The 50,520-nt window shown below is 44.5% G+C and overlaps 1 protein-coding gene and 1 long non-coding RNA gene across 7 annotated transcripts; both read right to left on the bottom strand.

Annotated features, from left to right (window-relative positions):
- Positions 1-1,415: 1,415 nt before the first annotated feature.
- CALM2 (calmodulin 2) lies at positions 1,416-13,491 on the bottom strand. The gene is made up of 6 exons (XM_052679745.1): positions 13,351-13,491; positions 9,070-9,100; positions 4,609-4,752; positions 4,426-4,532; positions 3,417-3,552; positions 1,416-2,304 (listed from the first exon to the last, which is right to left on the bottom strand). The coding sequence occupies exons 1-6, from the start codon at positions 13,351-13,353 to the stop codon at positions 2,276-2,278; spliced, it is 450 nt and encodes a 149-aa protein (XP_052535705.1). The 5' UTR covers positions 13,354-13,491; the 3' UTR covers positions 1,416-2,275.
- A 3,897-nt stretch (positions 13,492-17,388) lies between these two features.
- On the bottom strand, positions 17,389-50,241 carry LOC128080369 (uncharacterized). 6 transcript variants are annotated; one of them, XR_008206636.1, is made up of 7 exons: positions 49,608-50,241; positions 48,280-48,463; positions 40,681-40,835; positions 35,952-36,105; positions 34,086-34,308; positions 24,061-27,889; positions 17,389-21,784 (listed from the first exon to the last, which is right to left on the bottom strand). It is a non-coding gene; the product is annotated as an uncharacterized LOC128080369 (long non-coding RNA). The 6 variants fall into 6 exon arrangements; XR_008206628.1 differs by lacking the exon at positions 35,952-36,105 and having other exon boundaries at positions 17,390-21,784; positions 49,608-50,240; XR_008206634.1 differs by lacking the exon at positions 35,952-36,105 and having other exon boundaries at positions 17,390-21,784; positions 40,681-40,798; positions 49,608-50,240.
- Positions 50,242-50,520: the final 279 nt, after the last annotated feature.

Raw genomic sequence — 50,520 nt, 5'->3', positions numbered from 1 at the left:
CTACAGAATGCTGAACCATGTGCAGCTGAGACAGTGTTAGAGCCACCTTCTTAGCCCACTCATTCATAGTCTTCACCCATTCACTGTATGAACTGCAACCATCTTGGCCAAGGCAGTCTCTCAGAGAAGTGAGGCCCCTTCTCTCTTTTTACTCTAAGTTAGACACATTCAAAGGCATGCTGAGATGTAATAGCAGACTGTGGCTGCTGAAAGACACTGAATTGACAAACAGGGCTTCCAGTCAGACTCTTGCATACTTTCCTTACCTTAGAAGTGACACTTCCAGTAGCCCTACAAATCAGAAGCTCAAATTCTTATCCCATACCAGTTAGAAACCAGTATCTTATACCCAGATGCTAAGCCACAGGATGAGCGCTGCGTAAATGGCCTTTCCAGTTCCTCATATGCAGCCTCCATGAACTTTGTGAATCCAATTGCCAAGGCACAAACAACTTAAGGCACCCTGATGGATGCCTTTTAACCACTTTTGATAAGCCCTCAAAATGGAGGTACTTATAGTCCTCTGGAAGCTGTGCTTTTGGAGATCACTGACCATGAACATTTTTCAAGTTATTTGTGCAATCAGGGATACCAGCTGTCTTAATTCTGCAAGAATCATCATATTTGATGTCTTTAAAAACATGAGGTAACTGCTCTGCAGGAACCAGTGGGGGTAATCAGGTGCCAGAACACCCAACTAAGACAACCCCACAGCATATATAGAAGTCAGCCAATTCTCATCCAGGGTACAGAGGCAAAATAACATGAATAGCCTCTGCCATGCCTCTGAGGTCTTGTATTTGCCCTTGGTCAAAAAGAGGTTTGTTTTCCGTGTTAGAACATTGTAATTGTCAACAAAAAGGGGTACAAGCACAATCATGCTTACTAGCAGATCAGTAAGAAAAGGTTTTCCTTACATTCTTTGAGTTGACCACATCCTGAAAAGCAACAGACTCAGACATGGCAGTTTCAGAAAAGCCCAGGTGTGAGACTATGTTACCCCAAAGTAGCAGCTGATAGGGAATAAACTCCAAAAAATAATTAAAAGAAAGCAAACAGGTTTAGTTGTCTGAACAAGGAATTTTAATTTTAGGTCAACTATTGAACTAGGTCAACATCCAGTTCACAATGTCTACAGATAGTGGGCATAGCCAGTCACTATGGTAAGTATATTGAAGCACCAAGCTCCACACAAGACTGTAAAATACATTTTAAACTACTAGTAAGAAAGCTTCTTCAAGTCAACAATACTAATAAAGGGCCAGAGTTTACGGTCTAGGATTTCACCTTCCAAGCTCTTAAGACAGCCAATCCATCGCATAAGCAAATCAAACTGCTACATACTGAAACACAGAGCAGCAACTGTATTGAACAAATCCTGTAAATAATTCAAGGATACATTGAAACAGTATGGGTAAATTGTAATTTTTTATTGGAAAACAAATATACAACTTGGAATGGATTTGAGGCAAATCGTGCCATAAGCAGAATTTTTTTTTTTTTTTGAAAATAAGTGGCTAAACAAAGTTTAAAAAGCATAGTAACAAGAGGAGAAAATGTTTTCTGGTACAGGACCAGTAGTACAAAAAAAATTGTGTACGAGTACCTGGATAATACACCCGTTTTGCATTAGTGCAACTTTTAAGATTCATATTGTTGACTGTCAATCGTCCACAATGTTAAGACTCCACATTTCAACAACATGTTACAGGTATGGCCACAAACAAGTTACTATGAAGTAAGTCAGAATACCTTCTACAGTGCATTAGCCACATATGCTATCCACGTGGTTTTATCCTGCAGTCAACTGTAGGAATCTTTAATCTCCATTAGCAGAAGCAGAATAAACTCTTGTGCACTGGAAAACTGGAGTCAGCATCTTGCTTTAAATAAGGAACTGCTAATGCATGGTAAAACCTAACTTACTTTATGTAACTTGTTACACTAGTCATACCTACGTCTTCTAGAGAAAGCTATTTTTAAACAATCCAGATGTTCCCTCATTGAACCAACTCCATCTAACATTAGATGTGCAGAAGGGCTTAAATATCCAGAGTAAGCCACATGCAACATTTGTTACTTAGATCAATTTTCCAAAAATCAGAACAATGACAGTAAGATAAAGGAGAAAAACATGGAGGAATGGCCTTCTAATTACTATACATGCATATTCTTTTGACAGTAAGGGAAAAACCTTTTACAGATAAGTTACAAACAGAGAAAAGGCAAATAAACAATTTTGTACAAGAAATTTAACACATTCTGTACAACGTCTTCACTTCGCTGTCATCATTTGTACAAACTCTGCAAAAGGAAAGAGGCCAGAAGTTATTTAGAGAAGAACAAGAGTTGCAACATCTGGCAAGTGACTTGCCTCACTAGTGGCCAATGACATTTCAAAATGTCATTTCCAGTTACATTAAAAAAAGACATTTCCCTTTTCTACCAGTCATGGCTATGCACCTCCTTTAAAAAAAAAAAAAAAGGGGCAATTAACAGCTAAAGGCCTCTACTTCCATCAAAACTGTCAGTCCACCACAGACTTCCAAATAAAACTGTTCAGAGTCATCTCCTGTCAACCTGCAGTCACCCTTCACATGCCAAGAGAGGAGCCAATGCTGCTGAAGTTACAGTCAGCTACAGACACAAAACAGGTACAAACATTGGCATGGACTTCACAGCAGAATAGCTTACTGAACCACAGACTCAGTTTAGTGTCAGAAACAACAATAAAGTTTTAAAAAGAAGCCACACCTATTCCTTGGGAACAGTACCCTGGATGAGAAAAACTGGAAATACCCTAGCTGGTACTTCTAATATGCTTGGAAAGCTAAAATGAAAGCAAGCTTAGACAGCTTGCGTGCTCCTCAGAAGAGGAAAAAAAACTTTTGCTTGCATTTGTTTATTTAAGTTTCAACATCACAAAAGAGAAGTAGAAAGTTAGCACTGCAGCTGATTTGTGTTAAAGTTTATTTTAAAGGTTTTCTAAAGATTGTAAAATTGATAGGTATTTTACAGGCTTTTCCTCTTAATTTTTGAAATATTATGGAAAGATCAGTGACCTGCCAGAGGTCAGAACATTCACTTTCCTGATGTAGTTTCAGATCAACATTTGTTAATAAACAGAACAATATGTGAATAGCTTAACTAGCTTTCTTATACTAATGGCTATTAGCATTAAGAGTTTGTTGTTGTTTTGTGTGTTTTTTTTGTTTGTTTTTTAATGCTGCACAGTTCACAGCTGCCTTAGGAAGAAAATAGCAGTGACCGACTCGAACCTATGTATGTACTAAAAAGCTGTTAGCTTGAAGAGACATCAAAACTGCTGAGGACCTCCCTTGTGAATGCTGTCCTATTTAAATTCTGCCATTACCAGCAACTGGAAAGTGCACCACAATCTGTTAACAGCTCCTTACCTTCATAGTTTACTTGACCATCACCATCAATGTCTGCTTCCCTAATCATTTCATCAACTTCTTCATCTGTTAGCTTCTCCCCAAGATTTGTCATCACATGACGAAGTTCTGCAGCACTAATGTAACCGTTACCATCCTGGGAGGGGGAAAAAAGACACATTTATTCCAGTTTCCCTCAGGCTTAGCAACTCAAAGCTACATTTCTTAAGATCAGCATTGAAAGTTTACACAGATTGAACCACTAACATTTGCATGAGGCAATAAAGAGCCACAAGTGTATCTTATGTACTGCCCAGGATCTCAGAGGATAGGTGGATCCAGGTGAGATCCTTAAGGTCTCTTCCACTCCAAGCCACTCTACAATTCTGTGACTACACCATCTTAGAGAGGACTTTCAGAAAGAGCTTAAACGACACAGCCTACCTTACTGTCCTGAGGCATTACCATCACTGATGGTGACAAGCATCTCAGTCATGGGCCATTTGGGTCACTTGTCTATTTCTCAGACCAGGAGCAGTTTCTCACACTCCCACTTTGGGGCAATCCAGCACAAAACCACAAGGCCTTCAGAGGCCACTTTTACACATCCCAGCCAGGATAGAATATCAAAATACTGGTGCATAGAGACTCAAAGCTGCTTATTTCTTCCCCACACTGCACGATACTTGTGTGTTTTCTGATTAAAATTACATTTCATTTAAGGAGCTGATTAACAGTAAACAGCAATTTACTTGAAGTGAAAGATTCTCAATGTATTTATTCAATTCCCCTGCCAGCCAACAAGTACTTAGGTACCACAGCAAGCAAAACAATATAGCAGATCACTACTGTCACCCACAATGACTCACTTGGCTTTTAGGTACAGCACCACAGTATAACTCAACTTCAGCACAACTAATTAACTAGTTCTAGACGGCAGGACTGCAAATGCCCCTAGTTCACTAAGGAATCTTATCAGAAGTCTGAGCTCTTCCAACAGAAGGATTTGTTGAGGCAAACATCTCAGTACCTTGTCAAACACACGGAACGCTTCTCTAATTTCTTCTTCACTATCTGTATCTTTCATTTTTCTTGCCATCATTGTCAGAAACTCTGGGAAGTCAATTGTGCCATTGCCTGCAAGACAATCGCTTTGTTAGAAAAAACGTTTCTCAATACTCCAGTAAACAGTTACTTATTGTTAAGATCTTACCATCAGCGTCTACTTCATTGATCATATCCTGTAATTCTGCTTCTGTGGGGTTCTGACCAAGTGATCTCATCACAGTCCCCAACTCCTTTGTGGTTATAGTACCATCACCATCCTTGTCAAATAGTGAAAAAGCTTCTTTGAATTCTGTACAACAACAAAAAGGAGTTAGTGCTTCCAGTTTTCCAATGGAGAGCTTATTTAACCTTTTCAGAATCACTGCTGTTTATTGGAGCAAATTATTAAACCTGACTTCATATTCTTGAAGGTGTAGAGCTCAGCCTGCTGGAACTGAAACATCAACAGAGTTGATGCCCTGATGCTAATGTTTCTATCAGTCTAATCACCATGTTCTGGCTTGAAGAAAATGGAAGGTCGTCCATTTCAGGACCAGTTGGACATTTGCTACCCAAATCACCTTGAAGAATCCTCGATACAAAGCTACTCCTCTCAGCTACCAACTAGAATAACACATCCTTGGCAAGATTTCTCTTATGAAAAAGTAGTGGGAATTACATTAAGAAAAAGCTTGAAAGCTGTACTCAAAATGCAAACGCTACAGCTTAATACACTTCTATTAGTAGTAAGAGACCATTCAATGGGCAGATTGTAATTAAGACTCAATGTAGAACAGCTTCACTGCATCTCACTTCTGGTGGACACACAACTCTGATCAGCTACTTGAAGCCACAGTCCAGCACCATGGTTTCCACATTTGGCCATACCTTGCCAAAAAAGAACACCACTGCAGTACTGCAGCTTTTCAGTCTAGACTATATCACAGCAGCTTCAGTAATCACTTGTTCAAAAGAAAAGGTCACTGCAGTCACACCAATTTCTGCAAACTTGCCTGGAAAACTGTTTCAGCCCTACTATATCTTGAAACAGCCCTCAACAGAACTAGTTAAAAGCAGCTGCAAGGCTGGCTGTTTTTCAGTGCTACCTCTCAGGCCCCTACAATAGCTGTACTGTCGCCAGCAATATTAATACAAGCATAACATGTTTAATTGTCTAGTCCAAAAATGGAGTTGGTTTTAATCCATGCCATCTGTTTGTCTTCAGCTACAGACCTTCAACTATTTCACTGGACTGAGCCGTTCACAGAAAAATTACAGTTAAGCCTGAAAAACTGATTTATTCCCTTATGCCATTCAGATCCTTTTGCAGCACTCAAGGCCACTCAATATCATGCCTTTGGGGAAGTTAGCTAAAGAGCATTAGAAATACTTCCACGAATTACAATTCCTCCCCCATTTCCAAGTAACCTCCTTTCCAGATAGTGGATTTCCCAGATCTGAATTAATCAAGTACAGCATAAAGCCTTCGCCCATTTCTTACTCTGAAACACTAGATATATGGAGGTACAAACTGGCAAGTGCTGGAAATGCAACTAAAAAATGCTGTTTGTAGTTCATGGATGCAGCTATCACATGAGAACCAAAGCCAAGTTCCATTCAAAAAAACAAAAACAAAACAAAAAGCAACTCTTCCACATCTTCAGCTCCAAAAAGCCCGCTCTTGCTGTTCAGCACACAAGACTTAGAGGAAGGCTACCACATGACCAGATGGAACAGTTCTCTCTGCAGTGTGATTGTAAAAATATGGGCTTAGAAGCCTACCCAAACAAGAAGCTACAACCTGTACCTACAATAACTTGCAAGCAATCCTCAGGGCTAGGTTCCAGAAAGCTTAGAGGCAAATGAGTTTGCTAGGATCAGACTTTACATGAAGGAAGAAAGGGCTTTTTGGTCAAGACCAGTAGCAACAACCATAGGCTGCCATCATTCAAGAACCTCAGAAGACTGTCTCCAACAAGCATCAGGTACTCAGGTGTTGCTCAAAACAGCCACCTGTTAGCCACAGCCATAGACAAAGTCAGAACAGACTGCCACTGTAACCCAAACACGAAGCAGACTACACAGCACTGCAGCAATTCCTGCAAGTCCAAATACTTGCTTTCTACACTTCAGTAGTGTGCCCTGAGTACTTGAGATAACCAAAAGACAACTTCATCTTTTTTATTCAACGACGCTGAAGTTATAACCACCATTCTACTCAGCCTCAGCATAACATCACCTTCCTTCAGTTAATTGCTACTGTCACTCTTGAACAGCTTAGACAGCTATTTCCAAACTTTCACAGGTGAATGGGAATTGCTCTCCTATGACCCACCAAAAGTTTGTAACTTAAACATGACTATTTCAGCTATGAAACGAATTTAAATAGCTGTTGTGCTCAGCTCCCCAGAGGGCTGCAGCACACTAAGAACAAAGCACAGCAAAACACCATACTTAGGTCTACTTCTTCTGAGAGTCTATTTAGAGACCTCTGAGGTTTGGTGAAGGAAGAACTGCTTACTACACCAGTTGCCTTGGGACAAAAAGTATCTTTAAGTTTTCTTAGCCATCCACATCAAACAGTTCTGGCCTATTTACCTTGCTTAACGCAATGCTTAAGCAAAAGGAAATCCATCCAGCCTGCCAAATTCAGTTCTGAACAGAGCTACAGCCACCATCCTCACTCTGTACATCCCCAACTCATGCAGTTAAGCCATTCATACAACAGATAGGCCCAACAGATTTTTCACCTCAGCCCATAATAAAAAAAAAAAAAAAAAAAAAAAACCTCCAGCCTTACACCAAGGCAAGAATTTCCAGCATTTTCACAGAGCAGAAAGAACATATGGAATCTTTAATTGCATTCTGGCAAGAAAACCGTATTGCAGATGAGAACTGCATTTTACCACTTAAAAATTCTACTCAATGAAGGGAAGTCTGTCTCTACCTTTACTACTGTTTCCTTAAGCCCATATTCAAATCAAAAGCTAAATAACTTCTGAAACTGAAATGGATTAACAAGGGTTCAAGACCACCACGTAACCACAACCCTCGTCAATCACCTGAACCGGTACCTTTAACAGGTTCCCCATGCAAAGTACTGACCTTCATAGCAAAGCTAAGCAGTACGCTTAGACATCTGCAACTGTTCCTAAACATTCAAGCTAGCTGCTTTACAGACGAGCCTTGTTTTTGCATCAGAGGGCAATGGCTTTACTTGCAGACATTTACTTCATGAAATACCACAGCTGAGCTCTAAGTTCAGCCAATTATCCAGGCCATTATTCTTCCCAAGCAGATGAAAACTCTATTCTAGCATGACACACTTATTAATACCCACTTTTGGCTCCAGGAACTACTATACTATCATTGCTAATCCAGAGGTAGTGTTAAGAATAAGCTTCCTGTTTATACTCCATAATCAGCCAGATCAACTAATAAAGCTTTAACAGTTAAGAACTGAAACAATGAACCATTATCAAAGCAGCAGCAGCAACAATTGATAAAGCCTGCTCCCAAGCCCCTTTAAGATGAGGCAACTCAAAAAAGTATGTAGCTGAACTAGATCTGACGTGTGCTTACAAGACAGCACCATGACAACACATAAATAGACTAAGAGCTTTCCACAAAACCATAATAGTCTCTTATGAGTTAGAGCAAGCTTCTGAAGTCTAAAAGCCACCAGAATATTCTTACTCTTAAAATTTAGCCGTTAAAGTAAAAACAAACTAGCTCACTTCTGTTTAATAGTGCCTGCAAGAACCACACCACAGCTAAATACCAAAGCCTCTCAGAGGTTGAATGCTTGAGTTGGTACCACGCTTCATCAGCTGAATCCAAACATCCCCAACATCATTTCATCTGACAGTCACACAGACATCCCAGTACTGTAGCTACACCCTTGTTAGAACAAATCTCAAATTGGAAAACATCTGCAGCAAGGCTGAGTTCTGCAGTACCAACGCATCGATATGACTCCAGGCTACAGTTAGTCAAGCTGACATCAATCTTCAGAGAGAGCAGCAACAGATGCTGTTTGTGCAGGGTGCACAAGAATGAGACCAGTCTCAGGGGCCAGCACTAACACTTGGGAGTTACATCTCTGCTTAAGCATTTCAGAGCATGCACCAGACCTTCAGAACAGTCCAAGTACACAATGCAGTTCCAAATATGGAACATCAACAGTTATCATGAAAGCACTGGCTGCTACTACCTGAACAGCTAGTCTGAAACACCTCCACTGACAACAGGAGAGCACCAAGTAAATTATTTTGCCTTATGCTGGAAGGTGGTTTCAAACTCTAAGTCTTTACCACAGACCTCCCCCGTCCTCCCCCACAACCCACACACACTTGTTTGCATTTAAATAATCTTCACAGCTTCAATAAATAGCTCCAGTGCCTACAGAACTATTTACAACTGTTTTAGCAGACAAAGCTTCAAATTCATCTTATTCACTGGTGTTTTACAGAATAAGCTTTTAAGATTTAGGCAATAAGTAACAGCATCCACCAGTATCTCTTCAGTATTTAAGAAAGCTAGGTAAGTTGCATAACATGGACTGTCACTGGATTAAGAGATGCGCCAGGTTAAGTAGGAGTATCAGCACAGCATATGAAAACCTCACCTGCGATCTGCTCTTCTGTCAGTTGATCAGCCTGCAACAGAAGAGAACAGCATTATAGTTACTGAAAAATTTCAAAGATACGTATTTGTAGTTGCCTTTGAATCAGGCAACTTCTCCTCAGGATTTGCCTTCCTCATTTGTAAATAATTCCAATGAACACAGCTCAGAAGTCATCGACATAGCCTGCTAAGAACTAGCCGATTGTCATTTCCCGACCCCATAAATATCTGATACACCAAGAATGGATTTCCATGCGCAATTACCTAAGCTACGCTAGGAAACCCAAGGCCTGCAGGTCCCCCAGATCAGTTGAAGGGGCTCATTAACACACCAGGCTATCAGTGCTTCCATTAGACACTTTATACCTTGCAACAGTATCCCCCTACATCCCAAATTTAAGGTAGGTTCTTGTCTCTTCTCAGAAGTTACAATCCTGTAATTAAAAAAAAGAAAAGATGTTCTTCCCTCGAATCAAGTACACCCTCCACTAACAGAACCTCAGGTCCAAGGCAAGATAGCAAAAAACAGAGTCCACATAATAAGTACTAACAGCTTCCATCCAATCTGGTAGTTTCCATGTATTTGCATTTTAGTTGCCTAGACTTCTTCCAAACTTATCTGCAGACAGCAGTAACGCAAGGCAGCTTACAGACTCGCCAGGCAAAGGCCCAGCAATACAAAGGCTTACAGGTTTGGCATCAGTAGTTAGATAAGCACCACTTCATACATTCTGTTACTGGGGACCAGTTTAAGACCAATTGGATTTGACAATAAAAAAACCCTTACAGTCTTCAAGGACAAATCCAACTAAGCTTCAGCCTTGATAGAATACAAAGGTGTTTAAGAACAGTAGAAATGTCTTCCCTAGGTTTCCAAGTCAGCTGGTTCTTCAAACAACTTCAGGACAGCTCCATTAGAGTGGTGAGGTACTGGAACAGGCTGCCCAGAGAGGTTGTGGATGCCCCGTCCCTGGAGGTGTTCAAGGCCAGGTTGGATGGGGACCTGGGCAGCTCCTTAAATGGGGAGTTTAGTGGCCCTGCATGTGGCAGGGGGGTTGGAGCTTCATGATCCTTGAGGTCCCTTCCAACCCTGGCCATTCTGTGACATTAACAAGGCAACCCATTTCATCAAGGAATCTCTTTTGAGCTCCTTACCTCATAAAACACTTAATAGTCAAGACTTCAAAACACCAAAGACACCTTCTCACTGCATCACTATTTCAGTTCATTCCCATCGTGATCATTTTATCAAAATCCTTTCTATTATCTCTACAATATCAATAGCATTGTTTTCAATTGCGTTTGCCTACAAAGACTGCCCTACACAACAGCATTCTGTTAGTGTAGTATGGAGATAGGTAAGCATCACCTGCCCATTTCTGCTGATTTTGATGCACATTACATCTCCACATTGTTTACACTGAGCTCACACACACGGCTAAACCCCTTACAAGAAATATATGCATGGTAATAGCCCAAAATAAAATAGCCCAAGATAAGGGCAGCGATAAGCAGTTTCCTATACAGCCTCTGACTCATCTACACCAGAAATCAAGATCACAACCACAAGCAACTTCTAAAAGATCAGGTGAGGAGCATTCAATAGCTGTACCCTCTACTTGCTCCCATTTCAGCAGCTGTAGGCAGTATTTCTTTAATGAGCTTCTCAAGAGTGGTATCAAGACAAGTGAGGACGTCATCAATTCCACATCAGGCTTTGAGAAAGTGTAAGCATCCTGCTGGACACTTAACAGAAGCCTAACAGATTTCTGCTCAGCAGGAATGTACCATTAACACAGACATGTACCTCTGTATAGTATTTACATTTTTATCACTCAAGTGAAGAGAGTTATGTGCTACATTTCCACACAATATTTTTAACCCCAGAAAGCAGTACATCAAGTGTAAGTAGCAAGAACCTACTTTATTTAGGTCAGTACTTCAGGGTTACCAAGTTGAGTCACATACTGTTTTATATAAACCGTTTTATGTAAAGACATGACATTAAGCAGTGTTTAAGCTGCTAAGTGTTCCTGAACTCTTGCAGAGACTTACAACTTCCTATAGCCAGCAGCCACGAATTTGGATGAGCTCTGTCACTAGCTTCAATAGGCATGGCCTTTGTGAAGAGCACGACGCTTACTAGGAGCCATAGGTACAGGGCAGCTGAAAGATAAGCAAGGAGGTGGGGCAGGGCTGAACAAACACCATCTGCACTCCGCAGTGCCGGGCACTGCAGGGAGCACTGCGCAACAGCAGCCAGAGGCGGAGCCAGCAAGGCAGCCACCCACTGGGCTGCATGGAGGCAGCAGCGGCCCTCAGCCCCAATCCCAGATCCCTGTTCCAAGTACAGGCCAATGCATTTCTGGTGGAGGGCCTTTGGGGGTTCCATGCCAAACTGCAGCTAGATACTCCCACATCACGTCATTGGCCAGTACACTCACCTTCAGTAACACAACCTGACTCCAATAACAGTCACATTATGACCACCTGGTGCTCCTCACTTTAGCTCAACATGCTTCTTTCTTAAAGCCAACATGCTTCTGAAAGCCTTCTCCTCAAAGGCTTCGCAGCTTGGGTACGACCTCCTCTCATCTACACTGCAGCATTTTTACTGCAGTACCTCCCCTCCCCCATTATGTCAGGGGCCTGACAACGTATCCACACTGCCTAGGGAAGAGGGAGCTGCAATATGCAGCAAACGCAGCCTCTGGAGGTAGCTTTTCATTACAGCCAGGGCTGTTATGCAGTAACACCCCTGAATATCCCTCAACAGATCCACATCTCACCAACATTACCTGACATGGAGCCAGAGGCAAATCACAGAACAGATAAGGCAGCTCCCTTCAAAACCTGGCAGTCTGGTATACCTCACACGTGCCAGATCAGAACAAACAGCTCTGTTCTGCCAGAATTAACCAAAGAATGAGAACCACAAGCACACACAGACTAGAGTGACACCTGCAGCAGGTCGGCTTACACCGGCACGAAGTGTTTTACTTCCCCCAACACATGCAGCACCGGCCCGGGAGCCCTGAGGCTCAGCCCGCAGGGGCTGCCAGGAGCCATGACCGCGCCTCCTGGACACACCCATTTCCACACACACAGCCCTCACTGGAAGATACTCCATTTTTGGTTCTGTACCGATGGCCACGGCCAGCCAGCTTGGAATTACTGCTCTTTACAGACAGCCTGCCGATTATGCTCACAATTAAAGAAAAGGCACAAAAATCGAGCTTCAGTTCATTTAACTTCTTTAATTAAAGCGGCTGAAAAAGCTCTAAGTGCCCATCTTTCGTGTTACACAGCAGGAGTCCATAACGGTGGCAATGAATGAAAGCAGTCAGTCCCACCGCACTGCACCTTCTCTTAGTGCACAGGTCGCTCTGAGCAGCCATCGGTGGAGGCTTTGCGACACAATTATTTTCTGTATATTTCAGCATCCGCTGAAATTTCAGCAATCGAATCCGTATCCTTAGCGATTCTCCAATCCCAACCTGCTTTAACTCGGCAGAATCGATCAGAACCCTAAACAAACGCACCGCTTAAAAAAAAAAAAACAACTGCACTGCGCTTGACCAAGACAACGCAGTACCGTCCACTGCAATGACCAAAACGGGAAACCAGAACCGCTCACCAAAAAAAAAAAAGCAAATAAAAAAAAAGCTCACACAGAGCAGCAGCAGGGCGGTACCGCGGCCTCGGCCCCACCGCGGGGCCAGCGGGAAGGGGGGAGCGAGCCAGCCGCTCCCCGTCGCGCTGCCGGTGCTGCCCAAGGGCTGTGGGCTGCGCAGCGCGCCGTGCCAGGCGCAGCGCCCTCCAGCCGCGTTCCGCAGGGGCAGAAGGCGAGAGGCTGAGCGGCGCGGGTGCCGCCGTGGCAGGGTTTCCCCCCCACTCCGCCGCTCCCGCGCTCTCCTCCCCGAAGGAACCGTTATCCGCCGCCCCCACCTCCCCCCCCCCCCCCCACCCGACATGGCGCCCGAGCTCAGGGCAGTTTGAATTTTGAATCCGCACCAACGCCCCAGGGCGGGAAAGGGACCCGAGCGGGACTCGCCCGACGCCACTTCCTCCTACGCGCAGGTCGCCTCCGAGGGACCCTCTGCCCCTGCCCGCCCCGCCGCGCTCTGCCCGCGGCCAGAGGACCCCTCACCTCGCCCCACCCCGTCCCGCCGCCCGCACGGCGCCTCGCCCCGCAGCCCCCCGCCTCCCTCCCTTATCCCGCAGGCGCCTCCACCACCCGGCCCTCCGCCCGCACGGCCCCGGCGCGGCCCCGCGGACTCACCATGGTGTCTCGTCCCGGCTGCGGGGTGCGGTGAGAGCTAACGGCTGCACGAGGCGCACCAGCGACCTACCCGCTCGACGGCTCGCCTCACACTGAGCCCTGCCCGGCCGCCAGCCGTGCCTCATAAACCGCCTCACAGCCCGCGCGGATCGCTCCGCGCCGCTCCCTCCCCCCACCCCTCTCCCGGTCAGGGAACGGCGCTGCGAAACGAGTCCCGGCTCCCCGCGCTCTGCCCGCCGGGCCCTCCCGCGCCCCCGCCTCGCCCTGTTTCTGCCCCGGGACCCCCGGGACCCGGCGCCGGGAGGCAGGGGGAGAAGCGAAAAGGGTCGGACGCTCGTCGAACGCCGGCGGTGGGCGGCGGAGGGGCGACCCGCGGGACTATTTGTCCGAGCGGAGGAGGATTCTAGAAAAAACGTCGCTGCGTAGCTGGGACTCCGAGCGGAGGGCGCCGATTGGTGGATTCGTACCTGCAATGCGTCACTGGGACATGCACAGTCTGGGCTGGAGCGGCCCCCTCCCCCAGCCCGCCCGCAGTGCGCGGAGCCCGGCCCGGTGCGGCGGATTCGGCCTTAGGCCGGGCTGCGCCGCCGCCCGCCCCGCCGCCTGCCCTAAGGGGGCCCGGCCCGGTCCGGTCGGGTCCGGTCCGGCACCGCACGGCTCTGCGGCAGGGCGTGCCGGGCAGCGCTGCGGCGGGCAGTCGGACTGTGCCACGGGCCCATCGGCGGCGCCCGCCGCTGGCGGTGGTGCTGGGCGTCGCGGCTCCCCGAGGGCTGCAGGGCGGCCTCTCGAGCTGACACCCCGCCGACACGCGTTGGTTGAAGGCGGCCGGATTGTCCAGCTTACGGATGGGTGTTCATATGGCTGTGGTAGTGTAAGGCAACAGATAGCCGTTGATTTTTCAGTATGAGCAAGGCTGCCCGGTGTCTGAGAATCACAGCTTCAGGGCCGTGAACGTGCTGTGAAACCTGGAGCCCGAGTGTGGGTGTTCTGACCCTAGTTGGAAAACAAATCTTCCTTCACCACTCAATAAAAGTAATCTGCTTCCATTCTGCATCCGTTGCAAAGATGGTTGGGTTGGCGCCGGCACAGTGCCCACCAACAAGCCTATCTACCCATCACTGTCCCACGCACGGGGCAGCAGGCTCTGCTCAGTGCAGGGAGGGATGCTTCGCCCAGCCCTGCTCTCACAGCTCCTCTGGCTCGGGGCCATGGGAACGTGGTGGGGGTTGTGGGCCCTCGGCAAAAGCTCTGAGTTCTTCCCTCCAATCCTTAACTGAAATTCCTGGGCTTGCTGTCTTCATGGAGCTGGTGTCTGCTGAATTTGGAACTGAAGGGGAGCATCAGCACAAAGCCTTGTTCCCAAGAGTGCACAGACCTTCTACAAGCCCAGGGCCTCTCGCCCTTCGCTCCCTGCCTGCGTTGTTACTGTGAACATAGAAAACACCATGATATGCTTAAATTCAGCTTCCTGCCTTGAAACCCAAAGTTGTGCTGCATTAGCTTTTTAGGCCTTCTTTCAACCTAATGCATTCATCATCCAAAAATCAAGCACACTGAAGCTGCTGTCCTTTCAAACCCTGGCAATGTTGTAAAACGTGTAAATACTTCTAGATGAAGAAAAGTTTCCAGAGAAAGCAGCGAGCATCCCAACCATCGCCATGTGTGCTTCCCCACGCCTCTGTGGTGTGGAGCAGCAAGCCCTCACCTGCAGCTCCATGCCAACAAGCGAGGAGCAATGCAGCACTGCTCCCCATGTCACTCTGGTACACCACCTAGGAGTGACATGGCCTCTGTGGAGCTGCTAGCACAGGTCCTGGGAAGGCAGCAGCTCCATCTGCACGGTGCCACGCCATGCAGATTGAGCCCTGTGCTGGCACGTGGTTTTGACATTGTGGCACTGGAGCCGCAACGATGCTTGTGTGCTCCGTATGGGCCACCTGACGGCTCTTTACACACTGATCTGCACAGCATCTCAAGTGGGACAAGACATCACACACTGCCCTCACAGGCGGGTTACGCCTCTAGTTCAAAGAACCACCTGAAATGAGGCGTACGGACATTTCCATGCATTGGCCCCAGGGGCTTGCCCAGAGGGCCGTGGCAGTGCTGTCTGAGGCATCGCATCCTGCCCCTGTCCTGCTCCTGGCATCTGCTGCTGGCCTCTTGGGAGCACTGAGGCTATGGGAAACACAGGGCCCAGGGCTTAAACAAAATGTAGGCTCTGTAATTACAGCCTGAGGGTCTGTGGTGCAGTCGGGACTTGAACACGAGTCCCTTGGAACCCAGCCACTGTAGCGCTTTTTTTCTGTATGTGTCCTTTTAAACTACTGGGTATCTGTACTGTATTCAATTATTCATACCATTCAGTTTCCTTTAAAGGCTGAGGAAGTCATGAAGATAATCCTCTTTCTGCCGTATGTTTCCCGTGCCCTCTGCTTCTCTCCTCTATTCCTCTCCCCTTTCCCTGTTCTCATGTGTCTCCTGCTTTCCATCTGCATTTCCCTCAGCAGCACCCATTTCCTGTGGGTTTCATCACCACCCCCACCTCGACTCCATCTGTTGCAGAGATCAGCAGTGAAGTTAACTCGCGATTACACTCGCAGGGAATCTCGCCAACAGATAGTGTGGCACTGCCAGGTATTAAAGCGAACGCTGTGATGCCAGGAGGAGCACAGAGGAGAGGTCACTCCTCTCCCGTACAGCCACTGCAGACAGGTGAAGCTGCAGCTTCCCATCTCCTGGAACAGGTGCCTTTGCTCGCAGCCAAGCTGCTGAGAGCTGCTATGCAGCAGCCAGGCTGGCAGCCCGTGGGTCCGTGCTGTGGGAGGCTGGCAATGCAGCAGTGGGCTGGGTGCTGACGGAGCAGCCCCGGGAGCTGCCTATCATTGCCCTGTCACAACAGCCCGGTGACTGGGACTTGTTAATGTGATAGTTTCTCTCCCTGGTATGTAATATAATAGATTTGTCAATGTTTGTGTGCTTTGGGTTGTGGGTTTTGTTGTTGTTTCTTTTTTTTCCATGTAGAAATATAGCCTTATGTAAGCCTGGTTCCAGGACTGGAGCAACAAATTTGGAAAGCAGTTTGAGGTAGGAGGTTAGGTGAGCTGCATATGCCAGCAATGCACACAGCTACTTTATGTGGTATATTTAATATTGTGTAAATTTGATTTATCCCCTAGTTCTAACAATGCTTTAATGGACTGTGGGTTGATGTATACAGAGCACTGTGCAGTGATATAAAATGCCAGGCCTGTCTCCTAAAGTTTTGCTATGTCATTTCTATGTAGATCATAGTAATAAGTTGAACAACCTAATTAGAAATTAACTGCAAACTTTATAAGTGAACTTCTCAAATAAGAAGGAAAAGTTCTCCACTTAAAATTGGGACTTAAGCTAAGCATTTAACTGCACATAGAAAGAAAATAGCTTATGGCTCATTTTGTGCAGTGGTTCTAATTTCATTTCAGGTTTGTCTATAACAGAGAACCTGCCACCCTAAGAAAGGGCTTCAGCTCCAGTCCCAACTTTAAATCACAGAGCCAGTGCCGCGGGGATGAAACTGAGGAGCAAACCAATATTTAGCTGTCCAGATGTACGTGGAGGGCCGGTTCAGCCTTCAGCAAGGGAAAACTTCAGTGCTGTGTCCAAAATTTCAAGGTGCTGAATGAGAAGTTCATCTTCCTGGCACCCTGACAGCAAATATTGATCGAATAAACCCGAGTGCAGAGAATTTGCAGGAACTAGGCGGCTGCTCATCCAGCTAACCACACCTCACCTGAATGGTAGCAGCTGTTAGGAAAAAATATTGGTCTGTTGACCATGTTAAATGGATGACACCGCCTCTAATAAAAATATATTATAGAGAAACAGGGCAGGGGATGCCTCCCGACACCTGTCTTTAATCTCTGGATGCTCTGAATCCCCAGGATAAGGTAATACATGAAATGCATTCAGAATATGATGTTGAATAGTTTTTTCAATAATGAAGGTAATACTGATATATCCAAATTAGTGATTAAGCGACTTGGGTACAGACAGCAAAGCAGCTCTAGCAGTGATGAATCATCAGAGCCCCTCAGAAAGCTATTCAATTCTGTGGTTAGCAGATACAGAGCTCCTCTGCTGGGATTACATGGCTCCCCAACTAGAGGCTGGATGTTGTAAAGCTTATTTAGATGACCTAGAGCTTTACTGGAGACTTTAACTGGACTGTAACCAAGCACCAAAACAAAACAAGACAGGGGAGTCCAAAAATGTAGGTGAGTGCACTCAGACAAAACTGAGGAATGGAGGAGGATGATGTGAGATCTAGTTATAGGCTATAGGCTGGGAGTATGAGTAGAGAGCTGGTGGGACTCACAATCTCCCGTCCCCTCTCCTCCCCTCCTTCCTTTCTTTCTTTCTTTAAAAACAAACAATGAACCAAACAGCTGCTTCAATTTTATGTGGCCTTCTATGAAACATTGCCCATAAGCCTATAGTATTTTTAAGACTCCTATGAAGGAAACATAGCTGTAGGTCTTCATTACACTTTATACTTCCGGAGCAGTCTCTCCTTGGAGATGCAGAATGTGGGAGGGTAGCCTGTGCAGGAGCAGCAGACGCTCCCCTTTCCAGCCTATGTTCTTGAAATACAAGAATTGATGGCCCATAACACTCAATTATGAATTAGATTTTGCTTTTTCTATTTTGTTTTCTGAAATACCTCAATAGGAAGGAAAGCATAAAAAATGTGTTTGCTCCAAGATGACAGAAACGTGCTAATCAGTAATCAAACAGTTATTACCTACTGGACAGTTCTGTTTTTCAGAGACTGAAGACAGTAACAAGAGGTAGCATTAAATCCAGAAAATGACTGGGTGCATTCCGATTTCTCCAGTTTCTGCAAAGGCTTATTTTGATTTCCTTCAAAGAGATCTGAGAGAGAGACTGTATGAGTGACCTGCACTTCCAGGTGCAGGTGTAGGCCAGAAGGCTTCATTGAAGGGAAGTCCTGCATGGCCACCCAGTATGCCATCACACTTGGGTTGCATGCAGCATATCTGCAGGCATCGGGTCAAACCTTCATCTCCTGTGGAGACTCTTTGCCTTCATGAACACAATGGGCAGAATACCCATGAACGTTCAGTGGCTGGAATTTTGCCATTTTCAGTGGGAAAACACATACAAATTAGACTGCTTCACTAATCAGACTGTGCCACTGCTGAAGATTCATTTCTGTTTGCCTATAGCTAATCTGCCTAATATGAAGTGAAGAAAGGGTATAATGGAGATATCAGTCTTGACAAAACACATCCGAGCAGGTGGTGCTCAAGTCACTGCTTAAACTTCCCTGGGTGTGGGGGCAGGCCTAGGAAGACAGCAGTCAGGGAAGAATTTAGTGGTTGTCCGTTCCGATGGGAAGGCAGAAAAAAAGAAATGCTTTTCCAGGTCTGATGACAGCTAGCTTTGGTTGCTTTCTACTTAGGAGGCTTTCATTGTAACATTTTTTTCTTTATTAGCAAACCAAAATAACAGAATAATAGCTAACTCCTATTAAAAAATTACCAGGGGAGACAAAGCAGTGCTTATAATAAAATTACTGCTACAACCTTAATTAGGGCATGCTGCCAAATACCTCTGTGATGAAAAACAAATCAATATAATGATGTTTTCCCATTACCTTTTGTTTGGGGAATGAAATGTCACAAAATATTTTGCATATTTCGTCTTGGAGACCAGGCTGTATTGGACCAAATTAGAGGAGAACATTAAAGGATTTTGTTTAAAATTGGTATAGGCAGACAGACAATTCCTGGAACCAAAGGTTGAAAACATTTTTGCTTTCTAATGAGAGCAGAGGATGCAGCACTGGTACTTACTGACTATAAAAGTTTCAAATATAGCATAGAATCTGACTGGACTAAACATGGTATATCTGCTTCCCTTTTTCGCCCACCTAGACGTTGTTTCAACTAACCTGAACCTGCTCTGGCAATTCACGCCATGCTGTAAGGTCCTGCCCTTCTCAGGTGACTTCTCCCCACGTACCTGCCATGCAGATGCTCACTGCTGCTGGAGCTCCTGGCCGGACATGCTGCCTCTCAACAGGGCATATCCCCAGCACCTGATTCAGTTTTTCCCTTATCTGCCATCATGCATGCTTTCACAGGAGGTTGTCCATGTAAGAGCTGTCTAAACAATGAGCAAATGAGAATTTGGCTGTCTTTTATAAATAATGATTAAAAGGTTCGATTTAGATACAGATGAGCCCAAGCCACAAAAACTGCAGCTGGTTCCCAACAGCATCAACTTGCTTTTTTCTTTCCCTATTGCGTTTTATTTCAGCCAGAGCCTGGCCTGAAAGTCCATGTGGAAAGACAAACTAACTGTGAACCAGACGCAGACATCAGTGCCCAGGGTGCAGCACGTACCAAGATAGCCCACAACCACCTGCCAGCTTGCCACTGACCTTTTATCTGCATAAATAGTTGTGACCTTTGGGCTGCTCAAATTAGTGCTAGCTGCTCACCCAGGCCAGCATCGTGGCCCCATCGTGCACAGGCCTTCCGCTACTTTGACTCTGTTGCCTTTGCTTGGTGAGCTAACAGGCAGGGGCACTGGGCTCATGGCCTCTGTAGGCTGCAAACATTAACTGAAGCCTTCATCCACCACTGAAGGTCACAAAAACCAAGGGAGGGGTCCTGCCACCCGTGGTTGTGTTGTCACTTCTTGTAGGGCATGGCGAGCCTCCAGCTGCACTCTTGCTTGGGGCATTAGTTCAGCATGTCCTTCAGGAGAAGTCCTGAAGGAGTTTTAAAACCAACAAAAAGAAGTCATTACCAAAATGGCTACTCTTTCAGTAAACCTCAAAATGGGTTATTTTGGTTAATACAGAAGTAGTTCATTACATCACAGATGCTTCTTTCCAATAAAGTCTGTTTTATTCAGTGGATTGTTAAGTTGTGTAGGGTTTAATGCACATTATTTTCTCAGTAGATGGAAACTAGCATGCTCTCTCATGTAAATAAGCATTTAGTTCTAGTTCCAAATGCAGCATTTCTAATCCTGAAACCACAGCAGCTTTTTTTTTTTTTAATATATATATTTATGTATGTATTTGCACGGTTTTACAAGCATGTTCTTTCAGATAGCTGACGATATTGACTAGGTCTGAAAAAAGAAGAGTCGGATACTTTAAAGACATAAAGCAGAAAAAAAATTTAAAAATCCTAGGTTCTTTAAATTGAAGACTGCATAGACATATTCCAGAGAGACTTTACTATGTGTAAAATTTGCTCCAAAGCTCCTATCTTCTGCTTAACTTTAACTAGAGCTTTTTTCTTTTTTTTTTTTCTCTGCTCTAGTCATGGGATAGTGGATTCCAAGAGCATTTTTCCACCTGATGTCCCTTGTGTGCACAATGCTTTAAAAATTCAATTGACTCCTTTCAACACGAGAGACTGGAGACTTGTTAAGTTGCACCAAGGCGAACTATCAGGCACAGAATGAGAAGGTGCTGTTTACAACCACAGCCCTTGCTGCCTGCTTTTACCTATGACAGCTGTGGACAGGAATAGGAAACCCCACAAGGTTGGGAGGTCAACTTGTTTGACTTGGCTAGCGTCCCCGGACTAGCACAAGTCATAGAATGGCTTGGGTTGGAAAGAATCTTAAAGCTTATCCAGTTCCAACCCCCTGCCGTGGACAGGGCTGCTCCCCACCAGCTTGGGCTGCTCAGGGCCCCGTCCAACCTGGCCTTGACACTTCCAGGGATGGGGCATCCACAGCTTCTCTGGGCTGCCCAAAGCTCAGATGTACAATTGCTTGCAGAAAGTGAATCCCAGCCATAGTTTTTAGCTCCTTCTTTTATCTTTTACAGCAGCTCCAAAAGTGCATTCATTTGAAACTTCTTCTAAAAGCAATTTGGTTTGCTTTCACTTGTTCCACGTTTCAGCTACCTGGCCTTCCCTATCTGTGGCTGCACCGGCAGCAATGCTAGCCTGAGCCACTCACAGGTAAATAAGAAGTCAACACGCATGTTTGCAAAGCATGTTTAACTTGCGTCTTTCATCTGTGATTAATATTAAATCTATTGAGCTACATAAATAAGTAATTCACTTACAGACCTGTCAAACCAATAGTGATTTCTTCCCCTCTGAAGCTCTAAGCTATTCGTTCTAATTGTTTAATTTCCTTTTGTGTACCTGGAGATAAAAACAGCCTGCTAGGCCACTTCCACTTGGAGAGAAGGGAGGGCTGCCCAGTCTCTTCTGCCTCCATCCCACTGCCTACAAGGTCTGCAAATATCCTTAAAAACCTTGAGTCATTTTGCACATCATTTCTGTGGTGGTAGTTTGTGCATGGAAAGTGGACTCCTGCTCGGCCTTCTGGCTTGGATCACAGCCCTGCAAAATCATCTCCACCAAGAGACTATGGATCTGTTTCTGTTCTCCTGCAAATGAAATTAGGAAAATCATATAAACATAAAACCACGGGGCAAATGAGAGGAAACTCTTGTTTTCTCTTTTGTGTTGATATGGAGTTGTGCTCCTTGAACACTAATAAGGCAGTGCTCTTGTGGAAGATTGAGAGCATGTATTCAGACCCCTGGCCTCCCAGCGACTGTGCTTAGCACTCAGCTTCTTTACAGGTAGTTTACAGGTTGCTTATAGAGAAGAGTATGAAGTTTGTTTGAGGGAAAATAATCCCCAGGTAGGGAAGTCCCTTCTAGCTAAAGAAAGCACAGGGAGTCGAGAGGAAACCTCATCCCCTCTCTAGTTCATCTAGGTGCCTGTATCAAAGCAGTAAGGGAGGATCTCAGCAGCAAGGGATCCTTTCCTAAACGCTGTTGTGTAGGACCTCTCTTTGGAAGCAGTGATGAGAGAGCACTGCCTCAAAACCCACCCCAGCACCATTTCAGGCTGGTGGAGGTGGTGGTACTGGGCTACAGCTCTCAATCTGTGGGAATTTTCCTCCTCCCAGCATTTGCTGCATATGTAAAGCCCTGCATAAGCCATTGTTGTCTCTGGGATCTGGGGGTGGAAAGAGGAATGGAAGAAATCTTGAAGCAGAATATATTTAGCTTCCTTCCCTTCCAGGATGCTTCTTCACACCTCACTGTTCAGCGCATCCAGCCCTGCACTGAGCAGGGGAAATGCAGCAAAACCAGCAGAGCTTTCTGCAGCAATGAAGGGGCTTTCAGTAAAGCAGCCTCAGTACTGAAAACATGAAAGGAACACCATGGTTATTTATCAAAGGACGTTTCAACACAATCCATGTAAGGGATGCTAAGTTCGTTCCTAACACTATTTAGCTATACTGAAAGAAAGGGAAAATGTTGCTTTGCAGAAATAAAAAATGGGATCAAGATTACTGGCAAAGGGCAGAAATGACATTTACTAAGCTGCCTTTTGCCTGTGATGTTTGTTCTTTACTGTTTTTCACTTAACAAGACTGCAGAAGGCATTGCTTGTCCTTAAAGAGTGCTACTGCATGCAGAGAGGAACCAGACGGTGGTTATCTGCTGTAACCGAAAAGCTGACATTTTGAAATGGTCATTATTCATTGCAACTGCTCAGATTGAAGCCATTTCACATGGAAACAATTAAGAGGCAGAATGCATATCATAACAAAGGAATGAGAAAGAAAGATCAGGAAATACAGGCCGATTGGATTAATCTCTTAAAATGAATACCATATTTACTGCTAGTGATGATAACAAATCTAAGACTTGTATTACCACCGGAGAGCAGACATGACTGAATTGCAGATTTTCTCATGCAACTTCAGAGGAAAAAAAATAACATTATTGATTAATTTATAATTTAGGTCCAGAATGGAAAAAACTGTATCTCATTTCATATGTGTGCGGGATGGAAGGCGCCTGAAAATAATGAATTCTAAAAGTGGTCACAACTGGAAATCACAGAGAAATGAAAACCAAATCGGAATTCAAAACAATATAGTCCATTTGTATTTCTGTAAAAGCAAGGGAAAAATGAAAATGTGCATGGAAGGGCATCCACAGGGATTTGCACATTCTTCTCGAGATCAGTCTAAGTGCAACTGGAAAGAAGAAAAAAGGATAAAGAACAAAATCCACTTCTAAAGAGGCGTGTTGTCTTACATGCAGGAGATATGGGGGCAGGGTTTCTTTACACTATCAGAGAATGAGCGAGGTAATTACTGGAAGGCATATATTGCAATAAAGATTTATGAAACACCATTTAGTACTTCTTTCTGGTTGAGTAATTAAACAAACAGAATATCAGCACTAAACGGTGTGAGACAGATGAGACACCATGAGCCATATACAGCCCAGAGCCAGGATGTCCATGTCCCTCAATCCTAAAACAGTCATCTGTGTTTGCAAGGAATTTTGGAAATCACTTAGAGAAGATACCAATACTGGATCTCTTAGTGGCATAAACATCACACCTCTCTGCTGTGTATACATTCACACACAATTTTGTTATGCCCCCCAAAATGAGTGACTTGTATAGTTAAGTGACAGCAAACTATCCTCCAATTCCTTCCCCCTGACCACTGTCTGGGAGACTAATTTTTATTGCCATTGAAATCAATTTGAGCTTTATGACTAACCTCACTGGAGCCAGGATGCAAGCAGCTAATGGTCTGCTGACAATAGCTGGGAACTGGTGCAAGTCAGAGCAGAAATATTTAATGCCTTGTGACTTTGCGAATATTTCATTTGCACTGTCAGCTTACCTGGCAAAGGGGATTTCAGGTGTGGAGGCATTAATTCCTCTTCAGATATCCAGTTTTCCCCCTTAAGTACAGAATCACAGCATGGCTGAGGTGGGAAGCGACCTCTGGCCCAACCCCTGCTCAAACAGCAAGCTGTCCCGTGTCCAAGAGCCACATCCAAGTGGCTTTTGAGCAACTTGAAGGAAGAAGACTCCACAGCCTCCCTGGGCAACCTGCGCTAGTGAAAAACAGTAAGTCCTAAGTGGAAGGCATCAAACATCTTCAGGAGGCTGAGCGTGCACTATACAAAATTAGCTAATACAGATGGAAGAGCAGAAAGGCTGAGGGCACATCTGAGCCTCTGCAGGGGCAGAGCAGACCCAATGTGTTACCTGCGCTATCTGCCTCCACCATCTTCATCCCTGCACCTCAACAACGAGGGATATTTCACAGTCACACTTCTTTGAAAGTAGGGGCTGGCGGGAAGAGCTGTGCTGCTAAGGCATGTGGTGTTTGCCCACACTGCTCCCCTCCTGCTGGGGCCTCAAGCTGTAATTATTCCAGGTTACCGTTGGACTTTCCAGTTGGAAACTCGTGCTGTTTCCATTCCTTTCCCATCTTTCAGAGGTGCTTTTGCCTAAAAAGTAGTCCATCTGCAGAAATCAGCATCTGCAGAAAGAGTCATCTTGGGTGCCATTCTAGAAAGGGCTCCATTTGACATAGTTTATACAGAAGATCCCTTTAAATAGTAAAACTTTCGCACATTTGTATTCAGAGCTGTTACGATTTTATTTTTGAAGGGAATGTAGGTGTTCGTGAGCAGTGGGTGGGAGACTGACAGCACTAGACCAGAGCTCGCCATTGCAGAACAACTGCTGCATAGCCTACTATACTGCAAACCTCTGTGATGTAGACACAAAGGTTTGAGATAGGCTGTCCTTCTCAAGCCTGTTACTGTCCCTGTGCCTGTTCTCTCCTTGTGCTCAAAGGGAATCAGCTGCTAAGATGGCCTGTGTGTGTGCACTTGCAGGAGCAGACACAAGATTACCAGGCCTTCCAGACAGTAATTACTTTTAAGCTTTAGCACTGCATTTGGATTTTGCACTCCAGTGCCAAAGAAGTAGCTTTCTGTGCAACGTCACACTCACTTAACCACACGCCTGGGTCTGTTTTTTCTTTATTTGTCAACTGTTTGTTCTTAAAAATGAACAGCTCAAACTCTGATGCAAGAGCTCTTACCAGCTTTCTGAGGGCTGGTACATACGCATGCTGGTCTCTTCAAGAAACCACCCTTGATATGCAGTTTTCCATAACTGAGGTAGCTTATGCCTCTCAGCATCATTTAATGGGGACTCTGCAAGGAATCACACTGATCCTTTCTCCCACTCCACCCCACTCAGAAACACAATGTGGAAAAAAACCCCAAACAACACAAACAACACCTCCAGGACAGAACCCCTCTGAACACTTAAAACCCTCTTTTAGTTCTTACCTGATTCCACACATGATAAGGTCAGTGGTGGTGCCAGCACAGTGTAGATACTTCCTCTTTCTTCAGCTGAGCTAGGTAAATTACTAAATTGAGTTCACACATTTTCCTCCAAGACTATAAAGAAATTTCCTTCATGCTATTTCTCTGGATCTTCCAGCTAATGTGCTTCAGATTTTGGTTCAAGTTATTCAGAAGAATTCTTTAGCCTATATTTTATTCCCTGGGTTCCTTTGAATAATTTAGGGTCAGACTACTGGCTGTAGTCGTGTACAGAGAACTCTGAGCTGCAAGCCCAAATACCAGAGCTAAGATGCTCCGAATTCTGACCTTGCAGAGAAATTCTGCCTCTGCACAAAATAACAGTCTCTTGCTGTGAGATCATCTAAGGCTTCTTGTTCATTCTCTAGATTTTATGGTAGGATCTTTTGTGATGAGTTGCAGCTCTGCCCTCCCTTCTTTCACGTTTTGAAGCACTTTTGCTGTAATCACTCCTCTGAAGCACCAATCTTTCCTTTGAGAATTTGGGTTAAAGTGACTGAAGGGAGTGACAACAAAGGAGTGATTGTCATCAGGTCCCAAGGATTTGATATGCTGTTGGTTATACAATGCATTTGGACAGCCCAAGTTGTGTGCCAGATTAATATTTGATGTCATTGGACTTGACTGGCTGTAAAGAAAGAAGCTGGAGACAGTGTTGGGAAAATGGCCATCTCCCTTTCACCGAGGAGCTGGTGCTCATGGAAGTTGACAGCCTGACAGCCCAATCTCCCATCCACCCATACACTCTAGCCGGCGCAAGCCGTGAGCTGTGGCAATGCAAGTTTTCCCATATTTAATCACTGGTAGGTGAAATTATGCTTGTCACCCCTATGTATCATGTTTATCTTACCAGAAACAGCTTTGCTTAGTGTGTATTTTATCATTATTTCCTAAGTCATTAAATTACACTTATAGTACTGATGTTTTATCTGTCCTTACTGCATATGTGTGGGACGCCTCTGTGTAGTCCATGAAGGTATGTGGTCACTTGATATGCTCAGAAATCGTACATTCACTCACATATGTCTTAAACAAGTAGAAGTAAATTTTGGGCTGTATCATTAGAGATGTCGTAAATGGTCAGGTTTTGTTTGTCTTCTGATCCTTTATCTTAACTTATCCAAAATACTGCTAGGCTAATGAGGCCCATGTGACAGTGGTACTTCATTTAAAAAGGGGGAAAAAAAAAAAAGTCTTGTGGCACACGGATATTAAAAAAATAAATCAAATAAAACTTGGCGTTGTAAATGGAAATCAATGGACTGCAAAATTGTATTTGTTCTAGCTGGATAGAGTACTTGCTGAGTTCCAAGCTGTCTGTCCCCTGCTGAGGAGAGGCAGGGTCTGCTCTATGTGTAGCGCAATTGCAAAGCTATTGTGTATAAACCTGCACCTCTCCATATTCAATGCAATTTATACCTTAAAAAAATAATAATTAATTTTACAACATCTCAGGAGACGCATATATTAGTTCTCTTTTACGGACAGCATGAAATGAGACTGGATATTTTGCCCAAAGCAAGTCCCTGTTAGGGTTGAAATTTTTGGCTCCTGGTCTTATCCTCGGGAAATTTGACTATGCCTGTCCTAAAATTCTTTCAGTATCTATGAACTGCAGACAGCATAATATCTGAATAATAATACTAGGTATAGTGTTGCTCTGTAATTCCACGTGACTTCTGGCTCACACTGACTTCTAGCTCATGTGGACATGTCACCAAGGACAGTGTTGCTTCTCAGCAGTGCTACACTCAACTTGGCTGCTTTTCTACAAGTCTGGTTCTTGATCTTTTGATAAATCCTAAGAAAACCATATATGACATGGAACTCTGCTAAACTGAAATAATGGAATATCACCACGTAGAATAAATAAAAATATTTCTATTATAAGCAGCTGATTACCGCTATGTCTAAAATATTTGGTTTTTGTCTTCTTCCCTATTCTGTAATTTTGATAACGATGACTATTCGTATTAGGCCTATAAACAACTAGTGTTTCTTGTATGTCCTCATTGACTTATGATGCATGTATTTACCATACAAAAGGTAACTTCTTCAAAGAATTGTTATTACATGAAACGGCATTGCTCCAAAACCATCCAATACACTTTTCCCAGGATTTCTATGTGTACAGTCTTGAGAACCCAAGTATTTCATTCTGCAAAGACTGGGTTTTGAAGTTTACCATCCTGAGGAAGGAAAGCCAACCAAACATACTTTGAGGGCCTAAAGAAGACTTTTTCAGGATGGAGGATGTACAACTGGACAGGAAGACTGGCAACCAGGATAACACCTGCCAGCTCTGCAACAGGATGAAAGCTAAAATGGAAGAGAGAGGTAAAATTAGCACATCTAATTCTTTGAAGTTTCATCAGGTGATACTTGACATTAGAATAATGCAGTAAAGGATTATTAGAGCAAAATGCTGTGCTGTCAAAGAACCTGGATGCTACCAGGACTGTCCTACCAAGGAGTCCTGTCCTCTAAAACCGTTCTTTGAAAATGTTAACCATATGGAGTATGCTATGCAAAGCAGTTATCAAAAAATAGATACCAGCTCTGTCCTTGATATTAAATAGGATCATTTGGATTACTGCAATCAAATATGAAAAAATAGCATTCATTATGAATGTGAATTTACATCCCTTCAACTGTAGAAATTATCAGGAGAATATCTCATTTAAAATTAGCATTATTTAAGTAAGTCTTAAAAATTAAATTGATTGGAGAATAATAGCCTATCCAGACCTTTGGTGCCTTGAACTCCTGCCTGCGTTTACTGCCAAAGTCTATAGTAAGAACTTTTTTCCTCAGAAGTATACAGAACATTATTCTTTTTAGCCCAGATCAGTTACACAGCCCAGATCTTGGGGCAGGAGTTATTTTTGGGGTGGTCCCTTTTGGGTGAGAAGGCTGATGGAGTCAGGTAGTTCTTTAAATGAACACCCTTGATTAACAAAAAATGCACAAAGCCTTTTTTCCTTGAACATTTAAAACAAAGGTCAAAGAAAAAGTGGGAGTTTCATTTGCAATTACAATTGTCTTTAGCTTGGAAAGAACTCTGCCCAAAATCCCATTCTTAGCCTTAGAGGTCACACTCCTGCAGGTTCCCCTAGCTAGGTCTCAGCCTTCCTGGCTCTCTGTCTTGTTTCTGTCCCTCTTCTATCCCACAAGGAATTACTGTATTCAGGTTGATCTCTGCCTTAATGGGAATGCTAGCCCCTAGCCAAACCACCCTGCTGCTGGGTTCAGATTCCTGAAAAGCCTTGGGGAGCACCAAATATTTCTGTTATACGTCAACAAAAGAATGCTTAATTATTCTGTTCTCATCCAGACCCAGCCCACTGGATATGATGCTGAGTACTTTCTGAAAACCCCTGAACTCAGTCATTTCAAAGGCTGCCCCACCACTACTGTTTCCTTAAAGCTGGGGCCCAGGAATACGTCAGCCCAGCATCAGGTGCTCCCCATCACTTTGTACAACCTGCTGGTGTGTCCAGATGCTGGATGTTTTTCGGAGTGAATGGTACTAGGCCATGGGCAGCAGTCTGGGACTTGACTTTGCTGCTCATGCTGGTATCCTGGCTACAAACTAGCATCATCTGTGATGGCTTTTCCTGTGTGGATTTCCTGACATGCTTAATGAGACTTACAGTGGAAACGGTGTCAAATGGGAACCTACTTTATGGCTCCTTAAACCTGGGCTCTTTCCTTCCCAGACACCATCTGCCATGAACTTGTCCACTGAACACTGTCATTCCTATGTCATACTGCCCAGGCTGGGGGGCACAAAGCTCTTCACTAGTCCATGGTCTACAGTAGAATTTATTATATTTTCAGAGGTTTTCAAGAGGGAAATATGCACTTTCGTGCTTAAAAAAAGGACAAGTTATCTGCAAAGTATGGACAAGTTCTGGCAGTCAGCACGACATGTTCATAGATTATGTGCTGAAGGAAAGGCAGATCATTTCTTAGGGATCATAATCCTTATAGTCCTTTTTGGTTCTGTGTTTTCTAGTTCGTGTTTCTTGTCAGTTGGCCAACTGATTTTCCTTCTGTTTCAGAGGAAATGTGCTAAATGGCAGATCCCAGGATGGTCACTCGACTGACATTTTATGTTAGGCTAAAACATGTGATCTTTGACCCTGACAAAAGCAAAAGTCAGCCACACGTACACAATATGTATGTATACACAGAGTGTGGAAAAAGAAAAGGTAAGAGACTAAGCCACACCACCACAAAAGTTATAAGTAACCAAGCAGAACAAAGGTCTGCCCTTAAATGCTAAAGATAAGTGTAACACTTTTTATGGCTGATAACATGCCTTGCCCCATTGTTAGGCTGAGAACTTTTTACAGCTGAGCAAAAGATAACAACCAGCTTTTATGTGGCATGCCTTGTAAAATAATAACTAACAAGAAAGTGCTCTGCAAAGAAGGCCTGTATTGTTATCTCCATGTCTCAGAAAGGAAACCTGAGCAGCAGAGGGAACTTGCTTAAGGTGCCTTACAGGTGCAGGTGACTTTCCGTGTTCCAGCACAGATATCAGAAACAAAGATGGAGAAGCCAGCCTTGCTTTGTTGGGCAGCTGAATGCACTGCCCTGCTTACAGCAAGTATCTCTGGAATGCTACAGGCATTGGCTCCACTCCACAGGCTGCTCTGCGGGCACTGTAGCAGCCAGTCTGGGGCTGTGCTGGAGGCAGAACTGGTGGAGCAGCCCTGCACCATCAGCTGGGTGGGAAACTGCAGCGCTTTGTCTGCTTCTGAAAGTGGGACACCAGCCATGCTGGGAGGGCAGGAGGCTAAGGAAGGGCAGGGTAGAAAGGCAGCCAGGAGAGAGGATTTACTGAGGCTGTCACTGCTCGGGGATGCTGGCTGGTCTGGCGACCCGCATGCCCCTGAGAAGCAGTGATGGCATCCACTGCCTCCACTGGATTGCTTGCCCTCCATCCTGCATGTGCAGAGAAGGAACAACCTCTATAATAACTCATTAACCCAAATTGCCTCCTGTTCTTATCTAGCTCTGCCACTGAGGCGTAGCAACAGCTCTCCAGGAAGCCTTGGAGTGCCCAGTGAAGGGCCTTCATGTGGCTCCCTGGGCCCACCAGACACCCTCCAGCAACATGCTGCCGTGGAACTGAGCAGCTCAGCAACCAGAGCTCGAGTACACAGCTCACCCTCTGAGAAGGTTCTTTCATTTGACACCGGCTTATCCTGCTTGAATGATGAGCTGCAGTTTCCACATTAAATCCCAGCACCTTTCACTGCAGCAGCCCTTGGCCTGCCTTCAGCTCTGTAGTGGGTGAGCTAAGAGCAAACCGTCTGCCCGTGTGGATGTATGGAGCAGAATGTGCATCTATACGTTGTCATGGAGATGCCATGGGATACATCCTCGGGTTTTGCTGGTTGGGCTTTTTCTGTATCACGCGTTTGTGCAGAAATGAGGCTTTTACTAAAATACAGTATCCAAGATTTTCTGGAGCATAAGTGGAATGTAGATCTGTGTCAGATCAGATGAGGTCACTTCATTTGTGATCACTTGCACGGGTCTTACTTTTTATTTTCCACTTACACTGCCCCTGATCACATATGCACATAGCATCAGCAGTTTAGAGAATTAAACAAGTCCGAAATAGTGGAGGGGGGAGAGAAGCAGGCCATATGCTTCAATAGTAACAATTCAAAGATGCAAGATGAGGTGCAGGATACAGTGGATTTTGCAAATACAGTGGACTTGAAATAATCGATGGGGAATTGCCCTTAGGAGCTAACTTGAGATATGTGAAATCTCTGTAATTTTCCTATATTACCTCATGTGTTAAGGTAAGCAGTTTTATTGTTCGTGTCCATCTGATCTTCTGTTTTTCCTTAGTAATAGTCTCACAAATATAGTAACAGATATTTTCAGTGAAACAGGGCCTTCAGAAAAAGAGTCATTAAAAAGGAGAAAGAATTATCGATTTCTAAATTATACCTTGTCCATAAAAGACAAATCACTTGGCCAGTGAAGATCACATTCCCAATATGTGTAAGCAGTCAAGGACTGCAATCAGAGGGGCCGAGGCCCTGTCTACCCGATAATTACATAACCAGAAGCTAACTCCAGAAGACAGCACCATCTCACAGCCTGCAGACCATCTTCAATCTAAGCACTGTTATAAAAATATCACCTTAGTCTTTCTACATAATGTGCTTCTGATACAAGCTTTCCTGTGTACCCACAGCTAAACCTCTACCCAAGCTCTCATCTAAGTGTGCTAGATTTTTTTTCTAATTGTGCTTGGAAATGATCATCAGTTGTTGGCCTCTTTCTGAAGTTATTCAGATCTGAGATTACTCTGGAGAACCTGCTGCATTTTCATAGCACTGCTGCTGCAGGTCCGCCAACCAAGAAAAGCTCCCCTGTGCCTGTTGACATGAATAATCCCCAGCATTTTTAATACAGGCTGTCTTCGCCAGTTGGCTGACACTTGTGCTATGCCATGAATAAAAGCTATTTGATGACAGATGAAAAATGGATGTGAAACACTTGCTGCTATATTTCCTGTGCTGCATGGGAGCTGCTCCCTATTGTTTGTCATGTGCAGGAATGTTAAGATGCTAAAAGCAACTTGAATGCAGACAATGATGACATGAGAGTGCAAGGCAGTAAAGAAAACAAGACCCCATACCTATTCTAATAGCCTGCATCTTGCATATATTCCTCGAACAGCTTTAAGTATAAGTTCAAAAATGTGTGTTTTAATGGCTTTACCTAGCCAAAGTGTGCCCTCAAATCAGCACAGAAAAGATTCCCCTTGTTACCTGGCTGGAGACAGTTTAGTTTTACCAGGGAAGAAGATGGGGATTCAGGGTAGATTGGACAGAATGAGAGAGGGAATGTCTGGCTAATGGAAGACAGGAGATGGACCCAGCTGCCAGATGAGCATGAAGAAGAAAGGAGCGTTGAACCATCCAAGAACAAGATAAAATGAGCAGGAAAGAGGAAGGACTGAGAAACAGAGGCAGGAGAAGAAGGGGGAGGAGCAAGTTCAAAGATTAAATTATGGGGGGCCTCAGAGGGGAGATTTGGAGGTTTCACTGGAGATGAGATGCTGGTGGGCCAATGTGTCACGGCTGTGGAATACTTAGCAGGAGCTTCCAGGCAAAGTGACGGAAGAAAGTGTAAGGAGAGGAGGGAGGACGAGCTACTGCAGCACAAACTGCTGTGACACGGGCAGGAGTGTTCTGAAGATGGGCAGCAAAGGAAAGGCAGGCTATAATGAAGGTTTAAGACATCCTAACACCTTTGGAAACAAAGCTTACAGATGACCCCCTGAAGCCTTTTCATATGAAGAAAGCAAAATATGCCCAAGTTTTAAAGGACTATCAGGAAGAGAGCGCGCATCATGTACTAAGCAGACAACAATCCTAAGAAACCATATCCAGTGGAACGCAAAAGACATCAAGAAAATGATCATTCTCTACCATTCACTTGACTGCAGGCCACGTTGATCCTTGCTCTGGGTTTTGCATTCATTGAGAAGGATCAATAAGCAGACTTATAATCAACTCTGAGCTTTCTCTCCCACTTCAGTCTCCGCCAGGGCTCTCTGGAGAGCCTCCCTCCTCTCCCTTATCGTCAGCTCAGAGCTGGAGCTGGCAAAGCACACCTGCCGCAATGACTCGCTGCTCACAGCCCTGTGCCTCCAATATAAAGTTTCAAGCACCCGATATTAGTATGACGCAGGTGAGCTCTGCAGCATCTGTACACAGACCCGGGTTTTGCAGAGCCTTCAGCTGCTGCAGGGCACCTCAGGGCCAAGCAGTGCTGCTATAGTTGAGGGCTCAAACGAGGGGAGGTGGGATCGTGGCACTTCATAGCCAGCTCTGCAGCAGTAAGGCCTCTTTTCTCTGGCAAATGGCTGAGCCAAGAAGCAGTATGACCACAGCAGCATGAGAAACAGAGAAAGAAAAAAAGAATTTCTTTTCCTCTAACAGCAAAAAAATAGTGTGTGTGAGCACATATAGTGTCCGGGTGATTGCAAGGCAAGACACAGTGACAGCATGATGGCATAATTTCCAGATGACATATCAAGCAAAAATGCTTTGGAAAGCTCTGCTAGCCAGATCAGCTTTGGAGATGTGTGACTAACAGCAATGGGCCATAATAATTATTTTTTAAATGTCACTTTAAGCACAGTTTTCTCCTGATTATCACTAGAGCACATTTCTGGCACAAAGTGCCTTTGTACAGTATATCTTCATAGTATGTGAAGCTAGCACTCAGCTCTAGGCAAGGATGGTAAAAAACAGTATATCATTTTGCTCTTGCAAGGGAGAATCTAACAATTTGGCCATCTGCTGCATTCCACAGCAGTGACAGCTCATGCTTGTGTTTGGTGCTAGAGCTGGGGCTGGCGATGCAAGAGCAGCCCTTCCTCCCCACCCTCCTCCAGACTTAGCAGCTATACCCATCCCCATTGTGCCATTGCTCCTCTTGTGCCCTTCCCACTACCAATTTCCCTTCTCACCTGAAGGTGGGTGAACTGTCGTGCTGCCTTGCTGCATCTCCCTGCAGCTGGTCTCCGCTCCTCTTGGTTTGCCCAGCCTTGCTCTGCCATTGCCCACTGCTCAAGGTGGGGATGCTGTAGCTCTAGGTCACTGGTTGCACAATGTTCATTCCCATGTCATGGCAAATGGCCAGTGAGAAGAGAGCTGCTCCTGCCTGTCCTCATGCAGCTTGAGTCTTCAAGCCTATTTCAAAGAAGAATGAGAAAGCAATTATTTGGCTGCACTGATTTCAGCCTCCCTGCATTCATTATGAGGGGACCTGATAAAATGACATCTCTGCAAGTAACTGCACCCAGGCTCAGAGATATCCACTCTTCTTTGAAATGCAGTGGTCAGCTATGATGGCAAGGAGCTTGCCACAGCTGGGCTGAACCTTTAATGTCCCTGCTTGATCAGCAGTTGGACCAGATTGACCCAGAGTTCCCTGCAGCCCAGCTTTTCTCAGAGCCACAGCAGAGTAAATCCACTGCGGTGCTCCTCAGCCCTGGGCACATCCAGCTCCTGCTGCAAGCTCCTTGTACAGCACAAGTAGATAGCATGCCCACCAGGCTGCCACGGTGCTGCAGGCCCTCCCTTGCCTTTCCCACCCTGCATCTAAGCACACTGATGTGCATCAGGCACTCTCCTGTTCCTCTTACCCTCTTACCAAAAGACAGCTCCTACCTGCTGCTGGGGGCAGTGTGCCTGACTCACAAGGACTAGCTTTCTTTTAAAAAAGATGGATGTTTCTGAAGGTCACCATTTTTACAGCTTTAACATTCATAATCCTGTGATCCTGCAATAGTTACGTTCAGCATCTGAGTTACCACAGTGCACAAATTGTATTTGTGGTATCCTCAGAGGCCGAGTGCCAAGCTGGGAGCAGATAAACACATTGCACACGGCTTACGAGGCACAGAGGCGCAGAGCAGCCCCGTGCTCTCCGACACAGCAATTTGCCTTCTTGTGGCACATGAAACATATCAGCATGTGCTCATCGGGAACCAAAGACCCAAGCACAGGAAGGCAGACTTGGGGCTTAGCTTCACAACCAATTTTCCTCTGGTAGCTCTGTAGAAAGCTAAATATTCATGCACACTAAATAACACTTGTTTCTTTAAGAGGGTTTGCTCTCCTAGCGCTAATCTCTGCTGAATTGCTGAGTTCAGTGGGATGCATTCACCTGTGGGGTTTAGCGCAAGGGTCTCAGCATCCTGCATGCAGGCTGCTTTTGGCTCTCTATCCTGAGCAGGGATCTGGAGCCTGGGAGATGGTCGGGTCGATGGAGACGATGCTCAGTGCTCGTCATGGGGAAGAGGACGCGCGTGCTGCCAGGCAACGGCTCTGCAGCGCCCGTGCCAATGGCTGCAAACACCTCTGCAGAGGCAGGTCTGCAGCACGAGCATCCAACCCGGTCTGCTCACTGCCTGGGGGCCTGTAGGCACATCCCTGCCAGGAAGGGAGATTGAACTGTGCCCCTCATGCCTGCAGGGAGCAGGGCAGAGAGGACAAGCCCCTTTTGGAGTCTGGGCAGGGCTCTGGGGGTCTCAGTGCTAGCATCAGCCAATGCTGCTCAGTGGCAGCTGAGAAATAAAGCCCTTGCCCCACTGTTTATATTAGGGTGGGGAGGAATGGCAATTCAGGCACATGGGCTCCAGAGGGATGTCTGATGTTCTGGTCTTCATCTGGGTCTTTAATTGCCATCCCCAGGCTCTGCTGCAATCTGCCATACACAGCTTGGTAAAGGAGGATAGAACAGATTTTAATCACAACAGATATGCATATGTACATGCATTCACATATACCTATGCATGAAAAATTCATTCAATGGGATTAGGTACAATTACCTTAGGATGTGCAAAGCAGCAGTGCCATCCACAGCAAGCGTTCCCTTTGCTTACTCTTTTCAATGAACTACTTTGATTTCTCCAGTCCCTCATTCCATGAATATTCTTCCAAAAGCAGTGCAGTGGTCTGCCTACTCAGTTTCCAGAAGTTTGCCTGCAGTGGTAGTTAGGTCTTTACTACTTGATATCGCCCGAGGAAATGTTTGTAAAGATTCTTATTCAGCTTTTATTTTACAGCTAGGGGCAGATGCTATGGAATAAATTTCTTTCCGTCCTGCTTTGTCCTTCCTGGGCAGGATTTGGCCACAAGTACAGAAGAGAGACAGAAGTTATTGTGAGACGTGCAGATGACATGCACTCTCGACACTCAGCACAGCTCAGACCCTACAAATACCAATGTGAGGTGAGAGCAGGTGAAGAGAAGGGCGAGGCCAGATAATTTATTGCAGCTCCCCCTGCGGGAGTTACAGATAAATCTCAAGGGATAAAATAATGTTTGCGGAAGAAGTTTGCTGCTGGGGGATAAGAATTGCGTCTCCTCCTGGTCCCAGGAGCAATTCCACTGTGGGGACAGAAGCTCTGCAGCAGTAGCACAGCACCATTCTGAAGCAGTGTTTGTCCCCGAAGCCCCCTCCCTTTCCCACTGAATTCCATCACTTGGGCTGTGGCAGGAGGGCAGCAGGGCTGCAGGCAAGCACCCCACCCATCAGCTGGCTTTTTGGAGTGCTGATGCCCCTGTTTAAGGGGAACACCACAAAGGACTACTGCTAGGAGGTTTGGAGCAAGGGCTTAGACACCTGCCTCAATGTCCCATCAGTCCAGATGAAAGCCAGGGCTGAGCCCCAGGGCTCTGAGTCAGCTGGGTCCCGCTGTGGTGACAGGGAGGGCTGCCAGCTGCCGGCCAGCCTGGGCACCGCTGTCCCAGCACAGTGAGAGCACCTGAGTGTGACAGCCAGCACGCTGCTCTCCTATGCGTAATTTGCTGCGATCGTGTTATAAATCAAGATGAGACTGCTAAAATTACATATGACCTCATTTGATAGATTATCTAATAAGGAATTTGCTAATGCAGTTTATCACTTAAAAAGCCATATGACTGTTAAGGATGAGTACTTTGCTGCAGCACATTTAAACCTAATTGTCAGAGGAGAAAAGCAAGCAGATTTCAGAGGTGAGTTAGAAGAGCATCCTTATGAGGATGATGTCTTCACTAAATCAGTGGTGCAATGCAGCAAGCAGGGTGGAAAGGAGTCTCCTCTGGATAAAGGTACAGAAAGCTGCTAGATGAGACCGGCTGTGGGAGCATTCTGCATGCAGCACTGATCGGGAGAGCCTTCCTGCCTGTAAATATCCGTACCCCAACGGCATGCTTGATTTTATTGTTTGACCTAATGCTATCTTTTGTCATTATAACATTTCAGTTCTGCTTTCCTGTCTTGCAAGTAGATCGAAAATCTCTGGTAGATTGAAAGGAGTTCTGTGCCCAGACCTCCAGCTCTAACTAGCTATTCTGGTTATTGTGCTTGTCAGAATGAAAAGAGTAATTGTTTTGCTGCTATATGTTACCATCCAATATTTTTGTTCTTCCAGTCCTGTGACTCATTTAAAAATACTGAACATCGCTTCCACATACACAAACAGAACTATAAAGCAGCTCAAGCCAATGAAACAAAGCTCGTTTCGCAGGTTTGTTAACCAAGTGTTCTGTTCCAATCCTTGATTTATGATTAATATAGATGCCTTTTTATTTCTTGACGATTTTATAAAGCTCATTGTGGGGTCTGAATGCCTGCATACATTCCCTGGTTGGATGATACCGTTCAAAGCCTCCGAGAAAAACATTAAACCTGCTCACAACTCTCTCCGCGTGTGGGGAGGGGGAGGTGTTAGAAAAGTGACGATTTTGAGCTCCATTTTAGGCTTGGGCAGAATGAGGTGGAGACGTGAAAGAGCTCACAAAAGGCCACACAGAAAATCGATAGCAGAGCCAGGGCTAAAGCTCCTGACTTCCCTGATCCCCACTTCGTCTCCTGGCTCCCAAGAGCAAAACCAGCAAATGTCCCCTTCCTATCCCCTGAGCACACCCTGCTTCATTTGCAACCCTCTGAAGGTGGAGCTTGTTCTTTCTCAGGGGAAATCATGTTTTATGGCAGGAATGGGGAAGTTGGACATTGCTTTACAGGTAATAGGATGTGATCGTTGGCAGAATAAGGGAGAAGGTAAATTTTGCAGTGTGCTACTGAGTCAAAATGGTAGGTGAACCCTGTATTGACTTAAGTGAACAACTGCTGATTTGGGATTGTACAAGAGCTGCCGGTGTCACAAGAACAGCAAAACTACCCACAAAACATTGCAAATGCCAGGGACAGTGACCAAGCGAGCTGAAGGAGTATATTTTAGTAGAGTCATACACTGGAAACATGCAAGGAAACCCCCTGTGACATTTGCATCGAGGCCCACCTGACCACTGTTACGCCTCAATTAGTAATGCAGTCCCAAGAGAGTAGTTGGGCCTGCTTCTTGGAGAACTGGAGTCTGTGTTTCTGCATGAACATGCCAATGTGTGCATGCATCTGGCTGGAATCATTTGCCTGCAGAAGTGGAGAACAGAAAGTAAAGGAAACATCACTGGCCTCACAGAATAGCCCTGTTCTAATCCAGAGAGGCCATGTGAGGGCTGAGCACAGCTGTGCCACATCAGTGCTTGGGGTTTCCCCCCCAACACTAGCTGATGCAAACTGAGTCAGTGGATTTTACATTGAAAACACATCTCTACAGCAAGCTGGGCTCACTTACCCTGCACTGTCAAATAATGCCAGTGATAATCCTCAGTCACAGTTGACATAGACAAAAATGTCACAAGCCCTCACAAGTCATTCCATGAGCCATCCAGCCTCTTGAGCTCTTACCACCACCAAGATAAGATCTAGATAAGATATGATGATAAGCCTCATTCAAGACCAAGGGAAAACCAAGAAAACCAGGAAAGGTCACCAGGTTGTGGCTTTTAAGTATAATCATCGAATCACAGAATCATTAGAGTTGGAAAAGACCTCTAAGATCACCAACCGTTCTCCTTCTGCCAATACTGCCCACTGTACTGTGTCCCTTAGTACAACATCTTCCTCTTCCTTAAAACACCTCCAGGGCCACTGACATAAAATCTCCCCTGAGCCTCCTCTACCCCAGACTGAACAATCCCAGTTCCTTCAGCTGCTTCCCATAATACTCACGTTTTTCCCCCCAAAACACAGCCATTCAAAATAGACGTTTTTCATTCCTTCCAGGCAGTAAGCTCTACCATGTAACTGCAGGCACTGTGTTTGGCCATATGGTTAGTAATGCACTATGAAGCTATACATGTTATAAAAATAGTACTTAGTCAAATTATTCTTAAAACGTCACTTATAGGGCAAAAAATATCCTCTAGAAACAGACTGTAAAATTACACTTTGAGGTTGCTATCTGGCACAACAGTTAAATTCTCCTGCTGTGCAAATCAGGAGGTGGACTGCTTTGAAAACAGGAGGTAAACATTCCTAGAAGGACAGAACCAGAAGGTGTGGCAGTGAGTTTCTGCTGATCAGCAGCTCAAGACCTCTCAGAACAGCTGAGGGTGCACAGGAGAGCAAGGCCTGTACCTGAGGGCCACATTCTGCTCTCCTAAAAGACAGAAATCCCACCCCATCATACGTCCTCTGAGATCATCTGGGAGATCTGCAGCTGAGTCACCATTAAATAGCAATGCAGAAATTTCCAAGACTGTGAGCAGCAAAGTTTTACAGACATCCTATTATGTTCAGCTTACGCAATGTGAGTGCTTAGCTGCTCAGATAATACAGTTATAGAGCTTTGTGGAATTAAAAAAAGGAAACGCTTCCTTCAGTTAGTAGTATGGCAGGAATGGAATTGCAGTGCTCCAGAAATAAAGTCAGTGCCACTTTTTTCCAGGCTTTATCAGATATTTCCAAGAGGGACTTGCTGCAGCAAAGATGACACCTCAGCTCCTATAGTCGTGACATAATTTATACTGAACTTTGGCTTTTCAAAGCATTATCTTGCTTTTGGAAATAGAAGCCTCTGGTGACTCAGAGGTACAAAAGAGCAATGGTCAAGGTTCAAGCAGCAGTCTAAAGACATTTGTTTTCTTCCTGCTGAACTGCAAGACTTGCTTTAACTTCTGCTTAAATTCTTACTTCTGTTTGTACACAGCACCAGCATTTTGCAAAAGACAGGCAACTCCTATCTCCATCTTCCCTAAAGATAAACATGAGCCTTGCACAAGCATCTGCAGCAAGAAACTGCAGCTAATATGGTGGAGTAATGGCAGAAACATGTTATACCTAGAAACATTCTTTGCTCAGAAATTTTTGAGCTTATCTATGTTACATAAAATACCAAGGAGTTCAATATTCCACTGGCTTAAGTCACAGCTTTATCAAAGCAAGTGGAATTATGCTGATTTGTATTAGATGACCATGTATTTGAGAAACATCTTTTGGCGCAGGTGGCTGATGGACTCCAGTGGGGCTCTCCAGGGGAAGATAAAGGCAGCAGTAGGAAATGAGCCCTATACAAAGTAATATGCTATGCTTTAGTGAGAAGCGTGCAGGGTGAAAAATGCACCCTGTGTATGTACAAGATACAGCGTATCCCCAATAAAATAACAACAGCTCATGATCCAGATGCAGCATATGCACACACATAGACAACACAAATTAGTGCTTACTCCAGATGTGTTTCTTCCACGTGGCTTCTGGTGACTTCCTCTGCTTTCTTTTCTGAAGTAGCATCTTTGGTGTCTCAGACTCCAAGTGGGTCATCTAAGGGCTCTTTTTCCAGCACTGCTGTACTTGGAGAGATGTGATTTATCCGAAAGGCAGGCTATGCAAACAAACATACAATAAACTTATGCAGTTTCAAATTTTTTCCACTCCGGAGATTCTTCCACCACTGCCTGACCCTTTGGTGCAAAACGCACCAGCAGCCTCAAAGCTGGTATGTAAACTTAACATGCCAGACAGGGGGAATGCTAAGGGCATCCATAGTCACACAGTTTCCATGATGGGAAGTGACTGTATTCATGCGAGAGTGGAAAACTTGGTGTACCAGCAGCCAGATCATTTGCTGTGGAATAACTCATTCACTATTGAGCAATGACTACATGGTGCAACTTCCCCTGGGCTCACAGCTGCCACTATCAAAAGCAGGGCTGAAAAGAGCAAGGAATTGTAGCAGAAGGACTCACACTCCCTGCTGCCACAAAGCAGGCCTGAGTTCCAACCAAACACTAGCTATTAAAAATTGGCTCACGACAACATCAGCATTTCCTCTGTGGAGTCTCATGCCCAAGGGATGAGAGATATGGTGCCAAGCCATCTTGCTTATTGACAAGAAAAGTCCGCCAGTTCTCTGCAGTAATAGTAATAAAAAGGTCACTACCAGCAATGCTGCTATCCCATTGCTTTGAAACCGATGCTCAGGACTATTACTTTTTGTCTTTATTTATTACCAAGCATTATTGCTTGGCAGGCAAAACTCTTGGACTGTGATGTGTACCGATCCTTCCAGCATCTAGGTTTTCACAGTGATATTAATACTCAAGAGTACTGGAACAGATCTAAGATAAATATCCTAGTGTCCTCTCTGCTGAGTCCTACACATCAGCCACTGAGTTCAGATGGAGAAACATTCGGTGTTCCAGAACAGGATGGAGAACAGCCAAGGGAGCTTTCTGTATGCAAACGGAACAGAATACAAACCAAAGCTGCTCTTTGGGCCTGCTATCCTGCAACACACACTGTTTGACTTCACACCCACAGCCCGCAGCCCCTTCTCTCCTACACTTGCACAGATGCAAGGCACCACCTCGCGTCCCAGTGCTGCAAAGTGGCTGGGTTGGGTTGCTGCAGCATTAACAGGGCCAGAATGAAGATAGGCAGGACAAATAGGAGCAGAGCAGGTGCCACATCCCAAGGAACAGTGCAGCAAACCTCCCTGAGAGGAGCAGCAGGCTCTGTTGTTCAGCATGCTTCCAGCTGATCGCCATCCCCCCCTGCTGCTCCCAGAGCAAGGTGTTCCCCAGGTGCTATGACTTACCCCTCCCAGGCATCAGGCCTGTGCACCCATGTGAGGACAGCTGGGTGTTTCATGCTGAAGCAGCCGAAGAATATATTCAAGAATCTTTGATAAAAGCTACAATTTTATGCACCATAGAGCATCCATCAAGGAAATGCGCGGAGCTAGTGCCACAAAATAATTACATGTGCAGAGTCCATTGTAAACACAGCTTTTGTGTGCATCAGCACAGCTGGGGACAGTGTTTAAAAATATAATTATGTAGTGCATTTTATGTAGTCCGTGAGCCATTCAAGTGATACCATCAGTTCAGCAAAATTACATGCAGCAGTTCTGTGTCTATTGGCCCGAGCAAAGAAACATTTTTCAAGAGCATTATTTTTTTTTCCTGCTATGAAATAGATTTGTCTCTGATGCTTACGGGGAAGTTGTGTCTCTGTCATTGGCCACTTTCTCTTCTTCTTTCACCAATGAAGGAGAAAGAAATGGGGAGTTATTTTTGGCCCTGCAACAGACTCCAGCATCTAAATCAGTTAGTCCTGCAACCACTTGGGGTGGTGGTGTTGGTTCCCTTTTAATGGCTTCACAGAGAAGGAATTTGTGATGTTTGACTGCTAGCAAAAGGAAACAAAGCAGCTGTCATTGGATAGAAGGGCAAAACAAGGTTAAGACACTGTGTAATGAAGCAGGGTCTGGCCTTTAACACTGAATCAGTGTGCAGCAAACGATGAGCCCTGGCCAGATCAGCACAGAAGCTATTACTCAGCCATACATATGCTACAGCATAGTGGGTGATCTCCATCATAGCAGCTTTGCAGCTATGCTTATTTCTGACCCTCCCACTGTTTATTTTATCCTTGTAAAGCTTGTATCATATTAGCTGCAGAAAACATACAGGAAGCTTTCTTTTCCTTCTCATATAACTGCAGCTGCAGCTGAGTTGAGATGATGCAACAGTAAAATTCTGAGACAGTGCTTAACCACTGCTGCTAAACGGCAGTAGCAGCATGCACGCTTACCTGAGACAAAAATAGAGCTTTATAGATATTATCTGAAGGCCATTTTAAGGCCCCAACGCTTTCACTGCTTTGTAGACAGTAGCTTATGTGTGTTGGCCAAATCCCACCTGCAAAAATTACGTTTGACCTACCAAAATCTACACCAAAAAAGCAGATGGCTTTTGCTTTTAAGACCATTAAAAAAATCTGTACCTAGTTTTATAATACGAGATTCACAGGTGGGAGTAGTGAGATAGCTTCTGCTGCTAGTCAGGAGCCGCTTGGCACAGAAATAGGACTTGATGCTGATTTCTAAATATGGGATCTGAAAGCTGCAAAGAGATTTCCTCTTCTCTGTTAGCTGCTGGGCCAGGTGTGGCATACTGGATTGCACAAAAAGGAGAACATGGACCAAATTTCAGGCATCTGTATTCTTGCTCCATGCTCATTCTGCTCCTCCCTAAGAATATTGCGTTTCTTTTTTCTTAGTGGAACAGCGTTGATTGGAAGACAGAAGACACAGCCTGCCGTGGCAGAGCCTACTAAAGTGGGAGCCGTGCACTGAGACCTCATTAGGATGATCAGCAGTGTTCAATAGAACAGCAGAGCAGCTGAAAGTTCAGCACGGACATGTTTCTAAAGGGAAGTAAATACAACAGAGCTGTTTGAAAAATAGCAGAATTGCCATATATTTGTCTCCAGAGCTACTAAATGATTTAGGTCCTTCCTTCCCCACTGACATCTCTGTAAAATACATTTTGAAGATGTAGCTCTTTGTGCTCTCTGGCGGAGTCTGCATGCATTATCTAGATAAAGACTTGCATAGTGCATGCCACCTATGATTCACAAGGGAAGCTGAACAGCCATCATTCCTTTGCCTTCAATGCACAGACTGCTGACAAAGAGGTACGCTGGTGACCATATGTCAGGTCAGCTTACACAAGGAAAATGCGTATATGTATTCAGGCTTCCATATATACGTAAGCGTATAAATACGCAGTGTATGGATACCGAGTAGAATTTTTATATGGCATTAGGGAAGACTGGCACTGGGGAGATCAAGGTAGATAAATGGCATCTATAATTAAACTTGAGGAAAAGCAAACCTCTGCATTTTTAATTGCACTCAGAAGCAGAATTTTTGGAGAGAAATTTATCAACTGAAAACAATTGCTTCTTTGCAGCACGGAGGTACGTGGTGCAGTCAGTCAAAATGAAACTGTTACTGCTTCCTACCATGTAGACAAATGGAAGGTATAAACAAGCAGCACTTTTAATTCAACTTGCTAAGCAGAACTGGTCAGTAGCCCACTAAGAAATACTACACTGTGTGGTATCAGCATTGAATGTGGGAGTTTTGTGGCGGCTGAGTTGGTTTTCTCCCTCTAAAATGGAACATTTTATGTTCTCATGGGAATTTGTGATTGTCAGCTCAAATGTGTTTGTTGCTCTGAAACAGGATGCATTTAACACCGTTCCTGTGTATAGGGAGCTGGATTTTCAAAAGCACATTGCTGAACAAATACTTTGATACGGATATACGTCTGCAGTTTGCTTATGCAGAAGGCAGTAACTTTGAAAGTCTGGCTCAAGAAGTATCTCTATAACAGGTGAAGACCAAATTCTTCTTCATCTATCTTATCCAACCCAAGTGAAATGGTATCTCTAAGACAAGGTGACAGATTTACAGTCTTGGACCCTACAATGCTATACTAATTAACGTGTTTCTTTTGAAACATAGTAGAGTTCTGTCAGCAGATGTGACATGGGGAAGAGGCAGGAACGGACAGGCAATGGAACTTCCTCAGGATCACATAACAGATTGGTAGAGGAATTCACAGCAGAGCTCCTGACTTGTGTGTCACACATTACTAATTGCACCTCAGGTCCAAACTGCTCATGGTATGCTTTTCTGTACAAATATCACAACGCTGCTCTAACACAGCAGCATCAAAGAATGTGCTCACTGGACATTTGTTATACAGATATGTTTTAAAGTTCTTAAAACAAAATTTACTTGAAGAGATATGATCTATGCAAGTGGATTCAACGCAGACATTTGGATCAAATGCTAACAGAAAAAAATTGATTGAGAAAAACACTTGTCAGTAGAAACTATTTTCGACAACCAGAAGGAATCTTCAAGAATAAAAATGTAAATAATTCACTGAAGTATTTTCTAGGTGAAGCCTAGCCGTGAATTTTGAGGCAAAAATGTGCAGGCACCATACTGATGTCCTAGAAATAAAGGAACAATGCCACTTCTACCTTTACCAGCAAAAGGATCCCAGCATTGACATTTAGAGCGGGGAAAATAAAAGTTAAAAACAGAGGGAATCTTTCAGTCTGTGTCTGCAGATACTCCTGAACAGCCACAATGAGGTTAGTGCCAGATATATTCATTAGTTAGCAGATTTACCTAGCTGTATCCACAACTCTCATTCCTTGAAACCAATCTATCATTCTTAAAATATGGTACATATGTGAAACTGTTACCTCTTCCAAAACAGACAACTGCCCTGGCACTGCAGAGTAAGTGCAGTGCAGAGTAAGTAATACTGCAGGGTAAACAGTGGGTTTTGGTAACATGTTCAAAAGAATATTGTAAGAAGAACCGTCAACCCTACGACCTTAAATTCCTACAATGCTCTTCTTTAATCCCTCATACTAATGTTATTTATCCAGTGTTAATTAAGGACTCAGTTTAAAAGTGGTTTCTAATTTCAGGTGCCTCACTTAAGTCACCCAACTGTTAGAAATATGGCACACCAAACTCCAGCTGAAATAATGGAAGCAGTGGGCAGTGTGTACATAATCCCATCTCATTCCCTGCAGTCACAGTAATAGCATCCCCGCTCTTCTAAACACTGCAGCTAAGCCAACATAGCTACTCAAACTGTATTTCCTTTCAAACTGGGAGTTAGGAAAGCATTGGATATTTGGAGAACATGCATCCACGATATAATTTTCTAGGTAAGAAGATATCAACATATAGATTTCTTGAAGAAAAAAATGCCACCCAAAATACCATAGCCACATTGTTAAAGAGAACAGGAAACATGAAACAAACTGAACCTGTAATGATGTCTTGGTGCTGTGCAGTTGCAGATACTAATCATCTTCACAGTTCAATTTCTCATCTACTTCCGTGCTCGTGAAATGGAAAGTTGAGAACATGGCTAACTTGACTGGCAGATAGAACAGGTAGATGGCAGTTTTGAACTGGGAAACTACAGAAGAGATTCAGCCTTCAGAACAGTAAGAAGGTGCCATGATGACCCTCAAACACCTCTGCTCATCAGGATGGTTCCTGCTACTTGCTATGCATGACAACAAGAGAAGTGGTGCTATGTCCTCTTCTCATCAACAAGGGTAACAACAAAACAAATTATTTAAGGAGTGTGTGATGAGTATCATTACCTAAGAGCACTGAATGTTTTTTTCACCATGGAAATTGTGTAGGTAGATGTGGAAGAAGTTCCAGAGAAGTGCCTACCTGCTGTAATGTCCCAAGTTTTTATGGCTGTTTGCCAACACCTAGATCCAATTTTGGGTACCCTTTCAAGGCTCATGCAGTTGAGAACTTGGTCTGTTATAGATTCACGGAGTTTAAGTCAAGCAAGGACTATTACATCCTAATGCACATATCACTGCTCTTTTAATTTCATTCAGGAACTCTGTATAGAACAAAACAACTATTAAATAAATTTGATATAAATATTTATATTAATGTTTGGTATTAATATTAATATTAATGATATTAATATTTGATATTAAATAAAGTTGATATAATCTGTCTTTTCAAAAGTTATTCAGTATTACCTTAAGGAAGGGTATATCAAAAGTTACTAGGAAGTTTTTCTTTAGCAACATCACCTCAACCTCTAAGCCAAATTTCTGGTTTGAGTGTGCTTAGCCTCAAGTTCCAGATAGTTGAGCTGCTCTCCACCACTTTGCCACACATTCTTGAGCCATTCAAGATATTATTTTTTTTGTGTGTGTGTGACAAGTACAGTATTACCATGAAATAACTTTATACTAAGTAAACAACTCTTGTCTTCCTTTTAAAACTAAATAGAGAGATTCCAGGCTACTATAATCTGTTTGTGGCTTTCAGCACAACTGTTAGAAATACCCGAGCAACCAATGTATCAGTCATAAACACTCAACGTTATGTTGGTGTTTGATTTTTACATGCAAATATAGAAATAGAGAAGGAGGAAAAAGTGTGTGTGCCCTAATCAGCAAGTCAGCAACATCACAAGAGACATCATTCAGGTTTAGACTTCATCTGTCTTACTTTGTTTACCTAAGTTCAAACTTTACCTTGTAGCACCATAGGAAAAAAAAAACCAACAAACAAGGGAAAACATTGCATTTCCATATCTGAACAAAGATTTTAGATCCCTTGTGTTGTCCATGGGACTGCTTAGCTGCTGCACAGAACAGCATTCAGACAAAGGCTGTGGCTGCAGCAGTGTAAGGAGCACAGCCAGGCCACAGATGCACCCCGCAGGCTGGCTAGAGGGGTGGCTGGGCAGCAGCATGCGTCCCACTGCCAAGAGTGAACTGGGACTGCTTCCATGCAGCCCTTCTGTGGGTCACCTGTTTTGAGCTGGAACAGAGTGCTGATATTTGGGCTTTGGGCTGTGGCTATTCAAGGACTGAGTTCATGTTTGCTAAGCTGTTAATTACTGCGCAGGACTTAGTGTAATACCAATGACACAGCAAGAACTACAAGAAAGTGAAGAAAGTCTTCACTTTCTCATTCTCCACCAGTACCAAGGGGACTGTAAACCACTTCTTACTTGACATTATTCTGTCTTGAAAAGAGGTAACCATCCTAGGAACGGCAGATAGTTGAAAGAAAGGCAATTTCCAATTACTACACTGGGTAAAAGCCAGAGATCAGATTCAATTACATTGCACTTTGCAATTTACAATCTGTTGGTGCTCATTCCAGCAGAGGCTTGTTAAATGCTCTCTCACTGGAGACCTTCAAAATATGCTTACCTGCTGAAAAAGAAGAGGTTCTCAGCCCCCATCCTCACCATAACTTATGCCATCAAAATCCAGGCCAGACCCCAGCCTCCACTTAAGCAAGAGCTGCACATGGCTGAGCTCTCTCTCTCTACAGAAACTTCATGGGTTACAGAGCAATACCGGTGGGAGACCAAATTTGAAACGCAAATTCATCAGAATGCACAATTCTATCATTTAGATTCCGACAGGCACACTGGCCTACTACTTACATGCTTCTAAATCTAATACTTGAATGTCTTCCTTCAGTTTTCCTTTTTTGAGAATCACACTCTTGCAGCTTCACAGTGTAGTTGCTATTGCTGCCACACATCAAATCTCCAACTTGCAAAATCCAAAGGACCATAGACGTAGTGAGATATGCAGGAAGGTGTCCATTCAAGCCTCTTCTCATATCTGCAATGCAAATTATCCCTTAGGTTTGCCACTATAAGGAGCAAGCAGCAGTGCTTGCTTTTGGCTCTCTGTAGCAAATAGTGTAACTATGATATATGGATCGACTGAAGACACCAACACAAGATTCCAACGACGTGATGGCTCAGGAAAAATGTGAGGTGACCTATGACCTGTCACAACTAAGCAAATTCAGTGCGTACCATCAAGAATGCTAACAAAAATATTTGAGAGAATGGAAAACGATTACATTTTTACACTCATCCCAGAACTGAATTCAACCCATTCACGGATCTACTCCTTTCCCCTTCCTGCACATTTACTTGTGCAGACCTTGTCAAACACCAGAAAACATGCAAGAGAGGAACACCAACAGAAATAGCAGAACACATCTCTTAGTATTTAAAGATGAGACTCATTTCCAACAACAAAATCACCAGAAACAACGAATAGATCTTCTAACAAGGCAGATCAAAATGATCTAAACATTATTTGGGGGACTAGATATCAAAAAGAGTAATTTCCATCAAATCTTGGCCATTAATAACGGTAGAGTGTGAAATCAGAACACGCATCAATGGGCCACTGACCTTATATTGTGGTTATTTAAACTACTGTGTAATGGAGCAGCATACCATGAAAAAATGCAGTTCAAAGTGGGCAGCTGCCACTGTAGATATAGATTTCAGCCTCTCATTCATTTTGTGTGTTCAATTCACATCTACTTCTTTCGAAAGTTGTGACTTCTTTGCTCCCCTTTCTGCATTTCATTTTTAATGCTTGCCTTGCTGGGTGCCAGTAAGTTTTCATTTCTGTTTTACTGCGTGGTTTGGTGGAAACTAAAGATACCTATCTGCTATTGTTCCTGCTAATAATGAACTACGTTACTAGTAACACGGGCTAAAGGGTCTTTGTATCATCAGAGCAATTTCAGAGAAAAGCATGGAGTCAAGCTCAGGTTGCATACATTACTCCAAAGTCACAGGAGGAACCAGGTCATGTAGCAGACGGCAATCTAAAACCTAGATTTGAACAGGTGTCAGTTGACCCTCCTGCCATGAAAAATGATCAGACACAGCACCCGAGGAGGATGAGTGGAACGTATCCTGAATGAGCTGTGAGAGCCCCAGTGCTCGCAGATGCTTACCAGCGCTGTGCTCCTCCCTCTGCAGCCGTCGGGAAGCACAGCTGCAGCATGTGGGTTGCATCCAGTGAGAGGTTCTGCCCCTAAGCAGTGGTGCTGAGGAAGTTCTGAAGAGGAGGAGGAGAAGCTGACTTTGGCAGCCTTGAGGAAAATCCCAAGGCAGTCCCGAGGTTAAACAAGGGGAAATCTGGGAGTCAGGCAGACTTGGAAATGCAGCAGCTGCATTATCTATGAAATGGAAGTCACGTGTTGATTCTGAGCTGCGAGTGTCATAGGGAAAAGGAGCCAAAGGGAGCTTTGGAGCTGCACGTTCCGAGCTAAACAAACTAAATGCTAACAGAAGGCACTGACATGAAATTGGCGTTTACAAGGAAGAACTTTCCCTTCCTCCCCCAGCCAGGCAGCCAGCCAGGCTGAGCACCAATGCCCAAAGGTCAGGCACCACTCCTCAGCCTCATTGGTTACCAGGATCTCTTCTGGAAACAAACGCTTTCACACCACCATTGGGCGTGTTACTAAGGGTTGCTGAGAGCTACGTTTCAATTAATGTGAGGTAATAAACACTGTGGTTCTGGGCAGCATTGGAATGACAGCTATCTCGAGTGGCAGCAGGTCATTACCCCATTCCTAGCAGGCAGGCAGCTACTGCTGGCTTTCCCCACCTGAAAGGGGACCAAGGGGCATGCACACATCACTGTGCCTGCACTGTATGAGGCTTTTGGATAAACTGAGTACTGTGGTTCCCACGATTATCAGCTCAGCACCACTACTACAGCCCTATATAAAATGTAATCATAGAATTGTTGGGGTTGGAAGGGACCTCTGGAGATTGAGTTCAGACCCTACTAAAGCGGTTCTCTACAGCAGGTTGCACAGGTCCAGCATGTTTTGAGGATCTCCAGAGAAGGAGACTCCA

This window comes from Tympanuchus pallidicinctus, unplaced genomic scaffold (genome assembly GCF_026119805.1).
Source record: "Tympanuchus pallidicinctus isolate F22 unplaced genomic scaffold, pur_lepc_1.0 scaffold1, whole genome shotgun sequence".
Taxonomy (NCBI): Eukaryota; Metazoa; Chordata; class Aves; order Galliformes; family Phasianidae; genus Tympanuchus; species Tympanuchus pallidicinctus.
The sequence above is the reverse complement of the archived record's forward strand: the minus strand, read 5'-3'. Positions and strand labels throughout refer to the sequence as shown.

Bases quoted from the DNA above. Each gene is read 5' to 3' on its own strand.
- CALM2 (XM_052679745.1), bottom strand. The intron at 4,533-4,608 runs GTAAGATCTTAA...ATTGTCTTGCAG, and splicing joins CAATGAAGTAGACGCTGATG to GCAATGGCACAATTGACTTC. The intron at 2,305-3,416 runs GTAAGGAGCTGT...TTCCTTTTGCAG, and splicing joins TGGTCAAGTAAACTATGAAG to AGTTTGTACAAATGATGACA.